The 72,089-nt window shown below is 36.8% G+C and overlaps 1 protein-coding gene and 1 long non-coding RNA gene across 4 annotated transcripts; both read left to right on the top strand.

Moving 5' to 3' along the window:
• The first annotated feature begins 14,515 nt into the window (after positions 1-14,515).
• On the top strand, positions 14,516-15,127 carry LOC116181700. Its single transcript, XR_004147321.1, has 3 exons — positions 14,516-14,765; positions 14,820-14,868; positions 14,919-15,127. It is a non-coding gene; the product is annotated as an uncharacterized LOC116181700 (long non-coding RNA).
• Positions 15,128-37,344: 22,217 nt separating this feature from the next.
• LOC116181699 (proline-rich extensin-like protein EPR1) lies at positions 37,345-58,643 on the top strand. Of its 3 annotated transcripts, none has more exons than XM_031502107.1 (3): positions 37,345-37,409; positions 57,538-57,685; positions 57,740-58,643. In XM_031502107.1, exons 1-3 carry the CDS (start codon positions 37,355-37,357, stop codon positions 58,626-58,628), a joined length of 1,092 nt encoding a protein of 363 aa, XP_031357967.1. In that variant the 5' UTR covers positions 37,345-37,354; the 3' UTR covers positions 58,629-58,643. The 3 variants fall into 3 exon arrangements, with proteins under 3 accessions (XP_031357967.1, XP_031357968.1, XP_031357969.1); XM_031502108.1 differs by lacking the exon at positions 37,345-37,409 and adding an exon at positions 45,501-45,656; XM_031502109.1 differs by lacking the exon at positions 37,345-37,409 and adding an exon at positions 56,859-57,484.
• Positions 58,644-72,089: the final 13,446 nt, after the last annotated feature.

Here is a 72,089-nt window from a genome sequence, read left to right as displayed (position 1 = left end):
TTAATGTGACATTCGATTTATCGCTACATAATATTTGTGATTGCATGATGCTTGGTTATTTATATCACAAAGTGATTGTCACAGCAGTTCAACCAAAAAGAAAGTAGTGGTGGATTATCTATTAATATACAATACGTTACCTCCTAGAGCTCAAAAAGGGTTGGAAGCTGCATATTGTGTTTGAAATCTCGAGCGGCAACTGATGGAAATGTTTTTAAAAGGGACAGTAAACGGTAAATGTAAAATTAAAGATAAAGAGTATTAAGAGAATAGAACGAAATGCATTGGTTGGCCTCATAAGGCCTAACCTAAGGAATGGGAGTGGAGTGCACTTTTAGGAGCTCCTATTTTGGCCAGAAGTAGGTCAGGCATGCTCTCGGTCAATCTGTGAATAAATGGCTGTGTCAAATTGCTAAATTTTTTTTACTAAAGTTGCTGTGTCGACGGTAATAGGTAGTGACTTGTTACTTTGTGGAAATGCACGACTACACACTGTGTCCAAGATAAGGGTGCCTATGATGGGTATTTCGAAAACCATAGAAGATACGAAGATGACCAAATTATGGAAAATGTGTGCAATCAGCGTAATTATTATTCCTTAAAAAGAAAACCAGAAAATTCCGAACACTTCCAAAGATATGCAAGAAAAACCCAAATATGCGGATTTTGTTTTTGTTTTTCTGATGTTATTTGAACAGATAAAAAAATACTTTCTCATTGCCACTATTGGAACTCTAGTAGACACCGTTGAGAGATTTTCAATACAACGTCTCGTTTCAGAGAAATCATCAGCAACCTGATTTTTTATATGACTCATAAAAAAGTGTATACTGCATTGAGTAGTATTTTTTATTAGGAACACAACGAGGTACGGCACACCAAAAAAAGAAAGGTTGGGAACTGTTTACTTCAACAAGATAGTGCACCAGCGCACAACACCCTAGTCGTGCCAAAGGACCAAGCGGACAAATTTCGTGGAAAATGGAAAATATCTCCGATAGGTATTCGGGCGATGTGCGCCGGTGCACCATTTTGTTGAAACTAACAGCTTTCGTTTTTTTTGGGTTCCGTACATCGTTGTATTCGTAATAAAAAATGGTACTAAATCTAAATACAGTATGCACTTTTCTTACGGGCCATATAAAAAAATAAAGTCGATGATTTCTTCGAAACGAAACATTGTATTCAAAATCTCTTGGTGTCTTGTAGAGCTCAAAAAGTGGCAATGAGAAAGTGTTTTTTTAATTTTTTTGTATCTGTTCAAATAACATAAAAAAATAAATGTGTAAACAAATCCAGCAAACGAGCTCCTGATGGGTATGGCTATAGTATGCGCAAAACCAAATGTTGAACGTGATGTTAGATTTGCTTTTACTCCTAGCGCACATGTATCCACTGTCATTTAAATACTTTAATAAATGAGAAAGTTCGCATTGCGCATGCGCAACACAACATTTTGAAACTGGCGTCAAGTTTTCCTTTATTCCAAATAATAATAATAATAATTATTATACTTGGCTATTGTGCCCATCATTAGCTATGTTGGTAAGTATGAATTACATACTATCCCTAGATTTGCAATGTGCGTGTGTGATTTTTTTTTGAGAACCCTACATAAATTCACACAGACAAAGACACTAATCGTTACTTCATTTTAATTAATGCGATTAGTTAACCAGGCTAGACCCGAGTTCTCACAAGAGACACCGACCATAATAATAATAATTTTTATCTACGACTATTAAATAACGCTCAAATAACGTCACTATATTTTAGCGAATTATGATATGCATTATTATCGGTTCCTCTAAAATCCTTATATACAACTACTTTACGTCACTATATATTTCTCACAATTGCATATGTATAAGTTCATAATTGCATATGTACTAAAAATAGAACCGCCCATCTCGTATGTACTACCTGTCAGTTTTGTTTTGAATTAAGCATTTCTTAGGTTAGAAAAGAGAGATTTCGGGTTACGTACGCTTAACTTTGTAGGTTTATTTGAAAAACAATTAATACAGGAACTTGATCCACCCCTATGACGAGATATGTGCGATATTTATAAAATGGGATGAAATAAACTTGTAAAATACCTGAAGTCATTGGCAAGTTCAGGCAACGTTACTTAACGACAGATACCTTCGCTGATACAAATATTCTGCATGAGCATGAATAAGGTTTTCGTTTGTATTTAAAGTATCTGTACCTTCATATTCACAAGGCATTATTTGTAGCATAATGGATTATCGGAAGCCCCATTTGAAGATTATGCTAGGTATAACCTATAAGTTTCAGCCTTTTACGAAGAGAATATGTTTCGTACAACATATGTGGTATTGTTGTCGAAATTGTGCCACGATACAAAACAATAACATATTGTAAACTCGTTGACAATAAAGGATACAAATTGTCGTAGCACTTAACCACCGTTTTGCATGATTTATTTTAAGAATTGATAATTCGTAACAGGTCTTACATACTAGGCATTGACCAAATTACTTAAATAGATGGCTACAATATGTACGTTAACTAATAAAAAACACCTGTTGCCCTTAAATTTGCAATAAAACTATGCTTTCATTGCTTAAACTTCGTTTCTAAAAGAGGAAGAAACTTCTTGGATGCAGGTCGGAGAAGCGTAACGAAGTCTTTGAAAAATTAGATTATGTATGCGAAACAAAATATTGTATTCCATTTTTTGGCAGCTGTGTAACAATTTCTGCAGACATAATTGATACATCGGGATCGGATTTAGAGAATAGTTGTACAGGTACATCACATAAATATCCACCTTACTTCCATAGGTTATATGTCACAATCTAAAACAATGAAAAATGAATGACAACCATTTATATTAGCAATAATCTTACGTGTAGGTAATTACGTGTTGAATTAATGACTTCTGGGAACTTTAGATAAATTGCATATTTAGTTCGCCACTTAGGTACATTGCGATACATTGAATTAGATTTGAGGTTAAATACCGTCCACGAATGAACGAACGCAAACCAAACCATAGGCGTACATTGCGCTACCGCTATGAAGTTGCTACGTTTCAAACTGATTCAGATGCCGCATTTTCTATTTAATTAAATAGTCGTAGATAAAATAGCGTATTTTACTTGCATATAAAGGCGATTATGACACTCGGAAAAATTACAACACTCGCCTTCGGCTCGTGTTGCAAACTTCACCTCGTGTCATAATCGCACACTTTATATGCTCGTATAATAATATATTTTTATTAACAGGAAAACACATAATATTATAATGACATTATTACTTGTTAAACTCTCAACTGCCAGCTATTATTGTGTTGGTTTCTCTAGTTACGGTTCCCAGTATATCTCCTAACATTCCTCCAAGTTAGCTCTCCAAGAGAGCTCCGTACTGCAGGTCGACGATGACGCGTTGAACGTCTCAGATCTCCTCTGTTCTGGTTTTGGAGTACAGGGATGAGGCGTGGAAAATTCCACAGAACGAAATGGTGCAACCGAAGACTAATCCGACACTAATACTGGTATTAATTTGGGATCCGCACTTTGAACACGTTCTAAGAGTCATCGTAAGAGTTTTCCTATTCTTGATTAGGTGTCGAACGATAAGCTAATAACATTTCATTTAATAAGATTGATTACCTTCTCCCCCCCAAAAAATTTGTAACATTGCGTTTTTAAAAGTACACCAAACCTTTCTGCTTCACCGTTTGAAACTATTAATCTATAATAGGTGAAAAGGGGCGGTTGTCAAGCGTTCAATTTATGGGCATTCCAGAATTTTTTAAATTGTTTCGAGGATATTTTCTGGTAAACCTTCGTGAACAAAAACTTAAAGATGATTCATTGAATTGCTACTTTCCTTATTTAATAAGATGGCATAAGATTGAGATTTGCACTGCGGAAGAACCACGAGCAGCTGGTAAGATTCTTAAGGCCTCTGATTTCTGAAGTTGTTCAAGAGTGTTCTGTGTACGGGAAAATTTGAACCATTTGAATATTTGCAAATGGGTAGAGTAGTTTAAGTAAGTAAAGGTTTTTAAAGTTATTTACCGTTTAAATAAAACGTTCTTGTAATATAGTAATTTCTTTAATTACTCCTTGAATGATTTGCACTTGCGATTGCATATAACTTAGTCCCAGTGTGTCATTATAATTATAGATACCACGACAACCAAGAGTGCCTCATCAAGATTTGAAATATGCCATTCTTACTGAACTGGGAAGTCGTTGATCAAACAGGTGCTATTCCTGGTCCAACGCTGAAGGTTTGGTGCACATTAGCAGATATTTTCTAAACTTAATGCATTGTCACAGCTCCGACTTGATTTATTGGGTATTTCGTTTATTTTAGAAAAGATTAATGTAATTGTCTAGAGATAAGGTGGTTTTTTAATCGGAAAAAAAACTGTTTGTTTTCGTAGAAATGTAATAGTTTATATAAGATAATTCGCGTACGTGACAAAAACACGCATCCTGTCGCAAGTTGTTGATGGTTTATCGGGTTACCAAGGGCGCTAATTGGATAAAAAGCATTCAGCGCTATCCAAGGAGGGAAGTCCGTTTAAATGCTGGAATCGGCGTAAGTTCGTGGCTTTTTTGCAAGTTTCGAGGCCGAGTTGAGATCCTTTGAAGACGCTTTTTGCCAATTGCGAGGTCAAGTTGCTGTGTTTGTTATATTTTGAAGTTTAAGAAGACACGCGCGTCTATGTTTAAGTTGGTGGCAGAGTTAGTTACCTTGTTTCGTTGTTAGACAAATTCGTCAAATAAATAAATAAATAAGTAAATAATTAAATAAATAAATAAATAAATAATTAAATAAATAAATAAAAGATATGTCCGCCGTGCATGTTCGCATGTGAATAGGACCTTTTAAATGACGAAATACGCTGATTTATTTATTTATTTGTTTAACCAGACACCGTACAGAATAAAAATTCCAATTACATGGCACTGGGGCTCTGAACAAACATTAGGACTTAAGATCTAATTTGATTTATTATTGCATTTAGGGGATCGTGAAAAAAGTCTATATCATTCACTGAGGAGAACAAATCAATGGATACATCTCAAAAACTGGGAGCGCGCATCCGCACACCAAATGCGCAGAGGTAAATTTCTAATTTTTTAAACGATCTTACTGAAACTTAAACAGGGGCACCTTTTACTAAAGGCAACGATTATATTAAACTTGTGAAAATCTGCGCATGAGCAAATGCGCGGAAGCAAATTTATTATTATTCGACCTATTTTACTGAAATTTTCGCAGTAGCACTTTTTAATAAAGGTAAATGTTTATTAAACTTGTGAAAAATAGCGGCCGCGTGATTGCGCAGAGGTAAATTTTTTTATTTCTGGACCGATTTTACTGCTGCTTTCGCGCATGTGCAAAAGTAAATTTCTTATTTGAGGACTAATTTTTGTGAAATTTAACGGTATGTACTTCTTATAACCGCAAAATGAACACCCATGTCCAAAATTGCTACATCGATTAGGTACTTCGCTCAATAAAAGGCGAAGCGATGCATGGAAAGTCAACACAATAAAAGGAAAGTGCTGGGTCTCAACAGATGCTACCGCGCGGAATAGTTAAGTTTAGAAGAAACCACTAACCAGTATGGCAAAGAAATTAATACAAAACAGGTTGAGAACTTGGTAGCTTGACAAAGTTGGATTAAACTTAGCCCACCTATGAGTTTGCTAAATGCATTATTCTGTTCTGCAAATTTTCTGCCTGGATATGTCGTGCTGAACAATTTTCAAGTGCTCAAAAAGAGAATCATTTAGCATACCCTGCGAGCCGTTACAGGTGGTAAATGGGAAGGAATATGGGGTTTACAGACCATTGACCATTGTGAATGGATAACAACGACTATTTTTAGTACGAAATAAAGCCCACTGCACGTATTACGTATACCTACCTACTTATTTGATGTCCGTAGCGTGGCAATTTTATTAAGTAGTTCAACGTACTGAACTGTTTAATGTATACTAATTATAAAAGCTTTTTAAAGATCTTGAAAATTTGAAACCGACTACTGACCTGCTTTCGGACTTATCTGCCTACATTTCGAATATCTAAATTAGTAAGTACTAGCTTTAGTAATCAAAATGCTACATTTTTGTCATCGTTTTTATTTTTATCATAATTCACCGCAATTAGCGTTAAAAACAACATGAAAAATTGAAAGAATTATTGTATGCGGAATCATTGACGCACACGCATATTTTAAGTTTCACTATTTTTAAGACGTGTGTCTTGTTTACATTTGAAGTTTAAATTAGACATTATTCCTACCTAATTACGCTCACTACCGTGCAGATAATTGGGCCGCTAAATATAAGCGAAAGTTTTCCTAGTAAGGTACCATATAAACTATGTATAACTAGAGGAACAATTTTAAATTGCTTAAATCAAATGACAGTTAAGTGTAATTATTATTGCAATGTTGGAATGGAAATTATTTACTGACGTATCTATGTGCGTCAACCAACAAATTGGTGCGTAGGAATATACTAATAAGGGCATTGACGAGAGAGGAAAAAAAAGGATGAGTTTACGAATAAATTGTCGGAATTGATAGTGAAATAAAAATAGTCGAAGTCTTAACGCAAATGAATGGATCGACGAGCTTTTGAAGCTTTATTCAGTGTGCCTAACAGTGATTAAGTAGATCATCTTTCAATCGAACTATCCGTCATGAAGTAAGAAATACGACGACAGCACCATTCCTCGCTAAAAGTTTCGCTTTACTTCTGTTGACAAGGAAACGCGCTTTAGGAAATTGCTAAATATAATAATAGCAGTGAAGCGGAGAATAAATTTGATAATGATGGAAAGACCTCACCTGCTGTTTTATTTCGCTTCAATTCTCTGTGAATTTTCAAGAATAGATGATATTCGCCAAATTCTAAGCATGTTTATCACGCACAGTCTTTTTAAGTTAATTAATTACCTACTGACTCCTATAAAATATCTTCACTTAATTTGGTACCTACGAGTAAATTATGAAAGCTAGTGGTAATGTCATGGGACATTTAGTTGAGCAACTGTTCCTGTAGGTAGAATTCCTTTTTAAATTAGATTAGGGAACAAGTATTTAAGCTTTGCACTCTCCTCAAACTAACAGTCATCCTAGTGCCAAAACTAAAAAAGTTTTCTTGAAAATTTCAAGTGAAACGATATAATTATTATATGATATCAAATAAGATGAAAAAGTGAAAATACTAGTGACAACCGCATTTTGATATCTGTTTCCTTATATTATAAGCATTGAACTAAAAGTAACTAGGTTTTAGTAATAAATACGCGCAAGAAAGGTTCACAAAAATATTTATTATTAAAGAAAAATTAATATTAGAGATGCAGTATGTTTGATGAATAAATTTACACGCCTCTTGGTGCTAAATAAAATTTAACCCACACAAAAGAATACTGAACTTAAAATTCAATTTCACAATTAATGAGAAAAACTTTACCAATATCTTTGGTTTTGGTTCACGTTTATAAAAGAATCAACAAATTGGGTCATGCACGGGATAAATAGCCGTAATTCGACATCTTCAGGAACGTTAAAATTACTTTAATGCACATTTTTTTATACGAAGCGGTCGAATCCTATTTTGATACAATAAAAAAATGTCATTAATCAAATTTATTGATGAGTTGAAATATTCTCCCATTAAAAACTGATTTTCTCCTTTGGAAAGGTAGTATCGGGTTGGAACGCCTTTTTTACAACACAATCTGAATTTTGTATCGCCAAGAAAAAATTTGAATACTTGTTCAAAGTGAATCTCGAAAGATGGTTGCCGAATTTCAATCCGGAATAAACCCGTGCTTCAGGTTTCTCACAATTTATGAGTTCGAATTGGGTTTACTCATTCGAATAGTTACCAATGTTCCGCAGTATAGAAATGTTCAAAAAATTACCCTTATAACTAAGGGATTTCGCAGCCCACAGAAGTGCGAATTAATTGTCTTTAACCTTTTCACCGGTTGCCGTTTTATTTGTAATGTTATTAACACTGTAACGTATCACGTTTGTTCTGTGTACATTTTTGTATGCCCCTCGTATGTTCTAAGTTGGTTTGTCGCATTCGTGGACTGGTTTAGATAATACAGTGGGACCTTGGGGAAAATTGCGTTTATAACCGCTGCTTCGGGTAAAAGGCAGTTTTCGGCAGAGAGAAAGAGATTTTACGAAGCCATGCGCACTGTATAGATTCAGTTACTAAGACGAAATATATCGCTCAATACAGCGATTATTTTTTGACGTTTCTCGAAACCAATAGAAATGTTCAATTTCCGTCATTCATATACGTTCTAGCCAATCACAACATTATTATAGTGAGAATAATCTACTTACATTATTCCCAGCGAGAATTTTTCAATGTACATTGTTTTTAGTGAATGACAACCACATGACAACTATTTTCTTGATCTCACGCGTCTGTCATAAATTTTCAAGAAGCTCGTAAAATGAATCGCAAACGTTTTAGTGAATCATCAGTCGATGAAATAAGTAATATAATCATTGTAAGTAAATGTAAGTGCATTTAAGAATATGTAGGTACCCTAATAAGCAACGCGTCTGTTTGGAAACAATTCCAATTATTTTGCCACGAAATGAGGGGCTATAAATTGGAAGGAAAAACATCAACCGCAAAACTAGTCGTTATTTTGAAGGACTAATGGGTTGAATATGCGAAGAAACAGAATGGAGAAGACTATAAAGAAAATTTTAACAGTGATTTTGATTGTAACGTGAAAAAATAATCTATCGAATACCACACGAGAGTTCGATAAATTAGATAATAATTCTCCAGGTCTTTTCTCAAACGTGTTGCCATTTGGCAATAGTCACGAGAGCCCAAAAGGCAACAAGTTTTCTAAAACCTGTCGAATTATTTTCAATTTATTCTCACTCTCTTGTGATATTATTACAGATAATTGCACTGTAGAAAGCGAAAGAGCCCTGCGATAATTGCACTGTCCATATCCATGGCAACTGGCAACTCCTTTGGACAATTTCACAATACACAGACAATTCATAAGCAGGTAACGTCAGTTTGACAAGTAATGCTTGTTCGGGAAATATTCATATATAATACCATAAGTAGTCGAAGTATTGTCGAATATTTTTGAGGTGCTGTCACGAATGCTAGTTACGCTGATTAATACCACGAGCGCTTGCGCGAGTGGTATTAAAAAGCGTAACTAGCATGAGTGGAGCAGCAGCTCAAAAATAATCTACGAATACTTCGACTACGAATGGTATTCGGAGGACTATTCAATGAATCAAAAGAAAAATTAAGCATAATTACCCACGCGAATGTATTTCCATGACAACAATAAACGTCAAAATAAATTACGGAAGTTGCTTTTCATTTTGCTATTGATTCTATTCGAACTTTTGTGCTCCAAGCTAACTCGTTATGAGTGATTAAATTAAAAGATGTGGTGATAAGTCGGTTGTCGAAATTGATTAACAAACTAAGAAGAATGTTCCGGTTAATACGACAAAATTTCGCGACATTTCAGTGGTGGAAGTTTGACAAATGTCATTGAATAATCGCATTAAATTGTCATATATAATACCATAAGTAGTCGAAGTATTGTCGAATATTTTTGAGGTGCTGTCACGAATGCTAGTTACGCTGATTAATACCACGAGCGCTTGCGCGAGTGGAATTAAAAAGCGTAACTAGCATGAGTGGAGCAGCAGCTCAAAAATAATCTACAAATACTTCGACTACGAATGGTATTCGGAGGACTATTCAATGAATCAAAAGAAAAATTAAGCATAATTACCCACGCGAATGTATTTCCATGACAATAATAAACGTCAACATAAATTATGGAAGTTGCTTTTCATTTTGCTATTGATTCTATTCGAACTTTTGTGCTCCTAGCTAATTCGTTATGAGTGATTAAATTAAAAGATGTGGTGATAAGTCGGTTGTCGAAATTGATTAACAAACTAAGAAGAATGTTCCGGTTAATACGGCAAAATTTCGCGTCATTTCACTGGTGGAAGTTTGACAAATGTCATTGAATAATCGCATTGAATTGTCGCTGAAATACCACACGTGAAATTATCGCTGAAATACCACACGTGAAATTATCACTATAATTCGTTCCCATTGGCTCAACAATTTGAAATCTCGACATTTCACTGGTCGAAATGTGACAAATGTTAGATGAATTGAATAGTCCCCTAAATTACACTCGTGCATCAAAATAAACCTGATAATTTTTTATTCAAGCATGTTGTCAGTAAAAAACTGCATTCGGTCATTTTCATATTTTGTTAAAAGAGCCCTCCACCTTCGGTGTCGGGCTCTTTCGCCAAAATATTAAAATAAACTCATGCAGTTTTTAGACAACATGCTTTCAAAAAAATTATCGGTAATTTTGATGCACTTGTGCAATTACCTACGATAATTATTCATTTAATTTGAAATTTAGTAGGCGAGCCGCTGTTTTGCGGTAAGGGGGGTTTTAACCGTGTATTATATCGTGGGTTTAATTGTAGTTTGTTTTTTTAGGTTTTAAAGTTTAAATTAATTGTTGCCCCATTCATTTAGGGAAAAGCTTAAATTGACTGGTTGCGAAATTAATTGCTTTGTGAAGACTTGTTTCCGATTGAGCTGTTATTTTGGGGTAGCGGAATTTACGCATAACATAATTGGGAGACAGGAGCCACCATCGCCGAAAGCAGTAGCCATTTATCATCAGTGAACTGCTAAATTCACTAACTTGACTATTCCCGCCTATTGCAATTAGAAACGAAGCAGAGTTTCAATCGTTTCAATCGGTGTACACCTTGCGTTCTGGTCACCACGACAACCTATCACTAACCGAAAGAGATGCATCGACGTCCAAACCATGAGCTTGAGCAGCTCAGTATTGTAAGAGCCATTTTTTTGTTAAACTAGATCTGTTCGGATCAATTCATACCCCTTGTTTTGAGGTGTATTTGATAGCCAGTTTATAAAGGCTGTTGTCGTGTGGTACTTGTTGCATGTGTGTATGTGGAGGGGTGCATGGATGTGTAAAAAGGGGCCTGCGTATATTTTGTGTGTGTTAGACATTTAAGTCCCGCCGTATTAGGCGGATTATTACAATTGAATTTATACATAGATTTATATATTGTTAGCTTATAAATGCCAGGGTGTATCAGTTGGCCTTAAATGTGAATTATTAAATTATTTTTTTTCGTGTTTGAATTCTTATGCGTTATCGCCAAAGCGCCGATAAAACATAACAACACATTGCATAAACAAATTAGGTGCACAACTTGGATTAATAAACCGGTTTATTAACGGGCTGTTAACTAGCCACTACAAAAAAATAGCGCAAAGAAATGTTTTGTACCTTAGACCCCAACGCTTTCGTGGTAACCATTTATTTAATCGCGAGCACCATAATCCAATAATGCACCTAAACGTAACTCATAAAGAATTTAAAATGGGCCCAGAAATAAATTTGTTGAATTTGCGGCACAGTTTTAATTTGAAATTTGATGAAAAACTTCAAATTTAAAATTTAAAATTTAAAAATGTTCGCTACGAATTCAATACGCGGTCGAAAAAATGCAGTAGTCGACCAGCATAGATTGTCTTCGACGGTATGAATAAGAATGCCGCTCTCTCACCAGATTTTCACTCAACGCAAACCACGCGTTCACGCTGTTTTTATAAATGAGAAGTTATAGCGGATAGTACTCCTCTCATCCTCCATCGCGACAGTTTTTAGAACCGGCAACACAAAGGCATGTCCACATTTTCAACATTGTCCCACCAGTGCGGACGGTGCAACGAACAACGTCGCGAAGCAGATAAGGGTTGCGGATCGAAATTCGTCGCGATCCATGAGTTTTTCGACGATACATGTTTTGGAGTGGTTGTTTCTCCCTATAGCTGTGATTTTCTCTTGGTCAGACTGATATAAAATTTTTTACCCTAAATCAACACTAATGCAAACAAATCGGTTATTAGTTGCAAAGAAATTTGTACTATGGCGGTTGAACAACACTTACTTTAATATTTGAAGAGGTCCAATTATTACGACAGGAAATTTTAGTTTATTTATCTGTGCAAAACTCACTCTCCTAAAATGAACGGAAAAACTAGACGCAAATGGGGTGTCTTCTACGATTTGCGTAAGAGTTCGTAATTTGGCAGGTGCGACACATATTTTTCGCGGTAATTTTTGTAATTACCTTTTTCCTCCTGCGTTCTTTCGGTCACCACGTTAAAAAATTCTCTTCTTTCCGCGTTTTCGATTGAGCGTATCGCCGAGACTTAATCAACTCCTGGAACCCGCTCTTCTTAATTTCTCGTGATTTCAACGCAGCTTTTCCGCCGAATAATCACCGCCGAATTTTCGTTTTACTGTTAATTAGCTCGCTTAGAGCAATCGATGAAAGCTCAATTTTTGCAGTGTAAATCATCCGGAACCGAATTAGCCGGACGTGAATTTTAGGGTGCGAATTACGCGGATGGTCGCGAATTGTCCTATAGGCCACCGAAAGAATGCAATTATTTCCGTATTTAATAGTCTCCCTATTTCCCCTACTTTCTGATATACCTATGCTTAATTAATATTTGAAGAAAAAAAACTCGCCCACTACAATGAAATCAAAGGAAAATAGAAAATATCACATCTAACAAAACAGAAACGTAAATGTAAGACAAATCATAGATAGAAAATGTTTGAAGAATAACGGAACAATTGAAAACTGGATTCGGAAAACAAAAAAGATAGCATACTCAAAAGGATAAAAAATCTCTAATGTACAAATTAAAAAGTATTAGGCTCCTAAAGTGTTCAGGGGGGGGGGGGGCAGGCTGTCATTCTCAAGTAACATTTTTACGGCTACCGATTAAATTAATTCTTACCAATCGTGACGTCGCCGTCGGAATAGTTACAATTGCTTGTTGGGTATTGATTTAGAGGTAAAGGTTATGATGTGTAGACGGACTAACGTCGGTTCGACCTCTAAAGTAGGCCTAGATATGTTTCGGTCAGGTACCGTCGTCGGTTTGACGTCGGCATCCGACTAAATTAGTTTTGGTACAGTTTTGGTACATCGGGAGACGTAGGTTCTACGTCGGCAACCAACCAATTCAGTCTTGGTTAGTTACCGTCGTCGGGGTGACGTCGGTGTCCGACTAAATTAGTCTGGTAGAGTTTTGGTAAATCGGGGGACGTTGGTTCTACGTCGGCAACCAACCAATTCAGTCTTAAGTTGGATTAGCTAATAAATGCCGACTTCGCCTAGGACTTCACCATATTTCCTACATTAAATGGGCGCCGGGCGGCCATGATATCATCAAAATAATGCTATATTAATATATACGATTTCTGTAACGCCAAATGTAAATAAAACGATTTATTTATTCATACAAATACATGGGCATTGGGCAACGTTTTTGCAAGCATATTTTTGGAGAATAACTGTTTTTTAAAAAATTTAAAATTATGAAAAATAAATTAATAACTTTTAATGGACTTAATTACTTTTCAGGGGTAACTATGTTTTTCGAACTATCATGGAAACATTCATCAATAAAATTTCTTTCGTTTCAATTTTCAAGTCACGCGGAGTTTTAAATTATTGTATTTCATATTTCAAGTCATAAAGATTTTTAGTAGGTATAATCATGGCGTTCACAAAATGAAGGTTGATAAATCTTGCCTGCAATGCCATAGTTGGTTTTGTCCAACTAAATTGCCCTAATGCGACCAGATTCAGGTCAACGGAACTTCGCCGACGTAAATGTGGTGAAGGTTGAAACGACTGGAGTCGCTTTCTGTGGGATAAAATTACCCTAATCCGACGTCAACTCCAATTTGGGACAGTAAAATTACCTTACAGCGACGTAAGCTTTAGTGCAGATTAGGTCAGCAGTACCAACGCCTAAGTCGGATCACAACGTCGTTCCAACCCAAATTTTATTCACCAAATTGGTGCATATGTGGGTCGGCACGACGTCGTACCAAAGTCGGGCACCGACGTCAGGTAGCGCCCCCAACGTTGTACAACGTTGGTTGGACGTCCAAATGCTGCTTGGGTTGGAAATCAGTTCGTTGTCAAGGTTATCATTAGGACCAATCGGTGAGGAGTATTTCGCGTTTTGAGGCATTATACGAGAAGTGTTAGTCGAGAAGTTTGTTACAGCAACAAGTCCATTAATGCAAAATGGCAAAAATATAAACAAAGTCACCTTGTTTAAATCATCAGAACAAAATTATAATAACAAATATCAAAGGGTTATTATAGTAACCCATGCCATTATTTTTAGCTGTAAATAATTTTGTATCTTGTCACGTAGAAGAAGACGGTTTTCGGTCATCTGATGATACATATCTGCTACAAGGCAAAGGCTGAATTTTACTGAATAAACCTTTTGTCGAATTAATAACATCCCGAGAACTACGAGGTGGGGGACGTCTATATTATGATTACTACCTACGAAATTTTCAGTAAACAACTGATAGCATGTCAAAATTATCATTGTTTATGACTTGATTTTATAAACTTAACTAGTTGACTGACTTGAGGATAATCTAGAACATTTGGTAGCGTGAGTGTTCCTGGCAATAGCCTGTTATCACAAATCATTGAACTTTTGGAAAATTTTTAATACGTGTTTTATTATTTCCAGCAGCCTCCCTTCACGGTTCAACTCAATCAGCGACCTGATTGATGAGACTATTAATAAAGCATTTAAATTCTACTCATCGCACACAATGTAAGAACGTGATGAAATTATTCCATGAATTATTGATACAATTACAAATTACAGTTAGGCGCTTAGAAGAAAACTGACGTAGACGTGACGCTCGTATAAAGTGGTAATGGATTTCTTTATCGGAAACATGTGGAATTTATAACTTAATTTTAGCTCACATTATGTGGCTTAAAGTCAAAGGACAAATATTTATAGATATTGAATGAAAGAATTTAGACAGAATACAAATTTAAAGGATCAATAACGAAATTTACGATACAGTACACGTTTTGTACTCATTCTGTTGAAGACGAAAATAAAATACGAAGTTTAAAAGGACCATGTGATTCTTTAAATTGATGCTTGTCTATAGAATGAGATAGATAAAAACCACGTTCCATTGAAACTATCACAAGACATTTATTTTTCACTTCTTTTCTGCCAATGGTAATATCGAGATTTTTGCTAATCCAATAGAATTTTTTGCCTTAAACTTAAGATTCACAGTCAGCGTTTCGAGGGATAATACGAATTGGAATTGCTGCACCTTTTTGTATAATTGCTGTAGGCATCGTTACTTACTTCTCGACTCTTTATGCATATCGCACCTTTATCATCGTTGATGTGGTCCACTCACTTATAAACTGCACAATGTCATCGTCTTGATGTATGGTCCAAACGGAAGGAAACTGTAGGGTGATAAATCCGAACTGTAATGGATTGGAAGGAACCCCCCATTGCATTTTTCTTAAGAAATTTGTCATCAATTTCACAATATGAGGTCAGTAACCGATACCGTTACTTTTGATTGAATTTTTTCTGCTTTATAAGCAGCATTCAGTTTTGCTCAAGTCAAAACAACAATGGTGTGCCATGTCAAAAGAACGGACAACAAAACACCCTTTCTGTGGCAAAGGACGTTGGTCATTACTTTTACCATCTAATCTTTTTGATTATGGCGAATAGTGATTTATCGCAGGTGAACAATCCCTTAAGTAGTCCAATCCTTCATACGTAGTATTAAAGCAGGGACTGCTTGCATCCCTGAGGAGGAGAAGAGCGCATACGGAGTAGGCCAGGGCCTGGTGGACTGACTCAGAAGCCACACGGACACGCCCATCACCTGAACAAGTCCGGAGGAGGTTCCGGCACCGGGGAATACAGACTACACCATACAACCAAGCGACCATAACGGGGCGGCATAGCACAATGAGATCATAGAGTCATTCCTGACAGAGCAGCCTCTACAGTCGAAGGTGATTCCAATGGAGTCTAAAGCAGTAGTTGTCATGCGGAATGCCCGCCAGAAGTTAGTGGACCAAAATCAGGATATCAGGTCCAAGTAGACCAGATCTACGATCTGGCTTCGGCTCACAGTCGCTCCCGCGGCTAAACATAATAGGGACGGAAAGCGTAATCCTAAAAAGAGTCACTCGGGAGGTAGGAACCGGGGCTAATAGTTCACGAGGACCTGTAAATCTATAAAATTTTGGAGCGGCATCGAACTTTTTTTTTCCAAAAAGCAACCTAAAATTTTTATTATGGTATTCGAAAGACCTTATTCACACGAAAAGGATGCAACAACAGCAATGCGAATTTCACGATTTGGGGCTTTGGGCACTTTTTCAAAGATCGTTAAACAATTTTCGCATGCTTGGCGGAAAGTGCGTCAAGATCGCAGAGGGAAAATGCGTTGAGTGTTGTGTTAAGAAAAAGATGCACAAAACAATAGAAGGAACCCAAAACAAAGCAATTCTTAATAATGAATGAATAAAAAATTGATTAGAATTTTTAATCGTTTAAGGTATACCGTCCAAATTACATTGAAGTCTGTTAAAGTAAAAACAAGTTGTAAATCAGCATATGCATGATTAAAGCGCATTTTTGGTAATGCAGGTCAGTATTTTATTAGCGAAGTTTGAAATGATGGATCTCACGAGTAATTTTGGCTGCGTTAAATAATTAATTTTATTTAATTTCAATTGACGGTACGTCTTCATTTTGTAAAACAAATCACAAAGTAAATAATAAGTTTTTATACTGGTAGCGCTATCTAACGGTAAAATTATAGCACCTCCGAAACCCATATCGAAATTATTTTCTTCAATTATCGATCTCACAAGTAATCTAACTCAAAATAGACTAGTGCCTGCACATCTACACTATAGCAGAAAGCTTTTAGTGAAAATTTGAAGTCTCTAGCTATTGTAGTTGTGGAGATCTAACGCGGACAGCCGGCCTGCCAGCAATAACGAATATAATAGCGTATTGCTTGTCAGCTACGTCCATCTCGTTCAATTTTAATTTAACAATTGTTTATAATATGTGAGGGCAAAAAAGCCCTAAATTTGTTAATATTGTAATTGTAATTGTTTCCATGTTCGAATAAGTAATTTTTCCCCATATTATCAACCAAATGTTACCAATTAATATGTAATTTTCAACTACTTTTATATGTTCCTTCAAACTGAAGCTTGATAATGACCTCAGGGTCGAAACTATAGTCGCTGTGCTGTCACATAATGTCTGAATTTAAAATCTGAAACTTAGTTTTAGTCAGAGTGCCCTTTTCGCATCTCGGCCATTTATAAACCGAATTGCCACTTTTTTAAATGAAAGTATTTAAATGAAATTTGACACATATGCACTTGGCATAAAAGCAAACATAGCGCCAATTTCAAAATTTGTTTTTGCGCATGCTATAGCCATACCCAGGAGTTCGTTTGCTATATTTGTTTACACGTTTATTTTAAATTTAACACATCGCCTATGGATTTTCGTAGGTCCATCTGCTTTCTTTTTATAACGTCTGACTATCTGCAACAAAATAAATTTGGTAAAATCTGCGAATATAATCCGTGGATAGTATGGATATCTTTCAAGTTTCAAGTGCGTGTCCAATCTCATACCATACAGGGTGATTCCTATAGTACCTGCCACCGTTTGGGAGCGTATAGGGGGTGCCTAGGGGAGTATTTTGATATAGGACACTTGGGGTCGGAAATCTAAAATAAGGGCGCCAGAACCAAATTTATCTTCTGGAATTTCACGCCTGTATGTAGGCAACCCAACCGACCGACGTTTCGCGCGGAGCGATGCAGAGCGAGTTAGCGCGAGGAAGCGACATGGGAGGGAAGGAGGGAAAACGACAGTCAAAAGCAATAACGTTTACAAGTGTTCAACGTGGCCACCGTTGTTCTCAATGCACTTCCTACATCTAGCCAACTATTATTATACTATTGCCATAGTGTTTATTCACTTGATACGCGTCGTTGCAGACGGGATTTCGTGGGTTTAAACAAAATTCTGATCAAGTGTCAACCACACATCGCCGCCTGAGATCGCTCCGTGTGCACCGCCGGCCGGTTGGGTTGCCTACCTACAGGCGCGAAATTCCAGAAGGTAAATTTGGCTCTGGCACCCTTATTTTAGATTTCCGACCCCAAGTGTCCTATATCAAAATACTCCCCTACGCACCACCTACACGCTCCCAAACGGTGGCAGATACTATAGGAATCACCCTGTATATAATTGTTTTTCCTGAAAACTTAAAAATAAATTGCATTTAATGTGTGTGTTTTTGTCATTATTTTCGAGTCTTACTGCATTACATAGGCATAACAGGTAGCAATGCTACAATGCCTTAATTCGTGTATATCTACTACAGCCAGAGACTTGTTATAACTAGACCGCGCGTAACGTAGATTTTACTATAAACGCCTGTTGTCAAGATACGATAGGCAACCAACTGTTCATCGCGGGGCAGACGCACGTCCTGCAGCTTGCTTTAGCCATGTTTATTCTAAATTTTAGTAGCAAAAAAAGATAACATATAGCTGTTAACTATTTTAATCGAATTTGTTGGTATTTTATTTGAACTAAATTGGTATATAACTGCCTTACTCTAGTCCTAATTTGATTTATATGTGTATTTTGGTGGTGAACACGTATGGGAAAATATACTCTTAAAACTAAAGATGCAAGTAGTAAGATATGATTATTTAGCGGATTTTGATTCAATATAATGCCTATCCAAAAACCCAAATGGGCTGTAACTGTTATTTATTTTTCTAAGACTGCTGATAACCATTTTGTTTACAACGCGGTGTGGTATGGATTGAATGAATAACCTGAACACATTTTCAGCAATTTGGCAAATTTTTAATGCATCGTTTGATCCGTACAACAATCCTCCCTTTAAACTTTTATTCGTGGAAAATCAGCATATTATTTAAAAATTTATCGACAGAGTAAATGTTGATACGCACAAGTTAACCTAAGTTTATTGGTTTATTCTCAACAGAAATTTATCTGTTCACTAATTCGAGCTAATCACGAGAATGATTAATGAACGGAACATCTAAAATAACAGCTTATTTCATTATATTGCATAAATCATCTCAGCGATTTTGCCCCGCAGTGCATTGTGTGTGGCATACTGTGTCGACAACACCTTAGATACGTTAAGCGCAGTCTAGTTATAGTAAGTCTCTGACTACAGCATAAACATTTACTCTATGACTACTAACAGTCGATTACTACATTCATAGAGTGCCAACGCTAAACTTAGCAGCATCTTATCTTGACACTCCTTGATCTTTGCGTTTTTAGTTTTTACTACGTTCACCTTTCGACGAATTGGTTAATCTAGCTATTACACTCGTTTGATGTTGGACCAATATTGTCAATGAATAGTGCACTAAAATAAACACCAAAGTTCTGCGCGCAGATAAAAATAGCTTTCTTAATGCACGCGCTGCTAAATTCAAAATTGTTTGAAGTGCATTCCATACAAATGTCAAGGTACAGGCGCCAGGTTGTTTTAGAAATAGAACAGGGTTAAAAAAAGAAAACGCATAGACATCTCTTAGTCCTTCACTTCAAAAGAGGTACCTTCTCTAATTATTGTACACTAAGTAGGTATACGTGAAAAAATCTACTTTTTACGTTGTCGGTATGTTCCACGCGTGACAGAATGAGAAAAGGTGGAATTACATGTCCACGTACACCAACCAAAGCGATAGTTTATAACAATTTGGAATGTATCAAATGAGTTTCAGAAGTTTTCCCATTCCTAAAGATGCCCTCTAAGTGTAACATACGGTAAGTGACCTTCTATAAACAATACACACGAAAAGAAATTACATTATTATTCCCAATTGGAAAATTACATAATATATGCGAACTTTTTACGAGAAAATTACCTACTTCGAAATCCTTGAGGTGTAATAAGGTTAATATAAGAACGTAATTTATTACTCATTAATTTTACCAAGCCCCCAACGTATACGAAAATAATAGTTTAATATTGTAACCGGGCATAAACTTTTGATTAATATCAAATTTAATTTTTGAAATAGCTACACATTTGCGCCAATAGCATAGGTATTGGCCTACACATCATTAACGTCAAATTTATACGTTAAACTTATTCATTTTACGAAATGTATTGTATTGACGTCCTTGTTTACCGGTTGTTTAGAAATAGTTGGCTTACACAATCGCAATTATAAAAATTGTCGAGTTTTAGTATCAAGCAATAGTTTTTCCTAAAGTCGATAGACAAAAGAAAGTAACGTAATAGTATCCACCATTTATTTGTCAAATGTGGCCAGCCACATAATTATACAGGGTGAAAATTTTGTCTGGAACGTTGAATATATCTTCAAAACAACATTCGTTTTAAGAAGCGTTTTATAGTATCCAAATTATAAAAAAATTGCTGCCAATCTACGTACTTTAAATTTGTTGTCAGTGGCGTACTTTTCCATGGGCAAGGGGAGCATGTTTTCTAGGTATAATTACATATTATTAAGAGTACACTTTTTTGGAGATAGAAGCACAATATATATTACTTATATAATCAAGTTTAAGAGAAAAACTCAAATTAAGGAAAATAGTTCTTAATTAATTTTATAATTTTACTAGTTTGCGTTGAAAAAAAAATATTAATCTTTTGTTAATATAAAATAAACGCAAGGTAGATATTAAAAATTTTGAACAAAGCTTCAAACCTAAAAATCATGGACAGTGGCGTGCGTCTTTTAAGTTGCTAGATTTGTTCGGAATTTTTAAAAAATTTTGATACAATAAATTACTTTGACAAAACTAGCAAAGAATTATCGTTTTTTTCAGCGCACACTAGTCAAACTATAAACTTAATTAACGCAATTATCTTCCTTAATTTCAGTTTTTCTCTTCAATATAATACAATAAATTTTTTTTATGCTGCTATATCCAAAAAGTGTACTCTGTCATAATATCTAATGAAAGCTAGTAGTTGCCAAGTACGCCACTGAACACAAATTTACAGTAGGCAGATTGCTAGCAAACTTTTCATAACTTTAGATATCTTAAAAAGCTACTTCTATTGAGTATTCCAGATAACATTTTCACCCTGCATAAGGATGTTCATACGTTCGTAACGTTTTTGCAAGTTTAAGTGACGATGTTTTTACCTAGTTTAATTGATGTTTAGTTGCTGTGGGTTGTTTGTGTAGCAGATTATAGTGGTTGTCACTTGTCAGTGTATTGTTTTGGTACCTCGTAAGTGACAGGTGAGGAAGTTATCACTAGAAGAGTTCATAGCCAAGTACAGATCCGTAAGAGAAAAAAAAATTCATTTGCCAAAGAGCATGGATCTTCTTAAGCTAAACTAATGTAAACGCATTCTAATAAGATTTCGATTTCCGAATAAATTACTTAATAAAAAAGAAAAAAAAGCAATAATAAATTCTGAAAGATCAATACTTTTGGTTTCAATAATTTTTATTGAATTTCCGAAACCAAAAAAAAAACATACTCATAGCCGTTATTTAAATTTTCCTACTGCGCCGATAGTGTGTATATAGCTTCGCAAACGAAATCTATGGTAACTTAAGGGATCTAGATTTAATCAGTCACCTTTTACCATTGAAACAACTCGAAAAGACGGGATTTTTATATTCCTTTGACGCTGTTAAAAAGCGGTTTTTCTTTCTTAGTTCAAGAGTTGTAGCACATTTTTTATTTTAAAAATCCTGTATACAGTTTAAATTTCAAGGGTGTTATTTCATCACCGAATCTCAATTTCAGTATTACCGTTTTAGGATTGGAGCAAATCGTTAAAACGAGTTATAATTAAAAATCTGCAAGCGATTTAAAGCTGTATAAATTCAAGAACCCAGATCTTCTTTAGTCCCCAAATTAGTTCATATACGAATCATAAATATTGCCATCCGGAAGCTTTAATATATTAAATGAGCAATAAATAACACAAAATAGAAAAATTTACAAGAGAAAGAATCGAAATAAGTTTTATAACTTCTGGTTAACTTATAAAATCAACAATATTCTTTCATCTCTTTATTGCAAGTTTTATTAAAATGCCAGAGCGAATTCGCCTCAAATCAAAGGCAGTTAACTGAACATAAAATAGTAGGTAGTAAAAGTGGATTCATATTTAACTACTTTGTGGTGATTTCGATTAACCAGGAAAGTGTAATAAATTACGATTTAATATCGGGGAAATTTAAATAGTTTGCTTACTTTTTTTTCGTAAATATCGATTTGGCGTCCCACTGGGACAGCGCGCGATTGACGGGGACCAAAAATGAAATCGGGGATGAACAAATTTTCCGCTGATTTTCCTTTTTCGTTCGAACTACTTTAGCAGTAACACGTAATTTATAATGTTGAAGAAGATTTATAAGTCGTTTGTTTCCCTTACAAGACGTAAACTCGCTCAATTAGAGCTAGATGAAAGGAGAATTTATAAGGTTCTAACAATATAATTAGGGATCTAGCATGAAAATCTAGATTTATTGGAAGATGTTTACAATGGGCAATCAAGTTCGAGAGCGCGAAAGTTGCTACTTAAAGAGAACTGATCGTTAGCAATAATGAAAGTCATGCCTATTATATTGTTTTGTGTTGAACGGACATCGGACGTAACCCGTAACCCTCGAACCAACCCCTTACATTTAGAAAAGTTTGTGGCGAATAAGTAAATTATGCAACGCACTTGCAGCATTGAGTGGGTGCCGCTTCCAAATTCTGAAACAAGAGCGTTTCATTACAGATTTGAGATCACACTACAAATGCATTGGAAAATTTCGATTTCTACATATAAATCAAGAATTGATTCTTAATTTTAATTAAATTAGGTACTTATGTAATTTGGTGTTGTATTACGCCCGCGAGGGGTCTGTTTAACGTATGGCAGTAGTGTCCTTTGTCTTGGTCCCCCAGTAAATGTCCTTTGGCGGTAAAATTTGCCGCTCCGATGAAGGGGTTAGAAGGGTAGTGTACGGATGCTGTTTATATGTATTTCCTTACTTCAGTTTTAGCATCGCCTCCACACCCTCAGGTACTCCAACATATTATAATAATAATATATGAGTATGAGCGAGGGGCAATTCACGATTCGACAACGTGTACACCAGATGTCGCTTTTGTACGTCGTCACGCTTTGGCCATTCGTATTTATCCAAGTTTGATTTAAAAAAATGGATTTCAAAGGTGTCGCCAACCATGCTTCTAAGGCATTTTTCAATATACTAGATGCCATCACAATACTCGTAGATCGCATAGTCGGTCAGTAGGTTACGTTGATGTACTGACAGGTGAACAGACAGGAGTGTTAGTTGATTTCACTCTTATCAACATATCTGCGCTACTGCCATTAAAAAAATTATCAAAGTCCTCGTGTGAGATCGAAGGGACTTCAGCGCATTTTTGTGTGGCAGATCAGTATACTATTAGCCACTTTCGACTCAACCATCAATAACAGATCTTGTCGAAGGCTACTTACATAACATAAATTTGCAAAATTGCGCTAAAAATAACCCCTCTTGGCCATTCAGAAGTACGACACTGACGACAAATTTAAAGTACGTAGATTGGTAGCATTTTTTTTATAATTTTGGATACCGTAAAAAGCTTCTTTAAAGAAAGGTTCTTTTGAAGATGTGTTCACCCTGTATACACTTCTATAAGCAAACTTCGTTCATTACTCTTTATTTTTTTGCTTTTCCACTTGATTCTGTCAATAGTGTTGGATCCTCTTGCTCTTCCTCTTCTTTGTCCTGTTTGTGCGTGCGCTTGCTTTACGGATCTTTCGTTTTTCAGTCTTTGTACATAATGAAATCATCTATACTGCTTGTTTTTGATTCGCCTATATTCCCTCTGCTTTTAATGCTTTTCTACTATATGAAGCAACGCATTTAACCGACTCTCCATCTTTTGGGCCAGATTTTAATAGCAAAGAAAATATATTGGCTGTGTATGCCATTTTGGTGGTATTAGGGGTTAAAATGGATACTGGTTCACAGAACCAAGTTGGAGGCTCTATGGGCCCCATGGACATAGGTCTTTATTATAATAGACGTGGTTCGTCCTAGGTCTGCTTTTCACAGAACCAACATTTAAGACACCATTTGACCTTACTGCTAGCCGTAGTAATCAATTTAAATCCCACCTAAAATCAGTGTAACTTTCTTTGAAATACGTCAACAAATAAATTATAAAATTAAAATATGAGTCAATTATAAGAGAAGGAATTAATTAATCCTTTCAGCTAAGTCTATTCCCTGAGCAACGGCCCCATCGATTGTATTTATTGATATCGGACCACATACAGGTTCATGTAGGATTATAGCTACTTGCAAATATTATATCTATAATTCAATTAATTAATTTAATTGAAAAGAATTTACCTTGTAGTGAATTATTGCAATAGTGGTTGGCACTGAATATAATAACAAAATTTTCTAAACCCCCCATTTCTACTCGATTGGTGTCAACAATCTTGCACCTGTCCTAACCGAGATCGATGAATTTCATTCAACGACTAAATTTCATTCCTTTTTACAAACAAAGCTACTTCCTTACTCTACAATGAAAGGTTTTAGCTGCCTCCTCCTGCCGAGTTAAATATCCATTCTTTAAGAACAACATACAACAATTAGTTAGAAACGTCAATTTTTCGCCTTTATTGCTTTAGTCTCATGACCGAATTCTGTTCATGCGCCACATCACAAATTATTAGTTTTTATTATTCATTTTTATTTGGACAGAGGATGTTTTTTTTATTAGTCACTAATTGATTATCTACTGACACACCCTCATATTCAGAGGTAGTGACAAATTTAACAAAGGTCGCCACATGTTGGCTACCTGCACGTTATGATTTTCACCTATATAGTTATAATAGAAGTCAATATGTTTGGTGTGTTTGTGGTCGTTTTACAGTTTTAGTGTTTACATCACTTGCATAATCATCATCTACTGTTGAATATTTCATCACAAATCGCCTTGTACACTTAAGTCCTTATACGTCTAATAGCGTTCTTTTTTAAAGCAGGATAATTGTTTTGGTATCGATTAACAATTTTTACGACATACATGATATCGAGATGATTGCAACCTGTCGTATTTTCGTATTATTTGGGATATCATTCAAGCTTCATGACAATCCTACATTTCGATCAGTCGGTATCTCATTCATGTTAAATCGACTCAATATATGTTCTATAAAATTATTCACATGAGCGAACCTTGCACCATCTCCGTTACCTACTCTTTGTTTCTAATCCTGTAAACTGTTCGGGCTACTAACTGATACTTCCTATGAAATATGTATTATGGTATGTAGTGCTACAATTATTAGTTTAGGAATCCTTTATCCACATACCTACGTAACAAGACACACAACCTGATTATGAAGATCTCCAACAAAAAGACATTTGTGCGATTGACATTTGTGTGATTTAGACATCGTCCGTATAAATTTAAACGCTCTGTTTTCTCCGCAGAGTGAATATAAGAATAATCATGGCATGGGTTTTAGGAGAATTTTTCGATTGAAATTTCCCTTATGTGATGGTTTTGTCTGTCCGTCTGTTCCTCGTTTAACTCGAGAACGAAAAGAGACAGAAATGAATTCATGGATCAGAGCTAGTGAATATGAGCCGTGTTTCAGAATGCGAGGTGAGTGGCAAAAAATTCCCCTACTGGAAGTCGTATGCGATTCTTCTAAACCGAGTTCTAAACTCTCATATTTTTGGTATAGAATGGTATTTTCGGTTTCAGTCTGTTAATTTATCAGTTCGTGTTTACACGATATTTACAATTCTGTTATCATGAATTTAAAGTTTTTATACGTCTATAACAATTTAACACAACATTTCACAATTGATTATAATTTTCTAAATATATGTACTTATTTGTTTAGATAACCTTAAAAATGTTTGTGCTCCCCCTAAAAAGTTTTCAAATGTTTTTCTTATGGAAATAGTAACGTAGACGTTTAAAATATCGAATACAATATTACCAAAATTTTTAGCACATGTTCAATAACTTAAAAAAATGTGCAGCAGCATCCGAGCAACTCAACCACCTGTACGGATTTAGTGTACCTATGGTACCTATTACTATGTGACCTTCGTCTGGAAATAAATCGAAGTACTCTCTTTACTATTTTTTTCACTACTAGCGTCTGATGACATGATTATTAACCTTTTTTCCACTTGTAAAGTAGGCTTTCTCGGCATTTGTTCAAAGTGGTTAATAATTTTTTTATCCTATACAAGGAGAAACTTACATTTTCTCGCCTGTGTGAGGACGGGAAAGAAGACAATTGCACGCATGGAGCGAGAAAATTCAATTTTGTCGGCTAGGCGAGAAAAAAAATACGCCTTATGTAAGCTAGATGGCGCGGTTGTAATAAAATGTCAAAGAAGTTATTTCTTTTTAATTAAATAAGAAACATAAAATCGTCAACACTGATTTAATAATTAAATTTACCCTATGTTCACTTTATTTTACTGAATTCAAGAATTTATTTAATTACCGCGAACCTATACCTATCAATGTTTCGTGAATTTGAATACTTTCCCAATATCACGTGACCAATTCAAACGTTTCAAACTTAAGTCATAATCTCCCATTTACTTTCAATAACGAGCATCTGTGTCAATACATTTAACATCAAGATATACTTTGCACTGTAAGTAGAACACTGCTTATCCGCAATAAGTAGCATTTTAACATACGAGACTACCCCGAAGTTAAAATGTGTCCAGTGTGACTGTAAGGAATGAATAAATGTATTTATAAAACACACATTTTTTTAAAATACAAGATCATCAAGGATTTAAAGTGTGCCCATTGCGCTTTCGTCGCCAAGCATAAATCCAGTCTTAAAAGCATCTCACATTTGACAAGACATGGATACTGCGAAGGATTTAAAATGTAACCGGTGTGATTTTGTCCCTGAAAACAAACATTCAATTTTAAAACACATTTGTTAATACACAAGACCAGTAATAATTTCAAATGCGCCTGGTATTAATTACAACCCCTTAAATCCCGTTATTTTCTAAGGAAATAATCAGGCGCCAGTGAAATGCCGGAAATGTCAACTCAGTTCGCACATGATCGGTATTCTCCACTTGCACCTCTGCTCTGTTGCACCGTGACTCCCTTCGGTGACTCCGCACTGTGCAATCGCAAGCGCGCTAGAATTTGAATTTGCGTTGAACTGTATTATAAGGGAAAGGGGTAAATCTACGAGTAAAAAATATACTCGTGGACCCACTTAGATTGCACCGTTTCGTAAAATTTTCGCGTAGTCAGCAGGAAACGTGGAAATAAACAAAACAAACGCGTGCACGTTGACGCGTTAAAGCAAATCTAAATTCAAGCGCTTGCGGTCGGACGTTGTTGAGGGATTAATTTTAAATGTAAGTGTATAGGATAAAAAATATTGTGTGCACCACGGCACGAAAGTTGTTTTCCGGGCCTCAGGAAGTGGCCAGCCTCGGCTGCGCCTCGCCTGGCCATGTCTTCCTTCGCCCCGGAAAACAACCACTTTCCCGCCTTGGTACACAAAGTACTATTAATTTCTGATCGAATGACATTAATACCAATTTACCAAGTCTGTTGATGGTGTAGTTCCGGAGCTTTTGTGACTCATACAGGTAGACAGACAGACAAGAGCGCAAAAGTGCACGTTTCTTGAAAGTGAAGTGAAAGTGCTATAAACAGAACCAGGTGTCCTATTTTGATTGAGACTGTAGTGTAGCTCAGCTGTTTTCAATCTAGCTACGTTTCTGAGATACAGGGTGAAAACCAAAAGTTTGACTTTTTGGGATGTTATCATATCATATCTTAGGTAAAAACTGTCTATTAGAGATATTTTGGCTTAGAATCCAGTAGCGTAGTCAAAAAAATGATTGGAGCACCTTTTCTGAGATTTGATCCAAAGTTATTTGTTGTTTGTTTTTTTCAATGCAATACCCTGTATATCCTTTTTTGCATTCTTTTTCGTGATACTTTATACTTAAATTGGTATACGTATACCAAATAATTTCACTTTGATGCAATATTATGTTAAATAGACATTTTATTAAAAATATAGGTACATGTCTGCTAGATAAAATATTTTTTACTCAAAATCGTCCGGAAACCTTCATTTTCATGCCTACTTTCTGTCGGGAAGTTTTTCCATGACAGATGCAGAGCAGGCTACGTTTCCTGCCGCATGTCACTTTACCGGCTGCATTTGTGACATTGTTAAATGTCTATAATAACTCCTTTCATCACTGACAGATTGACATTAATCAAAAATTCTATATGAAAATTGAAATTTTATGTTAAAATACGATTTCGGGTAAAATTTGATACAAAACTCGTCAGTAAAATGACATTACCTGACTCGGACACTAAAGTACTCGGCCCCAAAGGGTTCTCGTATTTCAATATTTCCTCACCAGTGATGTGTCATTTTCCTGACTTATGAAAATAACTGTTGTTTGGAGGTCCGTGAGAATTAAAACGTTGACGACCGTTGTTATGTACCTATATCATATTTTTCAAATGTTTGAAATATTGATTAGTATCGGCTGCTTTAGTTACCAAGGATACAATAAACAAAACAAAGTCTTCATGAATTCATCGCCAAAACCCCAAATTCTGGTGTTATCCATTTGTGACTGGAGCTGATTTAATCGACTGTCAAAACAAATGATTCCAGATATTTTACATGGGGACCTCACAAAAATGTAGCTTTTGAACATTACGAAACATGAAACTTATCAAACGACCCCCGTATGTTGTACACCATCATGGGAGTAATGGAGTGTGTTGTTGCAATCGCTTTAAAATCTTTTTGCTGCATAAATACTAATAATTTACATTTAAACCGGACCGATCGGAGCTATTTTTAGTTGTTTTCGTACTACGTAAGGATAAACGAACACTAAATTAATTTTTAAGTGATTAATGGAATGAAATTAGCAATACGTTAACTTCTAATTATACACTTTACGAGTCATAAATTTAATGAACGTAAAATAGCTTTAGAACGCGACTTGAGCGGTTTACACCATCTGTAATTGTACAAATCGGCATCGTTGAAACTATGAGCTTTCGGATCAAAACTGGGAAGCAATAGGAAAAACGAAAATCAAATGCTGCTTGAAAGTTGCAAAAGGTTGTTTATTATCTATCATTATAATGAACAGGTCATAATATATGAACATGTGAAAGGTCTCCAGAGGTCTGGCAGAGCTTTGAAGGCTTTTTTGTTTTGTGTTTTAAACAAAAGTTAAACATTTAAAATCGCCAACAAAAAAAATAGCAAGATATTAATACCTGTATTGTAACTATTGTTATACCTATCGTAATTGTTTAACATTACCGCTATATACTATAATCAGTAAACCAGCGAATATTTGATTAACACTTTTTTATAATTTATCCCATTTCGCAATTTATAATTTGTAAAAATAGAAAATTTCGAACCTAACTATAAGGTGTTCACATTAATATTCTATGCAACATTTATTCGAAAGTATAACATATTTCGACAATATGAAGTGTCGATTCTAACAAATTAATTCTTTGTACTGCCCTTAAAGGCACGGTAATGAGTTGAATATACAAATACAAGAAAAGTATAATGAGCTTATTTTTATAGTAACTAATGACAGCCAAATCTTCGAGCATACGACTCCAATAAGGGCCGTTATGCTAACGTATCTCCAAAAGGTCGCAAACTTGGCTTTTATGGAAGTTTCAAAGATTGTACAATTTACACAATCCGTCGGAAAAACGAATTTGGCGTTAATAATGAATTTACTGCGTGGAATGTGACGCCGGCTTACGTTATACAGTTTACTTTCCTGAGTTTAGTGTCAACGGATTCAAATACACGATACAACTTCCGCTATCCGTAGTTCACGATGTATTTCTGCCTTGTCTTTAAATTAAAATCATCCAACACTTTATTTATTTGCTTCGGATCGACGCGTATTTCGAATTTGCACAGTACATGTCATTAATTCCTTGCAGAGAAACACCCGATAGAACTTCGTTTGCACGAAAGCACCTGCCACGGATATGTTCGTAGTTCCTTCGCGATCCAAAAATCACCGACTTTTCTAATCGCGCAACACGATGCTCGCACGGTTTAACGCGTAATGGCCTCCGGCTTTCTCCACAGCCTTATCCCCACCGTCTTAAAACTTTCGAAAAATACGCCCAAGTGGTTTCTATAAATAGAATTAATTTCCTTTTACCAACCCCATTTTCAGTAAAGCAGTTTGCCAGAGCCCTCGCCCATGCCTCGCATAACGCTCAAGGAAAAGGGTTGCCTTCTACAATTCATTTCGATGGGACCTTTCATTAGAATACCATGAGGGTATGGGTAGAATGTTTGTTAACCCCCCCCCCCTTTCCCCATTTTCAAAATTTTTACTTGACACCATTAAAGGAATGTGTATGACAAATCCTAAATCAAGTGGTTGTTGCATGTAAAAGTTATGCACGTTTTACTTTCAAAAACAGTATCTGGGGAAATAATTCGTGGGGGAGACTCTCAAGTTATATGCTACTTATTGCAAAAAATTTCAGGGGTCCCGACGGACGGACGGAAAAAACGTAAGCAATAGCATACTTTGTTACTTCTTAAAAAATGCGCTAAAAATAATAGAAGGCGTAATGGAGGAAATAAGAAGGGTGGCCAATGAGACGAAAGAATAAAGAGAAAACATGAAAGAGAAGATGATGGAGGAAATTGGTTGGATTAAGGGAGGAAATGAAGAGAAGAGAAGAGCAATGGTATAAGGAAGAAGAAAATGATAGTAAAATGAAAGGGAAGAGAGAAGATAAAAAACAAAACGTTAATGGAGTATTTTATTTTTATTTTTTTAATTATTATATTTTTATTAATGAGAGTGGGAAAATCTTACGAGTACAGGCGAACGTAAAAAAAGCGAGAACAATTGAAGTAAGGAAATAAGATAATAGTCGCGAAACTAACATGGGAAGCAAAGAGGGAAATTATGCGGAGTAAGGGACAGTTGAAGGGAAGCGGTAGATATGTCGATGACGAGTTGATGTATGAAGAAAGAAGGATTCAGAGAGAAATTAGAGAGGAGAAAGAGGAAAGAGCAATAAATTAAGATTGGGATATTAAGAGATTAGTTGTAGAAGATGAAAAATACAGACAGGGTAACAAAGAAAAAAGACTAGTGAGGAGAACAGAGAGGAACAGCGGGAGAGGAAAAGGCGATGTTCGGAAGGATAAATTAAAAGTAAAAGAGAAAACAGTGGGAGGGGGGGCGGAGAAAGGAGCAAAACGATGTGGAATGTGGCGGGGGCAAAGACGTACAATTCTGGTAGTACGTAAGACATTATGTAGTGGGGTCATGGACAGAAGTAAAGCACTGGAAGAAGCAATTTGCGAAGAGGGATAACATAAAGGCCAGAGGAAAAGGAAGCATATTAACAGGAGTAAAAAAAAGAGGGAATAGTGGGTGAAAATGAATGAGGAGGAAGGCATAGAGGAAAGACCAATGGAAGTGAAGGGGAAGAAAATTAAACATACAACAGAGTGAGGAAGGGAGATAAAGAGAAAGTGAATTGGTGAATGAATGTTTGCCAATAAAAACAAAAAACAGTATTATGAAAGAAACGGATACGGATGGGCAGATGGGGCAAATGGGGGAGAGAAAAAGGGGAAAGCAATGAACTTATAAAAAGATATACAAGTGCAGCAACAGAGAGAGAAACTTGAGAAGAGGAGGTGTCGAAATGTCTAAGGGAGGGAAGGAAAGAGCATCAAACTAATAGCGAGGTTTAAATGTGGAAACGAGAAAAAGGAGTAGTGGAGAGAAGAAGACGAAAGCAAATGCAGGTTTTGTGGAGAGAAAGAGGAAGATATTGACAATCTGATATGGGAATGTAAAGTAGAAAGAAAGAGGCGAAAAATAGATAAGGAAGATAACAGAAAAAAGTGAAGAACTACAGAAAATTGAAGTACAGTCTTTGACAAAAGTAATGATCGCCTAATAGGTAAATCGTGCAGCATACGCAACCAACATTTCAATATATTGACAACTTGGAAATGCGACCCAACAAATTAAGGTATTTTGCAGAAACAGACGGAGTCCGATGTAATAGGTATGTAGGTTGCTCCAGAGTTTACCTATTAAGGGAATTAGGCGATCATGCTTTGTCAATGAGCATACATTTAAGTGATATTGTAAAACGTTGTTGCCAAATGGCATAAATAAATAATTGATTGATTGAAATTTCACACAAGTTCGTGTAAAAGTCAAAAGAAACAGAATTTGAAAGCCACTTGGCACACCTTCAACGTATATGCTACTTATTGCAAAAAAATCCCCAGGCCAGACCGCAGAACTTTGTTCAGACGGACAGACAAAATGCAAACAGTAGCACATTTTTTAAATGCGTTCAAACAGTAAGCTCCCCTCATGCTGTTTTAACGAATTGAGTTCGTATTCCGAGGACCATTTTACTTGGCGTTTTTTTTTTTTGAAGGCGAATGTTGTCACAGAAATAGATGAGAGCTCCAGAGTTCGGTAGATAGCGATTATTCCATAATCGACTTTTTTTAAGGGGAGGAGATAGCTTCTGAACTCGATTGCTTTTGGAAAAAGTAGCTAGAGCTAGAGCCGAATCTACCTTAAGTTATACTTTCAGAGGCTTATTAACTTTTACCTTGAGGCGAGTTTTTTAGGATCAAATTTTAAGAAAAAACTTACCCATGGGTGAATTTTTTTTTAAATCTCTAGCCTGTTGGAGCAAGTTCTTTGCGAGGGGGCATTTCTGCGGAGGAGAATTTTCACGTTTCGCAATATTTAGTAGTTCTAACGCTTTCGCCGATTATTGTTACCCGGCGGTGCCTAAAAATACAAATCGCTCGGCGGAAGAATAGAGAAATTTCGTCCTATTTTAAAAAGAAGGAATGTCCACCGTCTGCCAACAGAAATATTGAATAAACCGTATACAATTTAAATAGATCCAAGGGAAAGTAGGTGGATAACCCAATTTGCGAGGCGAGCTCATTGATTCGATCCGCGATGACGTTAGATTTTTTTTTAGTTCGGTATCAGAATCACATACAGAATATACCATGACAATATACTATTAAACAAATTCTTAGAAAAGTAGGTTATATTGGTATATGGCTTATAATTTAAATGTAACATTTGAAAAGCTCAACGACCTCCATTAACCCAAGTTAGAGAATATGGTGCATAGTTATCTATCGGGTGTAATTCATGCTTGTATTTGATAATCGATGAATAAACAGGCAAATCAAGGAGAATTTGTCAATGAAGCGATCGCGAAGGAAATTCTCTCGTGATGGAGATCATCAATTGCGGCAAAGTGCAATAACAAAAATCTCTAAATGGAGTGTAATGATTTGCATCGACGCACGATTCGTATTGTAAACGTTCAACAACCTTTTACAAGTAGTAAAAACGTCGCGCTGTTTGTATTTCCACATCGAGCACGTCACCGAAATTTAATGATAATGAACCACGAGCATACGTCAAGGAATTTTGGCATTTTTCGATTAGTCGAATGCAACCGCTGATCGTCTCGACTACCATTGTTTTAACACATCAAGGACAAGACGTGCAACGACAATCAATTAAGGATAATAATTGTGTTTGCGTGCACGTACAGTACGAACACGTACCTCATTTATTACTTTTGCAAACTTAACATTACTGTAGTTGCTTATCGATTTGTGTCCATCATTTTGCTGACGCTCGCAGATTTATTTCGATGCTCATGATTACTTATAGGCAGAAACTTTCGATCGATCAGATCATTAATTAAACCTTTTGCTGTTAGTTCGATGATTACATCTAAACAGATATGTCTACTTATCTTCAAAGATTATTAAAATCATATTACAGTCTTTATTAGGGCAATTTTGCATTTCAATAGCCAGGGAATATTTTGGCGTTGAATACACACTCATTACACAAGTAAGTTCTGAATAGGATTGATACAATAGCGAATCTGAAGCTAAAAATAGGGCAATTGAACCAATCATACTTTTTTAGTGCCAATTTGCACTCTTTGGATTGGCGCAGCCTCGGGCGCAGCATATTAGACATACAGTATACTGTTGAACAGAGGCTGGCGTGGCATTCATGGCTGTAATCACTAGAAGGATATCTAGAAAATAAAACAATTAGGATTATAACTAAACTCCAATTACAATTAAAGAAACCGCAGATATTTTACAGTGTCTGAAAAATGTTTTATCACAAAAGTTTTTTTTATACCTAATGATTGAACAGCTAACTTCATTTTTTTCATGCAACGCCCTGTGTATTTTATTCTAAACATTATTTTTCCAAAAAATGTAAACAAATTCAATATTTGATTTTTTCGATTTTTGTAATGTTTTTAAGTTTTATCCTTTAGATATTTTTAAGAATTTGTTATTAGATTAAAATATATAGGAACTTCCATTTAAAGAATGAGGTTAGGTCAGATAACTTTTTTGGGTGGAACTCCCTGTATATTTAAAACGATACCATATAAATTCTATTGTAGAAAATATAATACACCAGGAATGATATTCAAAAAATATTTAAGTGATTTTAAAAAATAGTTCAAAAAGGCATACAACAATTTTTTTAAATCTTTTTTGGGTCAATATTGCATTTTTTTGAATTTCTGTGTTTGTAAAAAAAGAAAATGTTATGCAATCTTTTTGGATTAAAATATACAGGGTGTTATAAAGTGAGGTTAGGTCGGATAACTTGTTTAATTTACCCTGTATACTTATGAAATTTTTTTTATTTTCCCCCGTATCTCTTAAACGAACGAATATTTTCAATTTTTTTGTTTTTGCCATTTTAAGTTTGAGACAAAAAGAGCACATGACGCCTGTATTACTTTTTTTAGCACTAACAATTACGGAAATACCCTAGAAAAATTTGAAAATGGGACACGTTCTCCATTTAACGTGCATCATATAGTAAAATTTTGTCAAAATTCTTATTATCTTAATGATATTTTCAAATCATTTTGATGATAATGAGAATCATTAATTTGATCTTGTTGATAACTTAATTGGCCAGTTCAATCATGTAATATATTCTCTGAAAGGAGAAATTTGATAGCCGTCTGGCACACCTTCAAGGTATGGAGTACCTACTGCAAAAAATTCCAGGATTCGAGCCCCTAGAGGCAGTTCAAAACGGCAGAAGTGAGTCCGGACGGACGGGCAAAACGCAAAAAACAGCACTTTTTTTAATTCTTATAAAATGCGCTAAAAACTTTGTTTAAATTTTATGATGTAGATAAAAAGTATTCATTTTCAATATTTTATTGATAAAAAAAATTCTTTTTATCTTAATTACCAAGAAGATAATTTTAAATGACTACCGCCTTTACAGGCTACAGAGACATAGAAATACACTGCTTTATAGGAGTAAAAAGAGAAAGTAAGTTTTAATTAATTTATTTATTGTCCCTCTTGTTCTGGACCATCAACAGACTTGCGCCCAATTACAGAGTGACTCGCATAATGCTTTTTAGAGGTGCCCCTGCAGAAGGTCTAAAGTTGTTCTACAATGCCATAAATTTCCGTGTTTGTTAAAACTTTAAGATTCATCTTCGATTCTACACAAAAATTGGCATCAATTAGAGACTGTTTAACACCTATGTTTGTTAAAACGTTAAGATTCCCCTTTGATACTACCTAAAATTTTAACTTTTATTGAACGACCGTCGGAAGGGGTGAAATCCGCCTATAATGTACAAAAATGGGGGGGGGGGCTTTTCAAACAATTTCTAAGGCCGTCTACATTTTTTTATTCTTAACAAAATTTGCGGAGACCAGTTTTCCTACGGCCGAAAATTCCGGTGGCGAGTTTTTTCAAAGTGCCAATCTTCGGGTGGGGGGGGGGGTTAATTCACCGGCGCGACGCTTCCGGAGACCCTACAACAAATACCTATTAAGAATAATGCCAGAGTCAAATCGGCGCATACAGCTTGTACGCAAGGCACAATTTTACCACGGATGGAATTCAGTGCAGAAAGGTACATAGCGTCTAGCGGCAAAATATTAAACTAAAATAATAACAATAACAACTAAACGGAATTACAGAGGAAATATGTCTGCTTGAGGCTCAACAATAAAACTTTTAAAGTTTTAAAGTTAAAGTTTAAAGTAAACTCTTTACTGGTTCTTTAAAGCCTGATGGCTTCTTTAAATACTCTTCAAGGTTGTACTAGACCTTTCCAGAGGTTTTAGTATGAGGTAAGATCTTGGAAAATTCTGCTAATGCTCATTTAAAAATTCTCTATAAGGTTTTCAAAATCATTAATGACATTTTAGGAACCATCATTGATAGGACTTTTTTAAGATCTTGAAAGATACCTCGAAATTGATTAAATCATCAAGACTCATGACTGAGTATAGAAGACTTCGAAAAACTAGTAATCTACAGGACCAAGACTTAAAAATCTTTTAGAACTTTTACGACTCTTATAACTTTTAAGATCTTGAATTCACAAGACGCTCATATGCTCTTTCATTACGATTCCATGACTGAAAACTATTCGATACCTCAGAATTGCCGAGGATTCTTCAAAGACTAGCCAAATTTCTAAAAAAAAGGTAGAAAATCCGACTTTTTAAGATCTCTTAAAAGACACTTTTTTATAAACGTTCAAAATAACAATTTGAAGGTTCTTAAAACCCTTTTATAACTTTTTAGGAGCTTTGTTGGCCGAATCCATGTTCATGTGAAATTAGTGTATTTATAACAGTGCGAACTATTTATTACTTCGGCGTTGACATTGGAACTGTCCTGAATCATAATTTGATTTCCTTATATATCAAACCCCCCCTGTTTCTCGATAGTGCTCGAACACATCCGAGATGTTCTAGAATGTTCTCGAACAAACACATCATATTTCTAGGAAAGATTACGTCACATCCGCCCTCATTCTTTATCGCCGATAATTAATCTTTCATGGCGCCTCGATATCTATCGGGATTTCGGGAAATACCAATCGAGATCCAGGGGAGTTCGGCACAAGCTGTTTCCCTCTCACGCGGTCCGCAGGATAGGTGACATCGTAACTGCGATTTGGAAAATGTATAAACAATTGAATATTAAAAGAGTTGTAATGTGATCGCCTAATAAGCTAATGTAATGGTGGCAACAAAAAATCGTAATATCAATATTTGTAGTGTACTTATTGTTATTTATTGGGTAATTTACGTTGGCAAAAATCGATAAGAAAGTAATTCTCCTAATTTCCCTTTTTTTGTTTCAGGTATGGTTTGGTATCCTTCGCACGAAGATGGGTCCTATGCCTTCAACCTAATAACAAGTAAATTTTTGCATTTTAATTGATTATTAATATAGCAATTTGATTTATTTAATAAAAGTGTAATGTGCGGTTGTAATAATGATAAATCACCTCGTTTATCGTTCACTATTTAAAATGGTAAAAGGGAAATTGAGCCGGCTAAGATTTAATGGACTACAATTCCCGTATACTCGTTAGTAATAAAATTAAGTAACGGCCTTAAATAATTGAGGTATAATAAAAAAAATCAATACTGCGGTATCAATAAAACTATAAATAATTTATTGCTTACAATTTGTAGTAAATCGTATAAAGGTTGCAAACCACTTCCTCATCCGTGCCCGCGGAGGGCATTATTAATTTATCAAATTTCGCGATAAAGGTTGTAATTTTTAGCCGTATTGGCGTTTATTGCGTTAAAATTTGAATTTTTACGATTCACGAAATCGCTTCGGTCTTTTTTTAATTCTCACATTTATGCCTCTAAAACGTGACAAAAATAAGGGTAGTTAATATTTATCGAGGTGCGTTTAATAAGAGGCAATTAACTTGTCAAGCTATTCAAATTAAGAAAAACTTTATTGGGGCTGCGTTTGTGCACGAAAGCACGCCGAATATTATAAATTTTTTAGATTCGAATCAAAGTAATGGATGGGTCAACATCATCAATGAAAATATGAATCTAAACGAGAAGAAAATGAACTGAACTCAATTGATAGACCTCGAGCAGAAGTTCTTCAGGTAGTCAATGTTACAGAAACCATCCAATGCGGTAGATAATTGTCTAGAAGTGTGGGGGAGACTGTAAGGAAATTCCAAAACATAGGGTTCAATCATTACAATCGGAATGGGAACGAATTGAATAGAATAGTAGCATGACACAATGAATAGTAGGAGGAAAATTATGACTAAAAGTACTACAGAGTGATCATAAGAGTATGTAAACTTCAAGGCGGAATATAGATGATTCGTTACACAGGGGCAGTTTATTTTCTCGAATAAGCAGATCACATTTTCCGAAAAGAACGCGCCACATTCGCTTTTGTTGCGTATCGCCGATAACTAACCTTTTATCGACATATTGGCGTCTCGATGCTTCTGGAATATTCGCTACAATACCAATGAGTCACAAAAATTGAAAAAAAATGCAGCTTAGGCAAAATAAACTTTCCCTGAATTACTTAATTGAAAGGAAATTGAAATGTAGTAGCATCACTATCATTCGACCAACATTTTGAGTGACATTAGAGCTAATTAAAGATCAGTACACAGGGTGACTATTTTGTCTTCAAAACAACATTTTTTAAAAAGAAGCTTTTTATGGTATCCCAAATTATTTTTAAAAAATGTTACTAATCTATGTACTTTGAATTTGTGGTCAGTGGCGTACTTCTGCATGGTTAAGGGGGGAGTGCATATATTTTTTTAATGGCAGCTGCTTTTTTGGAAATACTTATAGCACCATAAAAACTGTAAATAATTTTTAAGCATATAGATTTTGCATGATTTTTGCTACAATAAATTGCTTTGTCATAACTACTAACAAAAGAATATAGTTTTTTTAATGCAAACTAGTGAAATTATTAAATTAATTAACACAACCATTTTCTTAATTTCAGTTTTTTTTTTCTAAAATTTGATTATGTAATATGTTTTATATGTTTGCTATATACAAAAATGCGGTCTCTTACAGAATATGTAACGAAAACTAGTAGTTGTCCTTAAAAAAATATGCTCCGCTTCATCATGCAGACGTACGCCACTGATCACAAATTTAAAGTAGGTACGTAAATTGGTAGCAAACTTGGGCGAGGTAATGCAGCAACTTTCTCCGTCCAACCGTCCGCCGCAACTAAAGTCTGCCATATGGCGCTGAGCCCCACCTAGAAAGTGTTCTTGCCCCCACTGGTAGTTACGGTTGATGGTTCCTTTACAAAAATTACAGAGGAAATGAGTATAACTTTTGTTTGAAACGTCATTTTAAAAAACTGTTTTTTTCGCATCTCCGTTTAGAGGTGCGCCCTTTCGTGGTAAGAATTTAAACATTTTTTTTGCAAAATCGAAACGGGCATATCCGAAAACCCATTCAAAGACGTGCTACCTGTCTTTCTAACTCTTATGGTTGCTGAGAAAAAAATTAAAGAAGAAATGCAAATTTCACCACTTTTGTGGGGGTGGCTCCCAAACGAAACACGTTGGACCCTCGGTGATTGTTTTGATTCCCTCTACCACCCAAGACTGCGCAGTACTAACTTCTTATTTACGGAGATATTTTTTTGACATTTAAGTTTTAACCACAGATGCTTCTAGTAATGGAAAACATATCGCATGTGTTAAAAATCAAATTATGCGCATGCGCCGACTGTCCAAAGTCAATTTTCTTACTTATGGAGATATGTTTTTAATATTTTAACTACAGAGTACAGGTGCTTGTAATAAAGGAAAACTTATCCCAAACAGTAAAAAATTAGAAGGGTGCATGCGCAATGCTTACTTTCTTATTAGAGAAATATTTATTTTGGTCCCCTCCCATTCTTTTTTCTTTCATCCTGATATCTGTTACACCCTGTATAAAGATTAAAGGTGTTGATAAGTGTTTTTTCAAAAATCACGTTGCCATATATTATGTACCGGGTGACCCAATAAGACTGTTCCTCGGCCATATCTCGGGAACCGTTCGTCGTATAACTTAGGGGTAAAAAAACTTATTGGATAAATCGGTTATGAAGAATCGCTGGAAAATATTTTCAAGTTCTAAAAATGACCACCAGAGGGCGTAATTGCCATCTTAAATTTTAAAATTGCAATTTCTTTAAATTTCGCATAATAAACTAAACATTCTTTTTTCACATTTTTAAAGAGAACCAGTTTATCATTTTCGTAAAAACAAAAACTTAGTTATTTCAAAAACAAAGATAGTGTGGGGCGTTCAATTGTTTTTGCAATAACCTGCTCTAACTTCTTAACCGTTTGAACGATTTTAACAAATTTGATATCGTTGAAAAGATCATTCCTTGGGCAACAAGAATCAACCAAAATAAAGTTAATTTAGTTGAATCCTTCTCCGCCAGGGGGCTAGTCTTGACACTATGATCCAAAATCCTAAAAAAATCAAATGGAATGATAGGAATTTTTCTTTATGAAACAGTACCCAATAACGCCCAAAGAGGTCAGTGAAAACCGTTTTTCAAAATCTCGTTCCTAACCTCAAATATTGGGAAAATGAGATTAATTAATTAATTAATAAAAATGCTTAAATTGTATTGTTTTCACTGGCATCTTTGGATGTTATTTGGCTACTTTTTCATAAAGAAAAAGGTCATATCATTCCATTTGATTTTTTTAGGATTTTGGGTAATAGTGTCAAAACTAGCCCCCTGGCGGAGAAAGATCCAACTAAATTAACTATATTTTGGTTGATTCTCATTACCCAAGGAATGTTCTTTTCAGTCATACCAAATTTGTTAAAATCGGTCAAACGGCTAAGAAGTTAAAGCAGGTTATTGCAAAAACAATTGAACGCCCCACACCATCTTTGTTTTTGAAATAACTGAGTTTTTGTTTTTAAGAAAATAATAAATAAACTGGTTCTCTTTCAAAATGTGAAAAAAGAATGTTTAGTTTATTATGCGAAATTTAAAGAAACTGCAATTTTAAAATTTAAGATGACAGTTACGCCTTCTGGTGGTCATTTTTAGAACTTCATAATATTTTCCAGCGATTCTTCATGACCGATTTACCCAATAATTTTTTTTATCATTAAGTCATACGACGAACGGTTCTCGAGATATGGCCGAGGAACAGTCTTATTGGGTCACCCGGTACTTGTACATCAAATTTGCGTCTTGGATATCCGAACCCGTTTATTTCAAACTTTTTGATTGCGTCTGTGATCATTTATCAAGTTTACCCAATTTTTTGGCACCTATTGACGCACATGCCGTCACCTTTACCCACTAAATTAGCAATTACACCGTAGTTAGTGATCGCTAGTGTAATCAATCCAAACATTCTGCGACGACACCCCCGGGCCGCAGAATTTTCCACTTCCCGTCAAGGTGTTCGGTAAACTCTGCTTATTGATCAAAATTTCTCCTACAGCTCGACCGACCGTCGATTAGCTATGCTAAAAATGCGACGATACACGCATACATTATAATTAACTGCACGAGGTCTTATTATAATTTTTATTGTCTGTGGTAAGGACGTTTACGTGCGAAACGTACCGCAGAAAAGCACGTGCTTCCTTCTTACCGAGAACGAAGAACGTCACGTCTGGCGGTTTAAATCGCGAGGGCCAGATACGAGTCGAGTGATGATTTGTGACGAAGTGCCTTTACGACATAGGTACAACTAATTTGTTTGGGGAGGAAATTAATTCAGGCTCGTCTCTGAAGTTGACTCTATTAATAAACATTAGCCCTACCGTCGGGCGGCCGCGCGCGTAATCAATAACCGACTGATAAACAAGAAGGGCTGCAGACGGGAAGTGCTACATATTTACAATTCGCGAATATTCTGAATGATATTCCTGGTCGGTCTTGAGGACATCGTTACATTGAACCAAAGAAACTCAAGGTGAGTATCTTCGTTGCGCTTAATTGCCTAGCTCTAAGTGATAACGCAATCGCGAAGGTCGATGTCATTTTCTTTGTAACGCTTGCCGAGTCGGTTGTAATAATAATAGTAACACGAGTAGAAAAGGTGCAAAAGGGGGAGGGAGTGCTAACTAGGGCGATGCCGGTGAAAGCCTTGTGAATGCGGGGGCGGTTGGTCGTCCGGGATGAATGAGCGCGGTATCTATGGCAACCACGCCACTACGGCTGCATTGATTTTGAGTGCTCCAATCCCCAAGGTTGGATGGGGTGTGTGTGTGTGTGTTGTGTGTTCTTCTGACGGCGAACAAAAGTTGCTAGACTGATTTTCCTTTTTCTTCCCTTTCATTGAAAACTGTCACAAGATAAGGAGTTATATCTACGACGCAAGGGTGGGAAATTTAAATCCCCTTCCGGCCCTCTTCGACGTTCTCCTGGTTTAAGCGTTTTACGGGCAAGGGGTTGATGAATGAATGCGTATCTGTAGACGCAAGAAGAATTAGGTCACGGTTTGGGTTTTTGCTAAATTCGCGAATCGATCTATTTTTTATTTTTAGCGCATTCAAGCCCTGTGTGCGAGTGGATTAGAAACTAGCCGAGTCATTTGTCAATCATACGATTTTTACGTTTTTGGAAATGAAGGCAAGTGAAATAATGTGTAATCTACTCTGTAGAGGACCAAAGACTTTTTGGCTTCGATGATTAGAATATTCCTTATAAGAAAGGGAAAGAACACAGACCGATAGCGTCATCATCATCATGTTCAGGATTTCCTTTCGCCATTCCTCGCCGTCCACAAGCGGATTGAATACGTCCGAACTCCGAAGTCTATTTTCGTATCTATTTCCATTACGGAAGTCGGTCTGCAAAAGCGGTTTATTCCCTTCTATAGTACACATCTTGCAGTTATAAAATATCTATAGTTAGTTCCAGAAGGAGGAAGAGTAATAAATAATTAAGGTTCATTTTATAGAAGCGCTGTAAATGAGTCATCAGGTATCCTTTCAACTCTTCCAGTCTTCCTCATTCTGGGATGTAGTATGAAACTGTCACGCCAATTTCTAATGATCAATGTAATTTACCTGGTATTCGATACAATATTGGTAGTCGCGAGTGTTCCTTACTGTCATGTTCGTATTATTTTGGACATGTTTCCTTTGTTCTTTTTACTTCTTTACATTCGCCTAGCACGTGCACTATATCTTCTTCTTTCTCTCCACAAATTTTGCATTTTCTTTCTTCTTCTCTTCACTTCTCCTCTATCTCCTGGTTTCCGCTTTTAAACATCGCTGTTATCTTGATAATTTTTCCTTCCGTTAGGTATTTCGGCAACCTCCTTTGGCCCTTTGTTTCCTCAATTTTCTCTCTTTTATGCTGTATTTGTATATCTATCTCCCTTTTTGTTCATCTTCCACCCTTTCCTCTATTTCTCGCCTCCTTTTTTCTTTGTTCACCCTTTCCTTTTGCGTTCATCCTTGCTAACGAACATTCTTTTAGTAATTCACTTCCTCTTTCACCCCTTTCTTCAAATCTTGCGGCACGACTCTATCCTTGTCTTCTCCATTTTTCTTCCTCTAATACGTAATTTGGTTTCCTTCCGTTTAGATCCCATTTGTAATGGCTTCTTTCTATTCCTTCTAGTTCATCCCATTCTGTCTACTTCCATATTTTGGTTCTATATACCTCTCTCATTTAATCAGCTACTGTTAATTATACTCACTTCAGTGTACGAGATAAAACTCCAAAATCCGATAATCCAATTGATACCTATTGTTAATTGAAATAGCAAGCTGATAGACTGCACGGCTTCAACTGGTTTTAAGCTTGTTTTCAATTAACATAGGAAACTAAAACCTGCTAATAATGACAACGGAGTTGAAATTCTGAAATATTAATTTGCCCTCTTCTTCTAAATTTACAAGATCTTTCTAACGCAACAATGATAAATGAAATATCTTGACGGGAACGGTTGCAAACGGCGAATTATATCTTCAACTCATAGAACACAAATACTTTTGGTAGACACTTTTCGTAACGAAGCGCTCCCATATACCGGTGTTTATGTACCGGATAGTCATGAAAGTAGGCGGCTGCTTCCAGTCCTCTATTTGGATTTATCGTCCACCTATTCCGTTTTTTTCCTATTCATCTGTTTATCATCTTCCAAAAGTCCTTCTCTTGTTTTTATTTTCCTCATTTGTTCTTTCGCATCTTTCTGTTTCTACATCTTTCTAGCGCATTTTTGCAAATTTATTTGTAAAAAGGTAGCCTTAAATCCCACTTTGATCGGTTGGCTGGCAGCAAATGAGGGTCCGTAGAAGAACGCTTGTAGATAGACGAGGAGTGTACGTGTACCTACCGGGGCCTGATGGTATCTTCTACAGTTTTGGTCTGCTTGTTTTCAAATTGGTGTCGTCGAAAAGATCTTGTAAACGCGCACAACTCCTGCGTGAGGGACTTTTGTTTTTTCCCTAGGGGCGGAAGTAACCACATTTTTTCAAAGCGCACGTCTTCGAGGGGTAGTCGACTTCGGGAGCCCAAAAGTTTCTTAAAGCTCAAATTGCGGTCTTTCTTTCTCGCGTCCCCACCTACGAGAAATACTACTATTTTACGGAGGGTTTTTAGTGAAATCCACCAAAATGCGAATTGCGGGTGAACGGAACGTGGGAAGTGGGTACCGCCAAAGGGAACGTGGTAGTACCCGACCAGATCTTACTGATGATGCAGTCGAAACTGGCTAATAGAATACTGATCTGTCACACAGAAATGTGCTGAAATTTCTCTCACACGAGGACTTTGATAATTTTTTTTACATTTTCTCTTGCACTTTTTTCGTGTTCTATCAACGGCTTCTCCTCTATCTCTCTTTGTTTCTCCATAATTATTCTATATCTGTTTCTCTCTTCTGTACCGCCGCTTCTTTCTATTATTTCTCCTTTCTCCTATATTTTTACCTGTTTCTACGTTAATCGTTATTGCTTGTTATCGATGCACTCCTTCATATTTTTCTATTCCTCCTCTGTACTCTCTTCTTCTTCTGCTCTTCTTCTAAACGACTCTACAGTGTCTCTTGTCCATAACTGTACCTCCATTCGTCTCTCTTTCCTTGTCTTGATCTTTTTCTCTGCCCTTTGAGATTCATTTCCATCGGTTCGAGATCCAATCTTCCCTTAAATTCTACTTCTTCCAATATTTTCAATGAACGACCTCCCTCATCCTCCCGTATATGTGTATAATTCCAGTAACTCTTCTCATTGCACTTTTAATTTCCTATCTTGTGCTCCTCTTCGCATCTGTATCCATTTTCTTTTATTTCATGGTTTTGGTATTTAAATCCCCCCCCCCCCCAACCCCTCCTCCACATTATTAGGCCTAGACAAAGACAAACAAGTCGCCACACGCATGACGGCCGACTCCGTTGACAAATCCCGCCCGCCGCCACGTCACGCGCTGTTCTGTTCGGCCAATTAGAGCGCACACCGTACCTTGTCATACTTGGAATTTCGGTATACATCCGTTATTAAATAGCGGAAGCGGAAGCTGTAGTGATGAAGTGAATAAATAAGCAGAACTTCCGCATTTGCGGAAGCAGAGGTCTGTTGCATCACTAATACATGGATGTAGCCTCCCATTTGCTTTCAATAAAGGAGCATCTGTGGCAACATTTTGCACCGTAAGTAGAACACCGCACATGCGCAATAGCATTTTCACACGTGTCCAGTGTGACTATGCAACAAATCATACATATAATAATTATAAACCACATTTATTAACATAAAAGATCACCAAGGATTTAAAATGTGCCCAGTGCGATTTCGTTATCCAACATAAAATCGAGTCTCAACGCACATCTTAACATCTAACATGTATTAGGACAGGATTCTGGCAAGTCTTTAAAATGTGACCAGTGTGATTTTGTCACAAAGTACAATTCTATTACAAAACATCTAATACACAATACCAGAAGAATCAATGGATACCGCGCAATCCTAATCTAAATCCTTCCTTGACGGCGATAACTATGACAAAATTGTGGATAAAGGCAGTGTAGTGCAAAAAGGAAAAGTGTGGAAACATCTTAAAAATTAGAAATGAATGACACTGACCACATTTTAGATCGTTGGAAACCACGTATCCTAACACATGATTTTAAAAAGTAATGTTGCGTAGTCTCAGGAGCACATTTAAACTGCTTCGGTGATGTACTGTGTGATGGCAGGTGGCGTACAAACTGAGAATTATAATTGGTTCCATAATTACACTGGACACATTTAAATATCGTGGCGATTAGGTGTGTTAACAGAGGATTTTTAAGATTGCGTTTGTTACTACTTGCATAGTAACACTGAACACATTTAAACGTCTTAGGGGTATTATCACAGGGCTGATTAGTTGCATAATAACACAAGGAACACTGAGAATTCTACCCTATATTATTATAAGTTTCACAACGCTACTTGCATCGATAATATTGTTCTAAAACTACATTTGTAATGTATATTCTCTGGTTTAAGTAGTAGTCTCCCTTGCATCGGGTAATGTTTTTATTCTTTTAATCCCTGATCTTCTCATACACCGTCAGGGTATAGGAAAACACAAAAAAAGTATTCAAAACTACCAGATGATTCCTAGGAAAACCGGAGAAGAATTCCTTATCTTAGTCAACCTGACACAGTTCAAGAAAAATAGGTGCCCTTTCGAATTTTGTATGCTGATGTTTTGAACTTTTGGGATTGTTGGCGTAGCGGCCGGAGCAAATTGAATCCAAAATTCTGGACTTGCCAAGTTTTTAATGCGCAATTTTGCAATTTAAAAATGCCTGTAACTATATCATAGGGTTCGTTCTCACTGATTTCGTTAAAATGGCTTTACTGCAGGATCTGAATTGGGATTATGATGTCACTTTTGTTTTCGGTGTTTTACATGTTTTACTTTAATGGCCACAAGTGTTCCAATCTTTCCAGCACTTTTACAGACTCGAGAAATCCAGGAATTCAGAAAGCAAAGATGGTTGAATTGAGGCGTGGATGAACGTGCTAAAGCCTTTACTCGCTAAATAGTTGTAGTAGGCGTCGGGCATGAGATCGTGACCATCAAGGACGCCTTAAACAAGCTTGGGATGTTTGCACAAAAAATTGTGATAGCCAAAAATAGGAATATCTCGTAAGCGCCGTCCACATCGGTCAATTAAGGTGCGCCATTGTCTTAATCAATGGAAATTAATTCGTTTTGTACAAAAGTGAAAACGTCTGAATGAGACGCGAAGTTCGATTCACAAATGCGATTAGATCAACAAGCACATTAATGATAGTAAATTTATCGATGGTAATGATCCGTGAGTCACGAACGACCAGGTGCCTGGAGACTGGAGAGCGAGAGTGATTCATTAATACGAGATGACATTTCGAAGACCCACCGGATCACACAATTGATCTTGTCACTTTAGCAAAAAAATTTGCAACAATTGTTACCACGTGTCCCAGGCCCAAGGTGAATTGAGCCGCACAAGCGACGAGAAAAATGTCTGCTACAGTTTTTTCCCACGAAAGCACCACATGACGATGCACTCGATGTACCAGATGTGAAACAGATCGATGCAGTCTTGACTGTGCTAACACATTTTTCTACAAGGCAGGTCCTCGATATTTAGGATGAAAAAGACCTTGTATTTTGTTACGTTAAATGAATTGAGCAGTCCACGAGACATCAAAGTCAATGAATAATTGACCCGAACACGCGTTCGCGTAGGGCTGACTTTTATTTATGATGCAATACGTTCAGTTTAATCTTAATAACTAATAGTAGTTTAATTGTATCATTTAAAGCACCGTATGAAAGGGTGAAGAACTTCCATCACGCACATATACTGGTTTCTTTCAGTTACGTAACCGCCTCTTACCCAAAAGCCGAACAAAATTCGTATTGTTAAGCTATTTCTTTTTTGGCCTCATTATTTACGTATCAATTCCATTGGGGAAACGTCGAAATGCATTTATCACAATGCCCAAGAAATGAATTTTGTCGCCAGGTGTATTTAGTTCTAAATGTTTATTTACCATCAATATCGTCCGTATGGATTGTTGGCGATCATGTGTATTTCGATCAACTGATCGCGTCATTCCTGTAGCAAGCACATTTAAAATAGAGACAGAGAATTGATTGAAAACTGGATTTTCCGTCTGAACCCGAAACGATTGGCCTAAATCGCCGGGTGCTCTCCCTTCAAGAATTGGGGTAATGGAATGGAATTCGGTATCGACCTTATTCTATGAACAGTCTCATTTGTTACTCTTCACTTTTAATCAACGCTCTATCGACTTGTAAATGTTGCGTAATCGCAGCATTTTATTGGTCCATTTTGAATAGCTACGTTCCAGCTGTTTTTTTATCAGCGAAATTTTTACACTGACTCCTGCTAAATTGAGTGTAAATAGTGGATTTTGTGTGTAGTTGCAAAAACATATTCTTGCCGAATGAGAAGAATAACAATTTTTGCAGGCTGTCAGAACGGAAATTATCAGCAACACAAATTGTAAGCGAATTATCTCAAGCGACGGTATATGTCTTCCACGGCATTACTTGTAAAATAAATTAAAAGTAAACGATTATAGTGTGAGAACATAACTGTTGGCATGCGACAACTATTTCAACACAAAGGGAATATACTCCAATAAATGAAAGGCCCGAAATAGTCGAGAAATTAATCGGTTGCATAGAAAAATTCGGCCGTTGCGACATTCTGCAAAAATAAAGTGAGTTTGATTTACGTAGGAAAATGTCAGAGCTAATTTTAAAAGTTGGCCGCTGAAAATATAATTAGGTAAACACGCCGAAAGGGAAATTCCTCTTAGTAGGAGTTTTACTTTTGCGTATATATCCACTGGAAAAATTTCATTCATAGATTTTGTGATCGATGCTTCTGCCAAATTAGGGTAGGTATACATATTTCAAGTGGAAAATATCGCTTTCATTTCTCTCTTTCATGGCAACGAAAAGCGTCTTTATTTTATAGCAGATGTTAAATTGAGATTTAATAGATTTGAATGAGTATGGTTAAGGCGTCTCTTTAACGGCAAGGGTAGATAAAGTGACCACTTTAACGGGAAGGGCAGATAAAGTGAAACAAATCGTTGTGCATTGCAATGACATCTGTCTTCAAAAAAATGGGACGCAGAGCATGAAATAAAATGAAGTTCAGAACAGAATACAATATTGTTCCCAGGGGAGAACCTAAGCTTGCTTAAACGTCTAAATTAAATACCTAGAGAATTTTCAGAAGTGTATTATACACTATCTACTGATAGAGATAAGTACTGCCAAAAACACTCTGTGGAGAGAATTGTATGCCGTAATCTGCGTCACCTCTTCACGACGAGGTAGGGGGCACATTAATTTTTAGAATATACAGGGTCGCCGATAAGCTTGGAAATGGTGAATTATCGGGCAAAATATACGAGATGTACAATAGTTTCAGGGTTCTTCGATTTGTATTAGGCAGTAATAATTTTAATTATACAGGGTTGGTCATAAAGGTGTGGAACACCCAAATTTCATTTTTTTAACACCCTGTATATTCGACATTTCAATTCTTCTCTGAATTTTAAGCAAAGTTTGTAAGAAGCATAATGTACCTAAAAACTCCTTGCAGCACAATTCGATTCTCTTATATAGCACACGCTAGTCTTTCTCGAAAGTTCTCCAACGCTTTCGAATATTTTAGAACAAACACGTCATATTTCCCGGAAAGAATGCATCACATTCGGTTTAGTTTCTTATCACCGATGGCTAATTTGCATCTCTTATCCGTTTCTTCAGTTTCTTGAATGTCCACAGTGGCCCTCTTTCTCTCGGACACAGTGTATACTGAATTGGAATATGATTAGAATTGCCAAAAGTTCACGAAATGAGCTTTAGGAATTATAAACGCATTAACGATCTTACAATTTCAAGGCCTAAAAGTGATGGATGGTTGTCCAAACATATTCAGTGCCTGAGCGCGAATGGTGGCCAAAAATACTGGTACAAACAATTGCGTTTTATAAATATTGTAACTAAGTTGCTAAATATTGTCGTTGTGGTCGCACATTGTATCGCGTTAACCTTTTATGATAATGTAGATATTAATTTGCTAATTGAATTTGAGATTAGGTAAACTTATGATCCAGTCAATAAAATTTACATGTACATTGCGAAAATACTTTTGAGTATAATTGTTTTTAGTTTGCGATAATAATGTACTGACTAAACTAAACTGTGTAGGAAATACAGATAATTCGCCATCGTCTGTGGATAGGTACTTGAACTTGGGTACAATGGGTCTATACTTTAATTGTTGAATACTGCTAATCAGTAATTTACATGAGATTATTGTTCTCTAAGTATTACGTAAGGTAAATCTTTTGTTATTAATATCAAAAATTAGCATGACCTTTTGATACCTTTCAGATAGTGCGTTCTATTTCATTGGGTGTGTCCACATAACCTCTTGATAATGGTGGTTTAGTTTTTTTCAGTTATATGGTAGATAGAGTCGCTCAGAATAAGGGTATGGGTGGAGTAAGATATTTTAAGAAAACATTTACGTCATTGATGTCTTTCATCTAAATTAGGTATGTTTACATAGTATCTGCAATCGATAGAACAGAGTGCTGCATTGCGGTTGGTATACTGTAGACTGTAGAGGATCGTTGGTGTAATGGGTATACCAACCACAATGCAGCACTGTTCGTATGGTTTGCTATACACTTATTTTGGTTTATCGATTGCAGATACTATGTAAACATACCTAACTCAGATCTAATACACCGATGGCATGCGTGCAAAATTCTGATATACTTACGATAACCCTATGCAAAGACCAAGGTTCGAATGCTCGTTTCCGGTTTTGAAATATAACTCAGGTACAGGATCATTTTGATCACTTAAAAATGATGTCAAAATTAAATGTGATATGAGGTATGAATTTTTTTAACAAAATAAACGCAATATGGATTTTGACATAAAGAGTTTATTCTTTTTAACGATCATAGATAACCTAGAATTGACCAAAGGTTCTCTGTAAAATTAATTATCACGTTGTTTATTAAAATAATTAATTTTTTTGGCTTTTTTTCTCGAACGGAATTATAATCGGCATTAAACTACAATACGTTTGCCGTATAACTGACTCTTGTAACTTTAATAATCTATGAAAGATACCCATGCAGTTCTACTGGATTTGGGTCACCCTGTATAGCTAAAGTAATATGGATTTCAATAACAAAAGAAATTTTCTTTGCTTTTTGTGTTTCGTACAGTTTCCTATATTTCATCAAGAATTTGGTTCATTTTAAAACTGTGTTTGGTCAAATAGTTTTGCACCTCTGTACTCCCGATGCAAATGATGCAGAAGTTTGTTCAAAAGAAACTGATCCACAGGCTAATATTTGACTTATTTACATTTGTAATAACCCAGGACCATCGACTCATCGCACAAGCCGATAACAAAAATCATGCTTGAATTTTGAAATCACCTTTCTACGTAAAGAAAATCTTCAAGATATCTTAAATTGTGTAAACGCTTTGTATATTAATCCCAAATTAAAGCCACCCGCATCTATGGAAAATTTTCACATTAACTGTGTACAATTTACAATTTTACGCCATTCCCTAAATGATCTAAACGCGCTGCAGGCACTAATAACTTTTACGTAACAAGTGATAAATCTAACCTGAAGCAAAGACAGGATCAAAGTTAATAAAGTTCCTATAAACGTAATTAACCCCTGAATTTATCACTCGTCTAAAAACGTTTAACTTTACAAAAAGTCCTACTAATTCAAATTTATAATACCAAAACGACAGGTAATGACAGAAATCATTACTCTACACTCTACACATGCAATGATACATTTTCAAAGAAAATTGCGAACCACTACATACACTCGAGCTATTTTTAGCGCATTTTTTAATAATTAAAAAAAATGTGCTATTGTTTGCGTTTTGTCCGCCCGTCCGGACCCACTTCTACCGTTTTGAACTACTTCTAGGGGAATGGTTCTAGAGTCCTGGAATTTTTTGCAGTAGGTAGCCTATACCTTGAAGGGGGGGCCCTCACACGAATTATTTCCTGTGATGCTGTTTTTGAAAGTAAAACGTGCATAACTTTTACATACGACAAACCACGAGGACATCCAATTGGTCTCAAGATTTTGTATACGCCTGCCTTTAGTGGTGCCAAGTTAAACTTTAGAAAATAGAAAATGTTCTACTCTTCATGGTATTCTAATGAAAGGTCTCATCGAAATAAATTGGTTTGTATAAACTATAACTTTTCCGTGCGAATCTTTTTGGAGTTCAGAGAGCGACGGGGTCTGGGGAGGTTTACAATTAATTTTATCTTTCATTGTATTCTAATTAAAGGTCTCAACGAAAGGGACCGTTTTCTACCAACTACTCTCCTTTCTGTGGAGGAGAAGGGGGGTTTTATCCTTCATGGTACGCTAATGAAAGGTCTCAACGAAAGGAATTAATTTCTGCCAACCATAGCCCTCCTCCTCGACCTCTTATCGCGATCGGGTATATTCCCTTATACCTCAAGAACGGATTGTCGGAAGAGGGTACTCACAAAGGGCGATGGAGACGTCTGCAAGAAATAATTATATCTATTGGTGGTGTCACAACAAAAGCTATTTCGGTTTAAAAAAATGCGCTTTATCTGCACAAGAGTTGTGCACCATTTATACTTGTTTAATTGTGATTCGTCGACTACCAAATTTCCCGCAACTTTTTGTCTCGCTCGAGGAAACAATCCACACTCTTTTACGCAAGACCAAGAGCGATGCTTCGTCTTTGTGCAATTTGAATCGTGCTCTGCCCCGATAAAACATTTCCAGTTGCGTAGCAGTTTTCCATTTCACCGCGGACAAAAGCGGGAACAATTCAAATTCAAAACTGTCAGATATGTAACATCACACATGATTAAGTAGGGCGGGTTAATGCTACCGTTTTTCTAATGTCTAGTGTTGGGGGGGGGGGCACTGCAAGCAGCTGTCCCCCTGAACCAATTGTTGTTCGCGCGGTATTAGTGCGAAGGGTCAAGTAAGAAAACTGATCGAATTTTGACATGCGTTCTGATCTCTTTTATCAGAGAAGGATATCAACATCTCAGTGTACTGTTAAAATTTCAGAAGAGCAGCTACACATTTGAACATATCGAATTTGCGCCTTCAGCCTTCAGTCGAGTTGTGACATGCGCATTTTTCTGACTTTATTAGACGCAGTGAGAATGTCGACCCAATTGGCACACCCGACGTCGCGTTGTCATTTGGATTTTTTAACTTTTTTAATGTCTTCAGGAAAATGGTTGTATAACCGATAACAGTAGATTCTTCGCATTTTAATGTCTTATAAGGGCCGAGGATGAAGGTTTTAGTAAAATCAGTGTGCGCATGCTCGAACTCAACTTTCGTTATGCACAATATGCAATACAGGGTGTTTTTTTGGGAGCTTTAGTTAAAAGTTTCTGGGAAAGTAAAATAGGTAGGTTTTTGAAAATTTGTACTTAGGAGTTACTCTGAAGGCCGAATCGATGTAAAATATTTTCAAAATGGCCGCACTTCCGGAAACACCGGAAGTAGATAGTAACTTCGTTATTTTAAATGGCAACCCCTATTTTTTATTGCATTTTTGGATTCTACGTGAAATTTCACTTCTTTTGATACCCATATGTCAATATCTACCATTTATGGTTTTTAAGTTATTTTGACTTTAAGAAAAAAAATGGCGGATGCAGATGGTACCTTGAGTCATGGCGGTATTTTTATCAGTGCATAGAGAATGAATAGGGCTTTCTTTTAGTGCACTTAAAAAAAAGTTAAGTTGCGTACGACCGCCCCTATGGATATCCAAATTTATGAAACTTCAAAGACTAAAAACTCAGTTTTTTTAAATGGAATGACCATGTTCTTACTATTCCATGAGATAGAGAATCGAAATGGGCATATTTTGACAATACATGTTCCTATAGCTATCTTTAACAGTTTCTGACTTATTCCCATTTTATTGAATTGACACTATTTTTTTCGGATTTTCTTTTTAGTAGTCGGCCATGATTCTATAACAATTGAATTTTAAACAAATCTAGTGACACTAATCCATCACCCACTGTTATAGGTTAACATAAGTTTTTCAAAAATCGAAAAATGACTCGCAGTGGTTTCACCTATTTTGGAATTTAATTGTTATTTATGGTGAAATGGGCAGAATCGCGGCGCGTGCTTTCCGTACATTCATTCGAAAACTAGAACGAAATTGTATGAATTTTTGGAAATTTTGTACCCCTAATGCACTACAAACCGTTGAAGCACAAGTTATACAAAGCTCTACAAGAGAATATTTAAGAAAATGAATTGAATTGCAAATGCAAGATTAACAAAATAAATTCAATGCAAAATATAAAAAACTTTGTTGAAACATTTTTGGTATGGAATTGTTGCTAGAACAGATATCGCATTACCTCTCTTAATTTCCAGACTTATACGTTGTTTAAGAAATTCAGTTGAACGACTCTGTTTAGATTTTTCAAAAATTTTCTGTCCTATATCCTTATTAAATGAGTTATTTATTAATGAATTATTTAGACTAGAACTAGAATCAGTCGTATTAAAGAATCCATTCCTTGATTTGTTTAAAATTCGATTGTTATAAAATCATGGCCAACTACTAAAAAGAAAATGCGAAAAAAAATGGCATCAATTCCGAGATCAATTCAATGAAATGGGAATAAATCAGAAACTGTTAAAGATAGCTATAGGAACATGTAATATCAAAATATGCCAATTTCGATTCTCTATCTCATGCAATATTAAGAACATGGTCATTCCATTTAAAAAAACTGAGTTTATAGACTTTGAAGTTTCTTAAATTTGGATCTCCATAGGTGCGGTTGTACGCAACTTAACTTTGTTTTAAGTACAGTAAAAGAAAGCCCTATTCATTCTCTATGCACTGATAAAAATGGGTTGCCATGACTATAACCTTTTTCAAGTAATCAATTATCAAGGTACCATCTGCATCCGCCATTTTTTTTTCTTAAAGTCAAAATAACTTAAAAACCATAAATGGCAGATATGACATATGGGTATCAAAAGAACTGAAATTTCACGTAGAATCCAAAAATGCAATAAAAAATAGGGGTTGCCATTTAAAATAACGAAGTTACTATCTACTTCCGGTGTTTCCGGAAGTGCGGCCATTTTGAAAATATTTTACATCGATTCGGCCTTCAGAGTAACACCTAAGTACAAATTTTCAAAATCCTACCTATTTTACTTTCCCAGAAACTTTTAACTAAAGCTCCCAAAAAAACACCCTGTATGCTTGTCTTTACTAGATGCATCTGTGGTTAAAATTTCAAAAAATCTTTCCACAAAAACGAAATATGATTTTGCGCATGCGCATATCTGATTTTTAACAAGATCCGATATTCATTGTCTATAACAATCCGCCGGACGGAGAAAGTGGCCATAATAGCATCTTCCAACATGAGTTGGAAAATGCGCTAAAAAATACTGTAATCGCTTATAATTGTTTATTGGATAAGCCTTCGCATTTTGATCAGTTATTTTAGCAGTCAACTCAGTAAGATAATTGGCTTCATTAAATGATTGATAATAAATCATGATAAGTTAAATTATATACACAAAACTTGATTGTAAAAACAGGTTACCCAGCAAGTTGCAAAATAAAGAACTGATCGGGTTACAAGCATCTGTGGTACTCCTGGAAAAATTACATTGCCTTAGATAGTACCGTTTAAACTACGAAATATGTGCAAATTAGTGAATGGTAACTCATATTGTACATAACGGGTGTTTTAAAAACCCTAAATTTAAGAAGGTATAAGTTGCATAAAAGTAAATTTTTTTCTCTATTTGTAAAATGGCAACACTGTAGTTAAGACGTTATGTATTGTTGAAATGCGTTTGTGGTATTTCAGTATTCATTAGTCTCTGTAGTGTTTCTGTATTGTCTATTTTTAAACACCTATTAAATTAGAAAAGGAAGAGTTTTATCTTAACAGACCCATACCCCTGGAAAGGGTAGCACGTCCCTCGTGCGAGAAAGTAAGCGTAAAATTCAGATTCGAGGTTTTAGATCTCGTAACTACTTTAGTTATAGTATGCCCCATCCCGGGGATTGTTTCTTGACCGCGAAAAGTGTTAGTGTATGTACATACAAGTCTACACAAACATCAAGCAAATTGATAATTTTCACAAATTTAAACGAATTACTAAATATATAAATTAAGCTTGGGACCAAGAGCATGTATACCAAACAAATAAATTATAAAGAAATGTAAAGATGACTACGCATGCATGTCATACGATCCTCTCTCGACGACAATTCAAACCAAGATGGCTGTAAGAAGCGTCCATGTTCTCGAGACGGCGTAGATTGTTTTCCCGTTTTTCTAATGTTATACAGGGTGTACCATCTAAGACCCCTCGGATTCCTTTCCCATCAAAAATACCAAAATAATCTTGGAGCAAAATTGTGCACGAAGATGAAATTGACTATTTGCCTGTTTACTGCACTCTTTGAGCCCCGCTTTCAACCCAAATTGCCCTGTGGCTGTAATGCATTGCCCAGCCGATCCTCATGCACGCTTTGAGGGAGAATGTTGGTTGTGCGCCTGCGCGATATCGACTAATTCTCGTTCAAACCGTGACAATTTCAGAGCTACAGGTACAATGCTTCATTTCTAAAAAAAATGCAAACGTTATCTACCTTAGTAGAGGAGGTTTTTCACCACGTGGAAATAAGAAGAGAAAACAAATAAATCCATATTTATACTTAATTGTTTTACATTTTCGGCTTTTCCCTTTGTTTTCATCTTGTATTCCAGTAGGTATTATTAGTTCTATAATTTCACTACCAGAACACTTTCAGGGACTTCCCAAGTTTTGAAATAATGTCCAAATCAGCGCCCACAATGAATTGTAATGCCTTTGTTGGCACACGCCTAAAACATTAACGTTATTTTTAGACCGACCTATAACAATAAGTTTTTTATATTTCCATGGATGACAATAAATAATAGATGGTAAAGATATATTTTCGTGACGTTAATGTATACGAAACGCAAATATACCATTTGTATCGGGGCTCAATTATATTTATATTAGTGAACGAGAGGTAGAAACAAAATGTAATAGAACAATTTTGAAGTAATCCTTTGGACGAGAGTTCCAAATTGGTTTCTTTTTACAGTACGTTTAATGTAGGTGAAGTCTGGGTTGTGTTTGTTTAAATCGACACGAAAGTAATGAATGGACCTAATGTGGTTTGGTTGTAACCTACTGACACAAAACGTTTTGGGGTTGCGATCGATTCTCGGCCACCCTCGCTTCATGAATTAAACTGAAGTTACATTATACACAAAACGCCGGGTGATAAATGTTTCTGCGACGTTAAATTGCAAAGCATCGACCCTTTCCGAATATTCTTTTTGTAAATTAAGTAAGGTTAGGTTTTGTTTGCGTGGCAGTTACTAACGGGTCGTTTCCTTACAGGAGGGCCCCGTGAAAACGCAAAACCGATGATTTCCGCAGGAATAGAGGGCCGCCTACCCTACATGACGTACCCAGAACCTTGGGGCGGACCGCCCAAGCAACCTCCTGAATTTCTTCGACCAGCTCCAAAACCACTTCCTCCAAATAGGTAAGTGTCTTAATAATCTCGCATCTCAGTTTGGCATAACTCGCTTCGTTTCAGATATAATGGCGTACACCTTAGTAGTTCCTTAAATGGAACGAGGCAACCTCAAAGGCAACCGAGCAAATACCCATCTCCACCGGCTGCGACACCGGTTAATCTAACTCAACAGAAAGAAGAATCCACAGAAGAACTGCCATACTCGGCCTACTCTCGTCTATTTCCACCCCCACCTCCGTTTATGTACCATCCTTCTGGACCATACACCTCTCTCTACCAACCGCCGTACACACCTCCTCTCCGTGCAAACTACCCTCAACCTCCCCCTCTCTCCCCCCTAGAACCTCCGTACACGCCAACGACGCCATCAGCTACCGGTTCTGCCATTTTTCTAACGCCATCGGCCACCTTCAGCCCGCCTGCCGTTGTACAGCAGCAGCCGTCCCAAACCATAACGCGCGTCGAGCGCAAACCGTCCCCTAGCTTTAAAGTGCCATCCGGAAAAGAGGGCTCGTTAAAACACCGAATTCTGACGAGGCCCGGCGATAGTATCCACCTAAGACACTCGACGGACGCGCAGAAACCGAACGATGGTCCGAAACTGTCCGAAGCCACCAGGAAACGACTTACTGCCACCGTTTCGCCGCCGCGATCGCCCGCCAAAACTGGAACCAGCAACGTCGTGCCCGTGGGAAATTTCACCAAAGGCTCCCTTATACAGCTAGCGAACGGAGAACTGAGACGGGTCGAGGACATGCGAACGGAAGACTTTGTCAATTCGGCGGAACGCAGTCCGGAACTTCGCCTTGCCGATAGTACGGTCGTGCGGATCGAAGAAAATCCCATTACGGGAACTGGAACCGTCACCCTTAGCTATAATCAACGACGAACTCAGGTAACGTCTAATCTACATTCGAAACGTTACGTAAATAAGTGCAAGGAACGATAGGAATTTCCGCCGAAACCGTTTTGTTTTATCGCCGGGCGGCGCGCCGCGTTGGCCAGGACGTGGAATTTAGAATGGACGATCTAAAATTATCGGTCGCGTTTGTAGACTAAAAGTAACCGCGTCTCGTAATATTTTTCTTGGCACTATGATCGCGTACTACTAAAAACGCGAATCGAAATGTTATTCATGCGTCTGGTTCAACTGAAACACGTTTATGGATAGCCTGTCATGATGATTGCTCACTATTTAAACGAAACAAAGGCGTTATTGTTTATTCATTAGTGTTCTAAATGTCAAGTGATATTGCAGAATCTGTATTTAAAAAGAGCCATTGTCGACGCGCGGCTTGCGGTGAAACTTTGTCAAAGTGACAGGATTAGATATCTCGTATTAATTCATTGCATGCAACTGTTCTTTGTAATGGGAGTTAATTTATTAATGGTCGAGTGTTTATTGCACTAGAAATATAATTAGGCGCCAAAAACACTCTATCTTTATCAGAGATTATTTTTACAATGTCTCAATCTAAAACTAATGTAAACGTAAACTTCGTTTTTGTGTGAAACATGGTACATTGCGAGTAGGGAGAATGGGTTTTCCCTTTTACTGGCACATTTCAAAAATGTTTGCTACTGCAACTTTCGCATTCAGGAACTCGAAAAACCGAACTTTCAGCAAGACCTTTCTCCTGGATGATTTTAAGTAGTCAGTCTCATCGAAAAGCAAAACTTTAAATTTATTCTGCTCATAAAGATACTATGTTGACTTTCTTCAACCTCTTACAGACTTAGGGCCACCTTCATTGTGCAGATCTTGCTATCACTCGCTGCCTCCCTAACCTTTATCCAGCACTCTCCATAGCTTCGTTTATGCTTTTTTTTCCATCGCCATCTTCATTACTACGAGAGTCCTTCTACTCTCTTCGGAACGACTTCACTACCTTCTCTTCAACGCCACCGCGAGTTGCTTTGAGTCCCGTTCCAGTACTGTAGTCGCCAGCGCCACGCATGTTTCTCGTAATATACATTTCCTTTTTTTCTTCCTGTTTCTTTCATTTTTTCTTTACGTTCGAGTGTATTGCGTTTATGTTTTTTGTTCGTTTGTCAAGGTCAGTGGTATCCGCTTGATGCAGACCTTTCTGCATTTAGGCGAATTGATCTTTTTGGTCGATTAAGATTGTTTACTTACGGATATATACATCTTTTTTTCTTGTATGCATGCAGGGTGCCCATTATGTATGGAATATTTATATCTCGGTAAATATCGAATGTATACAAAATTTGTCTATCTGAAAGTTGTTTAACATTTTATTTCCCATAATAAGGCAGCATTCAGTTGTTTTATTTCAGAAAACAAACGAGTAACGAAATACAATCACATACACCTTTTCATTAGCCTCATTTGATAGAGATTTTTTATCTGTGTGAACTTGGCCCCCCAACTTTAGAAAGCAATAATTTTCGTGGTTGGAATGGATTGCACTTCGTTTGCGCATGTTTGCGCTCCCAATACCTTCGTTTGCGCCCCCGTCGTTTTTGACTTATTCCAAATACAAAATTCCATACTGGCCCCCCATTTTTCAAATTTGCCATTTTTTCCATTTGATCGTTTGCGCTTCGTTTGCGCACAATTGCATTTTGTTTGCGCGCTGCTGGTTTCAAAATTACGAAGGAATCAAATTCGGGGGGGGGGGGGGGCAATTTCACGACTGCCCCCCAAGTTTACAAATTTCACTTTTTTCCTTGTGATCGTTCGCGCCCCCGTCGTTTTTGAGTTATTCCAAATAAAAATTCCATACTGGCCCCCCATTTTTCAAATTTGGCGGTTTTTTCCTTTTGATCGTTTGCGTTTCGTTTGCGCACAATTGCATTTTGTTTGCACGCTGTCGGTTTCAAAATTACGAAGGAATCAAATTGGGGGGGGGGGGCAACTTCACGACTGCCTACTGTTTACAAATTTGACATTTTTTTTTGTGATCGTTTGCGCTTACTTTGTGCTCCCAATACCTTCGTTTCCGCCCCCGCCGTTTTCCAGTTATTCCAAATACAAAATTTCATAATTGTTCAAATTTGATTATTTGACGAGCCCTCACTTGGTGATGGTATTGGTCAATATATTGCTTATTGTCGACGCATCACTGGCTACTTGGAAGAGCATGACAGCATAAAGCCAAAACTCAAAGTTATTGACGCCGCAGCGATAGCGAAACTGAAAATTAGATTGTCTATGATTTATTACATTGGAGCATAAATACCGTTAAGAATATCAAAAGCTAAGATTTTATAACGTTATAAAGGAACATGAATGATAACTAAACTTTTAGCTGTATCAATAGTTATTTATTTATTATACAAGACGGGATTTTTAACCATTGAGGCATTGAGTGAAAGGTGGACTACAAAAAGCTAGTTACGCTTTATACTCGTGTATAATACAAAACTTCATTTTGTAGGGGAAGCCATGTAAATCATAGTAAAACTACAGTGCGCGACGAGGCGCAAATGATCAAAAGAAAAAAAAAATGGCAAAGTTGAAAAATGGGGGGCCAGTATGGAATTTTGTATTTGGAATAACTCAAAAACTACGGGGGCGCGAACGATCCCAAGAAAAAAAAGTGAAATTTGTAAACTTGGGGGCAGTCGTGAACTTGCCCCCCCCCCCCCCCCCCGAATTTGATTCCTTCGTAATTTTGAAACCGGCAGCGCGCAAACAAAATGCAATTGCGCACAAACGAAGCGCAATCCATTTCAATCACTAAAATTATTGCTTTCTAAAGTTGGGCGCCAAGTTCACACAGGTAGATTGTTTTTATCTTTTCGATGATGTAACATGTTAGTACCCTAATACAAGGAAATTAAAAAAAAAGTGTTATAATCACATCAATAACATTAAACTAGATATCCTACATCAAAATAAAACAAATGAATGTGTACGTTTGTTGCCATTCTATTGCAAATTTTATTTTGTCTTCAAGGTTTAATAAGAAACGTGAACGTTCATTTGTTTTATTTTGATGTAGGATATCTAGATTAATGCTATTGATATGATTATAATAAGAAATTGTCTTGTATTAAGGTGCTAACGTGTTACACCATCGAAGAGAAAAATCTCTATGCCTAATGCCTAATCAAAAGGTGCACTGCCATTATGGGAAATAGAATGTTAAACAACTTTCATATAGAAAAAATTTTATACATTCGATATTTATCGAAATAGGTATATATTCTATATTCCATACATAATGGATACCCTGTATATTCAGTCAAAAAAGAACAATTTATTATTATTATGGTCGGTCTTTCTTGTGAGAACTCAGGTCTAGCCTGGTTAACTAATCGCACGGATTAAAATCAAGTAACGATTAGTGTCTGTGTCTGTGTCTGGTGAAGTTATGTAGGGTCCTAAAAAAAAATAAAAGAAATAAATAAATAAAATAAAAATTCACACCCTCACATTGGAAATCTAGAGATAGTATGTATTTCATACTTACCAACATAGCTATTGATGGGCACAATAGATTATTATTATTATTATTATTATTATTATCGGTGTTTCTTGTGAGAACTCAGGTCTAGCCTGGTTAACTAATCGCACGGATTAAAATCAAGTAACGATTAGTGTCTGTGTCTGTGTCTGGTGAAGTTATGTAGTAAAAAAAAAAAAAATAATAATAATATCACACACGTACATTGGACATCTAGGGATAATGTAATTCGTACTTACCAACATACCTATTGATGGGCACAATAGCCAACGCTATCAGGAAAGAGGAAAATAAAACAAAAAAATCATTATAATAATTCCTGTAATTTTATTAAATGGAGTTTATTGTGTAAGTGTTTCTTTGGCTTTGCGTTTGGGTTGAATACGAGTGGGTTGTGATAACGTGGTGTGCTTCTGTGAAGAAGGAGTTTTGTGTTTTTTAATTGTATTTATGGTGTTTCTTTGTTCCTGAAGTCGTATTTGTGAGGTTGCTTGGGTTTTTGGTGGAGATATTGCAGTATTTTGTGAGCCTGTGTTAAGGTTTTTGCGTTTCGGTTGTATACGAGTGGGTTGTTTCTGAGAAGAAGGAGTATTGTGTTTTTTAACTGTGCTAGGGCGTGTAACTTTATTGGATGGACCTGTCTTTGTAGTACATGATGCGTTACTTGTGTTTATGGTGTTTCTTTGTTCTTGAGGTTGTATTTGTGAGGTTGCTTGGGTTATTGATGGAGATATTACAGTATTTTGTGAGCTAGTAGTGCTGTTAAGGTTTTTGCGTTGCGGTTGAATACGAGTGGGTTGTGAAAATGTGGTGTGTTTCTGTGAAGAAGGAGTTATGTGTTTTTTAACTGTGCTAGGGCGTGTAATTTTATTGGGTGGACCTTTCTTTGTAGTGCATGTTGCGTTAGTTGTATTTATGGTGTTTCTTTGTTCTTGAGGTTGTATTTGAGAGGCTGCTTGGGTTTTTGCTGGAGATATTTTAGTATGTTGTATTATTATTATTATTATTATTATTATTACTACTACATCGTAAGTACTTGTCTTGCCAGCAGGTAGCACGACGATTCTTTTTCTTATCGATTCTGATACCATTTGATCCTCTACCTGCTATTGGGTAATGCATTTGACCATAAAAAGGATTTTTAAATTTCTTGCCAGAGATTTTTGTTGACACCTTCGATAGTGCTGTTATCGAACGAATCAAGCATCGCCTAACGTAACCACGAATTTGAATTTGTGTGTACAGGGTGTCCCAAATTCGAGATTCGAGGGTGACCATTGGGGTCTCGGAAACCGTGACAGATACGCAGTCTGTTAAATTGAAGCAAAGTTCCGAATTTTGGGGCCGAAACACTACTAGAAAGAGAAAGAGAAGTAATTATGAATGATTTTGAACATCCGAAAAAACCAAAATTGCAAATTAGTTTTTGAAGAGACTACTTCTTTTCGCTCGGTATGCACCAAATCCACTATAAAGTTTTTGTTTTGAATTGAAGTAAAATATCATGTATAGAGTATGTTTATGTTGGAACTGCGATAAACGATAAGAGCGACGATACTAGCGAAGCAAAGAAAATGATGTCATTGTTTTATATGCAGGTGTTTATATTGGAGGGACGCGTTGGCATCAGAGCAACGATAAGAGCGGCACTAATTGCGATGCTTATTATCTTTGCTTTTATCAGGTAATGTCGTCATGGATAACGACAGTTTAATTAGTGAAGTATTTGTTAGATCCCCTTGTGGGACTAAACATTGTTTGTAAAGATGATTAATTTCTCCAAACATGTACCTTTGGTACCTTGGGTATTTATAGAGCGTGGGCGTGCAGATAGTTTGTACTTCTTAGGGGAATTTTCCTGCTGTGATGGTTTTGTCCGTTCGTCTGTTCCTTGTCCTCAGACAGCGATGTCAAACCTTCGGCAATCGATTTCTACGAGTGCAGGGATCAATGGTATTGAATATGAGCGGTCTTTAACCAATTGGGGGCCCCAGGCACAAACATGTATGGGGCCCCTTTGTTTGGAAGATACGGAATTCAGAAAAACGATCTAATTAAAATCAATAAAAATGGGTATCGACAAAAAACGTTTCTGTCCCTCTTTCTATAATCCGCATTTATTTATACAGAAATATTCATTTAGAAGTAGACATACGGATTTGTGCATTGTTTTCCCTATGTCTAGTTTCAAATGACAAAAACTCTTCTAAAGGGCGCCTAATTTTATGCAACCAAAATAACTTTTTAAAACAAATGAATATCTGGCTGTCATATTAATTAGTTGGAATCAAGGATGCTATTTGAATTGGAATATTACTGCTTTGGCTTCCGTATTTTTATTTCCGTTGGTGGGCGATGTATTTAACTGAAGAAGCAGTTGATATTGTCAATTGGTATAGTGCTGGTAACAGTTCACGGAGCGTAAGAGACTTATTTTCTGTGTTGATTACTTAAGTAGTGATTGTTTAAATGTGATCCACATAAGACACCGTAAACAACACTCAATTTTAACGCTGACTGAATGTTTTAATTTTTGTGGAAGACACTCCCATAAGAAACTTATGGAAAATTTGTTTGTTTTTTGAATGTTTTTTTCAGAGAAAATAAATCGCCCCAGCGGTTAAGTTTTGAATTTAGGCACAGGCTAAGACCTTTTCCACTTTCACATAATTTTTTTAAGTCATTTGTCGAAAAAGGAAAATTTTTGATTGGCCTTCCGCAAATAGAATATTGTTTTAAAATACCAAATGGCACACCCCTAAACAAAATATGGCTCTGGATAGCTGAAACTACATTTCCACTAATACCAAAACAAACCAGCGAGTCCAAGTTGTGGTGATGCCGTTAACAGAGAGGTCGTTATTTCGAATTACCTATTGTTGTAAGTTTGCTAGATTTTTTTATTTGTTCGTTTTAGTAGTTGTAAATCTACTAAACACTGTTTTTAAATAAACATGTTAACCTTGTTTTTTTTAAATTTTTTGAAAAATGGCAGATTTGTGTTTGGACAAGAACGTTTTTCTACAAATTGGTATTTCGAGTTGTTTTTTTCTCTGAAATTTTCTTATGGAATGGGTTTTCAATCAGTGGAAATTTTGTAACTTTGATACTAAAAAAAATTAGACTTTTGCGGAAGGTCAATCAAAAATTTTCCTTTTTCGATAAATGACTTAAAAAATTATGTGAGAGTGGAAGACGTCCTTAGCCTATGCCTCAATTCACAACGTAATCGCCGCAGCGAATTAGTTTCTCTAAAAAAAAATGTAAAAAACGGTTGAAGTTTGAGAAAAAAGGTTAAACAAAATCGCTAAAGTATTTTTGAATTTTTTGAAAAATCTTTGAAAATAACTGAGGTATCAGCGAAAAATTGAAAATGTCAAATTTTGCCTACCTTAAACGGTCAGAAGTGCATGGTTCCCGTTACACTTTTCTATGGGCACTTTTTTCGGAGAATCTAAGCTTATTACTTTCTTATTTCTTATAGGCGTAATTTTTGAATGAGACGTTTTACATAAATTTTAAACTCAAAAGTTTTACAATCATTGCACAACAAAACATCCACAGGATCTAGATCTTGCTGAATCAACTATAACGCGCAAGCTGCAAAATGCTAGGCGCTAAAAAATACCATGTGCTTTAATAATAAAAAAAAAACACACGCCGCTGACCGGCCAGCTAGCTCTGTTGACCAAATAGTAAACAGCGGAGAGAGCAAGACCAATACACAGGGTAGTGGGTGACAGAATTAATACATTTGGTAATGGCTCATCATATATCATCGATTCCAAATAAATCTTCACTACTTACTTTTGTGGCTTCTTGTAAATTTCCGGGGCGCCACCTAATTCCAATTTAAGTTTCGCTTACACTACCGGAACTAGGAAAGGTAGCTTTAGCTTTAAAATAGGCAACTAATGACCCACAAATAAAAAGTTTTATTCGGTGCACTGCACCATGAAACAAATTCAAAATTGCACAACCTAGATTCCCCACTGGGAATTCATAATCTTATTTAAGGTAAGCAGCAACTAAAAATATGAATCCTCCCAAAGTTAACAAAAGAAGGGGTTTACATAAAATTTCCCATAAAATGTGGAATAAAATACACCAGAATCTCTGGAGTTAACACACAAATATCGTTACAGTGGCAAAATAATGAATTAAATTGAAAATAGATACCTTAATTTATAGCTTGAGTGGGCAATGAAATTATTCGGATCTTACGAGCTCGTTCGTACTTTACATAAATTGTTATCACTCCATAACGAGAGTAATTTTTTGACTAGCTAAAAATATTGTACCCCAAAAATGTCAAGCTTACCAATTAACAGTAATAATCTTGGCTCTATGCAGGCCAATTATCAATTGATCACCACCGAGGTGGGTCAAATGCAAACACACAAATTTACAAAAAGGTTTAACAATGCTACATCACCGTACGATCAATGTTTAGGTCTTCTTTTCCACAGGTCCTGGTATATGGTTGCACGTTGAATGACAAATGCTGCTCTAAGTGTTACACAAAGTATCGGAAGCAAGGTAGCGGCTTCAAGATAGGTACGACTCGGCCATTAAGTTATTTCAATGGTTTGATGCTAGATCGGACACACTGCACTCCAGTACTTAGGCGATTTACTTTCCTATGCCCCCTTACCCGCACACAATGTGGTCTATAGTTTCGTTTCACAGGTAAACAGTCGGATCGTAGTTCTTGACCCCAATACGTGAACTCTAAAATAATAAACTAATGGGTGGTACGTTTTTACACAAGAATAAATGCGAACCTCTACATGGAGAGAGTCAACGGAAAATAAAAGAGCTTCGTGAACGTACGAAAGTGAATGGAAGTTATCCTACGATCGTTGTCAGAATGGTCCCCTAAAATAGAAATAACGGTAGTGTGGATTCGAACACACAGAGAACTTACAATTATGCTTACGTTCCTTTAGAAGAACTCCTTTCGGATTAAATGGTTACCATGCCCAAAAAGAAATGGCAGGTACAATGATGGTTCACTTGTTTTTTTAAAGATGCTTTCGCCAAATTGTTGAAAACAAATGAACAGGAACTAAATTAGCACTTAAATCAGGATGAACCGCACGCCCGTTCTCTTCGGGTTAGCAAGTAAAACACGCTGAATTTTTCCATTTCCGGCCCCAATGAAACAACGATGTTTTGCTCCGACCAATAACGCGGTCAATCGAAGCTTACAATACCATATATGGTTACGGTATCAAATTACATAGGTTATCTAAAGCGGAAATTGGCTTTTAGACCAATAATAGGAATATACAACATTAAAACGGGCAGGTACGGAAATAAACGAATGTGAAGGTTACAAAAGGTGACTACCACAGAATAGAAAAGTTATAAACAGGGTGATTGCAATGGAAATACGAACAAAATGTTGATATAATAATAAAACTGTTACACTCCCCCTCTCCTTCGAGAGGCGGGAAACTTCCAAGAAGTTTATCCGACGACCTACTAAAGTGAAACCCAACAAACAGCACAACCTAATCTAGTGAAAACCCAAAAACAAAAATAACCCGGAATCCCACTCATCGATCCTGCCGTACCAACACAAGTGACTCATTCACAACAACTATCGCTCTAGATTCGCTAGGCAACAGCCAAACTCTTCACGCCTTCCAAGAGTTCTTCAGCATTCGGCTGGTACGAGGAAAAAAAAAAGAGAAAAACCAAAAAAAAACAAGCCAAAGAAAGTGTATCATGAAGCAATACAACTTCCACAAACAAAAACTGAAAGGAATAAAAATAAAATAAAGGTGTATACTAAGTGAAGGAAGCAAAGTGGATAAGGATAGGGTAGTAAAAGTGGTAGGTGGGTAGGCTGTTGCCCTGAGTCATACAAAATTCACACTCCCATGTAGCTCACTCAAGGAGATACAACAGGATCCACAAGTGGCATTCCTTCCCGCCCCCGGTAAAAACTCCCATCCCAAAAATACAAAAACAAACTAAACAAAACGACCCATCCCAGAAGAGTACGATAGAGGATAGACGTACAGGAAACCCTCCCAGACAAACACAGAAGAAAAAAAAGATGCCTCCTCACTGCCACCATGTACTAGCACGATGAAATGACAGGAGGTGCTATGAGATAGAAATGATCATTAACACATTCGCAGAGAAAGAAACTTAGTCACTCTGATTCCGGAGAGCCTGTGGTCACCGAAGCTTGCACAGGTCATCTCCTTCCTCGTGTTCACATGCATTCATAGTCATACTACGAAAAGATGAGGGTGAGATGAAATGATAACATAAAGAAGGGCTCTGGTGAACGAGCAGGAAGGTTGCACCTGGAAAGAAAGATCGGCACAACCCCCTAATGGACCAACCGACAGTTCCCATCCAGCCATCCCAAAAATTGCGTGAAGACAAAGTGTCAACACTAAATGAAGTCAAATCCGATAATAAAAGTCAAAAAGAGTAAAATCCAACAACAGCTAACGTCCGTCAACGGTAGACAATTCTAAAAAAATACCAAACCTAACCATGATCTTCCGGCTCAACATAGGGCTTAAGATCTTGGACATGCCACAGGCCTGCGGGGTTTCTATCAGCATCCCTCAAAGCGTAAGTGAGATACCCTACTTTACGATCAATCGTAAAGGGTCCTAAAAATCGAGGAGCTAATTTAGCAGAATAATCCTTAGTGGCGTCTGAAATAGACTTGTTTTTACGCCAGACCTGATCTCCAATCTCATAAGTTACATGCCTTCGTCGTAAGTCATAGGTTCGCTTGTTTCGGTCATGAGTATTCCTAATCCGTTCGACTATTTTAGTGTAAAGTTGTTGTTGTTGGGCTAGTCGTTGTTCAACATCAATTGGTTCATTGTCAGTCAAGTCAGTGTCGAAGCTGTCCCCTCGAATACGAAATTCTTTCCCAAAATTAGCACGGTAGGGAGTAACACCAATGGTTTCGTGTTTAGAGGTTCTAATGGCACAGGCAATCGAAGCTAAATTGACATCCCAATGTCGATGATTGTCCTTAATATAAGTGGAAATGAGTTGCTTTACCACCCGGTTCACACGTTCCGCAGGATCGGCTTGAGGGTGATAAAAGGGTGTAAAACGGACTTTAACATGATAACGGTCACAAAGGTTCATAAAAAGACGGCTGCGCATTTGCACACCGTTGTCGCAAATAATATGTTGAGGTACTCCATACACAAGAAACACGGACTCTTCAATGCACTTGACCAAAGTTTGGGCATTCGCAGTCCTTACGGGGAAAAGAAGTACAAACTTACTCAAATAATCAGAGACAACCAAAAGGTGAGTGCGTCCCTGAGTAGAACGTGGTAAGGGACCAATGAAGTCTAAACTGATCATTTGCCAAGGCTCGTAAATCCTAGGGTGAGATCCCATAAGACCAGCAGGTCGTAGTTGTTCAGGCTTCTGTTCCGCACAAGTGGAACAGCGTCTAATAAAACGTTTGGTGTCAAGAAGCATTCTGGGCCAATAGTAACGTTGGTGAATACGCCAGAAAGTTTTATACACTCCGAAGTGTCCAGATGTGACATTGTTGTGGCATTCTCGTATAATGGCACGGCGAAAATTATTGGGAACAACGAGTTTCCATTTTTCATAGTCTCGGGTGTCCGAAGCGGTTTGAACGTACTTGTACAGTAGACCATTCCTCGTATTCCATCCAGGGTATTTCTGCGGATGTAGTTCCAGTCGATCAAACATACCACGGTACCAAGGGTCGGTGGAGTTACGAAATTCTTCGGGATTGACAGTTTCGTCCGAAGGGGTAATAGCATCGACGATGGGTACGGTGCGTGATAAAAGATCAGGTACCACATTGTCCTTACCTTTACGATGTACCAGGGTAAACGTGTACGGTTGAAGACGAAGTGCCCAGCGTGCTAAGCGTCCCTGGGGATCTTTAAGAGAATGAAGCCATAGGAGAGAATGGTGGTCGGTTACCACGGTAAATGAATCTCCCTCGAGGTAGTGGCGAAGTTGCTCCACTCCCCAAATGACAGCTAAACACTCGCGTTCAGTGGTGCTATAGTTACGTTCCGCATGGGACAAGGATCGAGACAGATAACAAATCACTCGTTCTCCATCGGGAAAAGTCTGAGTTAAAACGGCGCCTAGACCATAGGCTGAAGCGTCGGTCTGTAAAATGAAAGATTTGGTGAAGTCAGGACAGTGAAGAATGGGTGCAGTAGCTAAAAGTTGTTTTAATTGCACAAAGGCTTCTTCACATTCTGAAGTCCAATCGAATTTAACATCCTTCTTAAGAAGTCGGGTTAAAGGGGATACAATAGTTGAAAATTCCGGTATAAATCTTCTGTACCAACTACAGGTACCTAAGAAACGTCTAACTTCCTGAAGATTAGTAGGAGAGGGAATATTGAGAATAGCTTTTACTTTGTCTGGGTCCGGATGCAATCCATGAGCGTCGACCACATACCCTAGGTATTTCAGCTCAGAACGGCAAAAATGACATTTGTCCTTGTTAAGAATGAACCCTGCAGCACGTAGTTTATCGAAGACGGTTTGCAAAATTCGCAGATGCGAATCGAAGTCCTGGGAAACGATGATGACATCGTCCAAATATACGAGGACATTAGGTTGCAGTTCGGGTCCTAACACGGTGTCGATTATGCGTTGGAAGGTGGCTGGGGCGTTGGTGAGACCGAAGGGCATACGACGAAACTGAAAAAGTCCTCGCCCAGGCACAGTGAAGGCCGTATAAGGTCGGGAAGATTCGGTCACCTCGACTTGCCAGTAGGCCGCCTTGATGTCGAGCGAACTAAGGTAGCGAGCGTCTCGAAGTTGGTCAAGAATGGTAGAAATATAGGGAAGAGGAAATGAGTCTTTCACAGTCAAAGAATTAAGCTTGCGATAATCCACGCAGAAGCGATAGGTATTATCTTTCTTCGGGATTAAACATACAGGTGAAGCCCACGGACTATTAGATGGTTCTATGACGTGGTCTCTCAACATCTCATCGATGCAGGTGTTGATAATCTTTTGTTTAATAGGGTTAACGGGGTAATAGCGTTGTTTAAGGGGTGTCGCACCCTCGACAAGGCGTATCTCATGTTTCCCCACTGTAGTGACACCTAACTGGGTCCCCATGGCTTCGAATTTCTGATCAAGGAGGATAGCTAAGGATTTCTGTTGCTCAGCAGTAAGATGTGGTTGGTCGATAATAGCCAAGCTCGGTACAGTTGTTGGAGTTGTAGCAACAAAATGCCAACAATCGTCAGAAACGTTGGGAATAATTCCCATCCTATCCCAGAAATCAATTCCAAGGATCAAGTCGGTAGTTAAAGAAGGCATAACAAGCAAATTTAATATCACGGTCCTATCTTTTAAAGTTAATGGAGCTATGATGTAACCGATGGACTGTGCATCAACACTATTAGCAACGGTACACGAAGTAAGTTGTTCCACAAATTTTAAATTAAGTTGTTGTAATTTAAAGCAAAGGTCTTGATTAATAAATGAGCGCGAAGCGCCGGAATCTAACAATCCTATTAAAGGAAGGTTTAATATGGTGAGTTTAACATAAGGTCTTAAATCGTTATTGACATGTTGAAGTAAAAAGTCTAATTTGGGTTTGGAAGAAGATTTCAAAAATTTGGTTGTCGGAACCTCCGAAACCTCGCGACAACCTAACGAGCGTTTCGTGGTCCGTTTCCCGAACAGAATGTACATGAACGAATAGTAACCCCAGTGGTTCCACATTTATAGCAGAACAATTGTCTGGGTTCCGGGCAATCCACACGGTTATGTCCTAATCGTTGACAATTGAAACATGGTGACTCACGCGTTTCCATTGAGTGAATAGGAAAACGTGAGGTGGTAGGTCGTTGATTGGGGCAGCTAAAACCTGGCTCCAATAATGGTAAACGAGTCTGAGTACGTAAAGCGTCGTGTCGAGCTAAATCTTGTCTAATAGCGTCAAAACGATGGCATTCAAGCAAAAG

The sequence above is a fragment of the Photinus pyralis genome, unplaced genomic scaffold, assembly GCF_008802855.1.
Source record: "Photinus pyralis isolate 1611_PpyrPB1 unplaced genomic scaffold, Ppyr1.3 Ppyr1.4_unclustered_Scaffold1709, whole genome shotgun sequence".
Lineage (NCBI taxonomy): Eukaryota > Metazoa > Arthropoda > Insecta > Coleoptera > Lampyridae > Photinus > Photinus pyralis.
The sequence above is the reverse complement of the archived record's forward strand: the minus strand, read 5'-3'. Positions and strand labels throughout refer to the sequence as shown.

Excerpts from the sequence above, each read along its gene's own strand:
- LOC116181699 (XM_031502107.1), top strand. The coding sequence starts at position 37,355 with ATGGTTTGGTATCCTTCGCACGAAGATGGGTCCTATGCCTTCAACCTA. Across the intron at positions 37,410-57,537 it reads TGCCTTCAACCTAATAACAA|GAGGGCCCCGTGAAAACGCA; the intron begins GTAAATTTTTGC and ends GTTTCCTTACAG. Across the intron at positions 57,686-57,739 it reads AAACCACTTCCTCCAAATAG|ATATAATGGCGTACACCTTA; the intron begins GTAAGTGTCTTA and ends GCTTCGTTTCAG.